At 40.6% G+C, this 72,089-nt stretch overlaps 1 protein-coding gene across 1 annotated transcript; it reads right to left on the bottom strand.

The window, feature by feature from the left end:
- Positions 1-40,698: 40,698 nt before the first annotated feature.
- cxadr (CXADR Ig-like cell adhesion molecule) lies at positions 40,699-71,258 on the bottom strand. The gene is made up of 7 exons (XM_022681062.2): positions 71,067-71,258; positions 64,212-64,375; positions 50,234-50,438; positions 49,627-49,782; positions 46,728-46,850; positions 46,406-46,544; positions 40,699-41,966 (listed from the first exon to the last, which is right to left on the bottom strand). Exons 1-7 carry the CDS (start codon positions 71,119-71,121, stop codon positions 41,684-41,686), a joined length of 1,125 nt encoding a protein of 374 aa, XP_022536783.1. The 5' UTR covers positions 71,122-71,258; the 3' UTR covers positions 40,699-41,683.
- Between the last annotated feature and the right edge of the window lie 831 nt (positions 71,259-72,089).

Raw genomic sequence — 72,089 nt, 5'->3', positions numbered from 1 at the left:
TAGAAATTATGTGCTTAATGTTTTTTTGTGAATTAAATTTTTTTTTAATTACTAGGAGTGGGCGGTTTGTCTCCTTACCCACTAGTTCCCCACAAGGGAGCACCTTTTGTTTTTGACCATGAAACCAAAGAAAAGACAGCCCGAAGGCCCTCCGAGAGGCGGGATGGAAGAAGGGCCTATCCTGACTGATCACATGGTAACGAATGGAATGGATAGTCACAATGAGAAGTTTCTCCGGAAGTGCACTTGCGGGTGGCAGAAGGTAACATCACTCAGAGGGTTGCATATCCATCAGGGGAAGATGAAGTGTGGGAGGATAGCCAATCAGCACGACCGCGCTGCTGCGGCAGGTCAGACGGCAGGGACCGGAAGCCAGGTTTCAAACCACAGTGCAGCAGGACCCAGTAGTGCTGAACAGGCAACCTCAGCAGAAGTATTGGAAAGCAGGGAGGCAACCCCTGAGAGCACATTTCAGGCTGCACCTCCTCCTTTGGGGGTAGCACAACCAGCAAGCCAGCGCAAGCAACTGGGAAGGCGCAATAAGATCAAATGGCCGAAAAGTAAAAGCCAGGAGGAATGGCGTAGCCTCGATGATCATCTGAGCGTAGTGCTGGAGCACTCCTTGCGAGGTACAGTGGAGCACAAACTAGCCTCGCTGAGCAACATCATATACGAAGAATGTCGAGAGAGATTTGGGGAATGTGCAGAAAAAAGAGCCCCTGCCCCAAGACAGAAAGGAAGAAGAGAGAGAGGTATTGAGGAGCTTATAGCCAATAGGCGCGAACTGCGTAAGAGGTGGAGGAAAGCAGCCCCAGAAGAGTGGGAAGGTCTCAAGCTACTGTGGAGCGACCTCAAGCAGAGGCTCGGAAAGCTGCGCCGGGCAGAACGAATTAGGAAGCGGAGGCAACGGAAGGAGAAAGAAAGGAGAGACTTCTATAGGGACCCTTTCAAGTATGCCTGCCAGCTGCTGGAGGAAAAAAGAAGTGGCAAGCTGAGCATCTCCAAAGAGGACTTGGAGCAGTACATCAAGGGCCAATACACAGATGAATCTAGAGACATACCACTTGGCTCACCAGGATATGTCCCACGTCCAGACCCCCCAAAGACTGCGTTCGATATCGCTCCACCCAGGTTGTCAGAGATCAAAGAGGCTCTCCGGAAGGCAAGGTCAGGCTCAGCACCAGGACCGAACGGGATTCCTTACAAGCTGTACAAGCATTGCCCACAAGTGACAAAGATCGTATGGAACCTCATGAGGGTTGTGTGGAAGAACAAGTCCGTCCCAGCCGAGTGGCAAGAAGCTGTAGGAATTTTCATTCCCAAGGAGCAGAATTCCACCACTACCAGCCAGTTCAGGAGCATTGCATTGCTGAACGTGGAGGGGAAAATATTCTTCACAGTCCTGGCGAGACGGATAGCTCAGTTCCTAAAAAGCAACAGTTATATTGACACAAGTTGTCAGAAGGCGGGGCTTCCAGGTTTCCCGGGATGTATAGAACATGCAACCATGATCTGGGAGCAGATACAACGCGCCAAGAGGGAGAAGAGTGACCTTCATGTGGTGTGGCTTGATATGGCAAATGCATATGGCTCTGTTCCACACAAGCTGGTCGAGTTTGCATTGGAATTTTTCTACATTCCAGATTGCATCATCACCATCATAGGCAAGTACTTCAGCAACCTGCGCATGAGTTTTGTAATGGACGGGTTTGCAACAGGGTGGCAGCAGTTGGAAGTTGGCATTGCTATGGGCTGTTCTATATCCCCAATTCTGTTTGTAGCAGCATTTGAAGTCATCCTTATTGGAGCAAGGCAGGTGGCCAGAGGCCTAAAAACACCAGAAGGAGGAAGATTTCCTGCATTGAGAGGGTACATGGATGATGTAACATCTATCCTGCAGACAGCTCCATGTACAGCACGACTCCTTAAACGACTCGAAGAGTTGACAATGTGGGCACGGATGAAGATCAAATCTTCAAAGTCCCGGAGCCTATCAATCAGAAGAGGGGTGAGGGATGACAGGACAGTGTTCTCAGCAGGAGGAGAGAAGATACCACTACTGGCAGAGCAACCCATCCGAAGCCTCGGGAGGGAGTATACAGCTGAGCTCTCGGATAGGCAGATGGGGACAATGATACAGAGACAGCTGAGAGAGGGGCTTATAAAGATCAACAGCAGTCAGCTCCCAGGAAAGCTAAAGGTGTGGTGCTACCAGTTCACACTCTTCCAGAGGGTGATGTGGCCATTGAAGGTGTGTGAAGTTCCCTCCTCTGTGTCCAGCAAGATGGATGGCATTGCCAACTCCTACATGAGGAAGTGGTTGGGACTTCCACGTTGCTTCTCTGATGCTGGACTCTTCGGCAAGAACATGCTGCAGCTCCCTCTGAAGTCGATAAATCTTGGATACAAACAGGAGAAAACCCGTCTTGTACTCGAGGTAAATGAGTCCAGAGACGAAGTAGTAAAAGGTGCCAGGGTGGCCATTCGCACTGGGCGCAAGTGGAGGGCGCAGGAAGAGGTGAATCAAGCCATCAGCAGGCTGCAGCATAAGGAGGTGCTGGGAAGAACCCAAGTCAGCCAAGCGGGACTGGGATGGGGAGAGTCTGTGCCATTCTGGTCCAAAGCCACAAGGGAGCAGAGAAAGATCATGGTGGTGGAAGAGGTCTCACAAGTGGAACAGGACCGCTACCTCATCAAGGCTGTGTCCCAGGGCAAACAAGGAGCATGGACCCGCTGGGAGGATACCATCAACAGGGTAATAACCTGGACAGACATCTGGAGAATGCCACAGTCACGGCTCAGCTTCCTATTGAGAGCAGCATATGACACCCTGCCTTGCCCCCAAAACCTCTCCCAATGGTTTGGAAGTGAGGAGAAGTGCCCTCTGTGTAGCAAACTTAATGTAAGTCTCCAGCACATACTTTCTGGGTGTAGTGTAGCTCTGTCACAGGGTCGACTTAGATGGCGACACAACCAAGTGCTGAGAAAGTTGGCAGAGCAGTTAGAGGAGAGCAGGGTCCGGGCAAACATCTTCCCAGAAGTATCTCGTCCAAAGATCCCATTCGTTAAACCAGGAGAGGGTGTGCAGAAGACAGCAGCAGGAAGACCTACATGCCTGCTTTCTCCTGGGAAGGAATGGGAAATGCGTGTCGATCTGGGTACTAAACTTATTTTCCCATCCGAGATCACCCAAACAACATTGAGACCAGATGTGGTGATGTGGTCAAGGGCTGCGAAAAAGGTTCTCATCATCGAGCTTACAGTGCCATGGGAGGAGGGAATGTTGGCAGCATATGAGTATAAGCGGCTCAAGTACTCTGACCTGGCAGCAGAGTGCAGAGAAGGCGGCTGGACCACGTCCATCCACCCGGTGGAAGTTGGTTGTAGGGGCTTTGTGGGGAAATCAACAATGCAGCTGCTTCGTGACACTGGGATGACCGGGACAAGGCTGAAAAAAGCAGTCAAGGAGTTGGCAGAAGAGGCGGAAAAAGCAAGCTATTGGCTCTGGCTACGGAGAAAGGATTCAAATTGGGGTTCAACACCCCAATGAGGTCAGCTGCAGGGGGTGGCAGGGAGACGTCCCCATAAGAGCCACTGCCCCCCCACCGCGAGGTGTACTGGTCTGGGGGCGAAACATCTATGAACGGTGGCACCAGCTGACGACCCTGCAGCTGACCGCAAGTGCACTGGAGGAAGTGCGGCAGGCAGAGATGCCAGGCAGAATTTACACCTTTCTGTACACTGTAATTAAGTTGTGCCTAGCTCAGCAGCACATATGCATGCACACCACACTAACGGGAGGGTTACTCTCTGGTAAAGCCCTGAAGTGGGCTACAGCGCTCTGGTCTCAAAACCCCATAATGAATGAGAGTTATGAACTGTTTGTCAGTACTTTCCGGACTGTTTTTGGCAACCCAAAGGGGGGTCGGGAAGTTGGGGAACAATTACTGGAGCCCCGACAAGGCCATAACACTGTAGCGAAGTATGCTCTTACCTTCCGCACGTTAACCGCGTAAAGCGGTTGTAATGAAGCTTCTCTCATCAGAGCTTTCAGAACAGATGCCTACATCTCAGACTATTTTCTGGACCCATAGAGGGCGGCTTGTGCCTTTACTGCGGAGATGTGGGTAATATGAAAAGTGGCTGTCCTAACCGACCACTTTCAAGGCCAGGCAACACCACCCAGCGCACGAGTTCCGATTTGTGCGCTGACGCAGTGAGTATGCCTGACCCTTTTATCTCAATTAAGATGCTAACTGTTCCTGTAACTGTGCACTACCTTAATCAGATCTTTTTCTTTGCAGCCCTCGTGGACTCTGGAGCGGCAGGCAACTTCATCTAGCAAGCCGTGGCCAAGAAATTGAAGATTCCCACCCTAAGATTGGACATTCCGTTAAAGATTCAAGCCATCGACCATCAACTCATTGGAGAAGGCACAGTAACGCACATAACTGAATCATTAACTATAACTATTGGATCTGTTCACAGTGAATATATTTCTTTTCATGTCCTCCAAGTGTCCTCTCACCCCATTGTTTTGGGCCTACCCTGGCTCCTTAAACATAACCCTAAAATCTCCTGGGAAGATAGAGACATTGTTTAGTGGTCCAGTAATTGTTTTGAACACTGCATTAGACTAACCTTGGCATCTACCTCCATAGAAAGCCCCTCTGAACCCAGTCTCACTGACATCCCGGATGTCTATTCAGACCTATTAGATGTTTTTAGCAAAAAGAAAGCCTCTGAATTGCCACCTCATCGACCCTGGGGCTGTTCCATTGAAATGGAAGAAGGTAAAATACCTCCCCGAGCTCGCATTTATCCTCTATCAGTCAAAGAAACACAGGCTATGAAGAATTACATCCAGGAAGCCCTGAGCCAGGGTTTCATTAGACCCTTTACCTCTCCTGCCTCCGCAGGTATGTTTTTTGTGGACAAAAAGACAGTGGTTTAAGGCCGTTTGTGGATTATTGTGGTTTGAACGAAATCACCAAAAAGTTTCATTACCCTCTGTCTTTGGTGCCTGCTGCTTTAGAACAGCTCAGGGGAGTGCGTTATTTCACTAAATTGGATCTTCACAGTGCATATAATCTGATCAGAATTAAAGAAGGAGATGAATGGAAGACTGCTTTTTCAACTAACTCTGTACCTTGTGATGAGCTATGGATTGGTGAATGCTCCTTCGGTCTTCCAGTCATTCATCAATGAAGTTCTGAGAGACATGCTGGGTAAATATGTCACTGCATTTTTAGATGATATTCTTATCTATTCTGCCTCTCTTCCTGAACACATTCAACAGGTGAGGCAAGTCCTGTAAAGACTCATACAGAACAGTGTTGAAAATAAACATATAATCATCTTTAAACATATAATCAACAGCTTAAATCCTATAACCAGGACATGGATCCACTGTTTGAAAGTACATAGATATTGAGCTTCAGCATTTAAAAGCATCAATAATATCCATACTTAGATTATTTAAAAGCATCACTTACATCCATACTTATATCCATATATTATCAGCAATTTTATGCATTATATCCATATATGTTAGTGTTTGTCTGAACTGATGAATTTAGGGGTCGATCATAGGCCATCTCATCTGAGGGGAAATTTAGCAGACCCATTAGCAGACTCGAGGCTCACTTCCCCTTTTTATTTTCTGTACTCAAGCTAGTGACACCGCAACCAAGAATCACTCAGGTCAGCATGAGTCATTCGGCCGAGCAGAGCACAACATCTAAAGCATGCATTAATTAGTAAGATCAATATGAAGGCTCAAAGCGCAGAAACAGCCTTGGTAAGACATGAGTGACGAAGTTCCTCTTTTGCAATGACGAAGGCGACAAGACTAAAACCTTAGTCTAACACTTTAGTCTTGGAATGCAACAAAACTAGAAACTCCGAAACTCAAGATGATGAGCAACGGAGATTAAGCTCTCAGATTAGAATTGATTGGTTTCAGAGATAACATGTTCGGAGAAATGTGCGAAGATCAAAATCCTCAAATTAGAATTTATGGGTTTCAGAAACAACAGGTCCGAGAAATGCGGGTTTCAGAAACAACAGGTCCGAGAAATGCTGAATCGTGAATTTACGTTATTTTTTAATATAAAAGTAGAGTCAGATGAGCACGAGGTCAGAAGGATTTGGGTAGTCAATACATTATGTGTTTGCATGCCTATAAAATCTTTCTCCAGACTGGTCTGTAATAAAATTGTAAGTTCACTGTTCATCCTGATTCTCCGTGTCTGCATTTTATTTAAATCAACGAAGAACACGCAGGACAACAGAAGAGATTGTCCACAACAGGTTGTATGTCAAAGCAGAGAAATGCCAGTTCCACCACACCCACATCTTATTCCTGGGTTACCTGATCAATCGTAGGGGGTCCACATGGACGAAAAGAAAGTGGATGCTGTAATTGGTTGAAAGAAACCAGAGAGCAGAAAAGATCTGCAATGTTTCCTTGGCTTTGCCAACTTCTACAGGAGGTTCATCCGAAACTTTTGTTTGGTGGCAGCTCCACTCACTTCTCTGCTTGGAGGGGGACACAAGAAGTTAGTGTGGAGTGCGGCAGCTGAGCAAGCATTCAATAATCTTAAGACACTTTTTACATCAGCCCCTATGCTGAAGCATCCTGAATCTTTTCTGCCTTTTATTGTGGAGGTGGACACATCCGACTCTGGGGTAGGGGCGGTCCCGTCGCAACGTCAAGGTAATCCTGCTAAAATATTCCCTTGTGCATATTTCTCTAAAAACTGTCCCCCACAGAATGCAACAATGATGTAGGCAACCGCGAATTACTGGCTATTAAATTAGCGTTGGAAGAATAGCGACACTGGCTGGAGGGAGTGCATCACCCATTCATCGTCCTCACTGACCACTGTAACTTAGAGTATCTGCGTACAGCCAAACATCTAAATTCCAGACAAGCAAGGTGGGCCCTCTTCTTTTCTCATTTCTGTTTTACTATCACTTATCGACCAGGTTCCAAGAATGGTAAGGCAGCCAAAAGGAGAAGACCCAGTCAGATCCTCAAACCATCCTCAATCCCTCCTGTATCCTTGCACCCATCCAGTGGGATATAGAGGAGGACATAAGACAGGGTTCTCAGACAGAACACATCCCTCATAATTGTCTGGCTAATCGTGTCTTTGTTCCCAAATCATGCAGGGATAGATTGATAAGATGTTCCCACACCTCACTGGCTATGGGACATCCAGGCACAGCCCGCACCTACCATCTGTTGGGAGAACAGTATTGGTGGCCTCGGATGGAGCCGAAAAATTAGAGCCTCTACCCATACCTCTCAGACCGTGGTCCCGTCTGTTAATGGACTTTCTCACAGACTTACCTCAATCGCAGACATTTACCACCATTCTAGTAGTTATAGACAGGTTTTCTTAGGCCTGTAAATTGGTGCCTTTCACCACTATACCCACTGCATTCCAGACTGCGGAGGCTTTGGTCACTGACGTTTTCAAAAATTTTGGGATACCTGAAGACATTGCATCTGATCGGGGACCTCAGTTCACTTCTTCAGTTTGGAAGGCCTTTATGGATAAGTTAGGGATAACTGTCAGTCTCACGTCAGGCCATCACCCCGAAGCTAATGGACAAGTGGAAAGGCTCAATCAGGAAATAGGTGGTCTGCTACGTCATTACTGTCATGACCAACAAGGAGAGTGGTCACACTTTCTGCCAAGGGCCGAATACTTCCAGAACTCTCTACGTAGCTCATCTACTGGTTTAACTCCTTTCCAGTGTGTTCTAGGTTACCAACCACCATTGTTCCGTTGGAATACAGGGAGGACGGATACTCCTGCTGTTGACGAATGGTTCACACACAGTGAAAGGGCGTGGGAACAGACACACGCGCGTCTGGGTTAGGCTCTCAGACGAAAAAAAGCACAGGCGGATCGACATAGAGGTGAAACCCCTTTATTTAACCCGGGTGACAGAGCTGTCCTGTCGTAAACTCAGTCTACGGTTTGTTGGACCCTTCAAAATACTGCAAAGAATTAACAATGTGACTTAAATAAAAAAAAAAAATTAAAAAAATAAATTGCTTTTGCCCCATAACTACAGAGTCTCACCCAGTTTTCGTGTTTCTCCTCAGGCCAGTTATTCCTAGTCCACTGGATGATGCCTCCCCTCTCTCCTCGCCAGCTCCTGCTCTGTACATCGACAGCAGTCCTGCCTATAAAGTCACCACCATCATGGATTCACACCGGAGGCGGGGGCACATCCAATATCTAGTGGACTGGGAGGGGTACGGTCCCGAGGAGAGGAGCTGGGTGTCTGCATCGGACATCGGACTGGATCCCTCTCTCATTACGGATTTCCAGTCCCGCAGGCCGGAAGCGTTTACTTTATGTTTTTTTTAACTTTGCCTGTTTTTTGACTTTGTTTTTGCCTAGTGATTTGGATTAATAAACCTGTCTGCGTTTGCATCCAAACTTCCTGGTTGGTTTCTTACACTGGGCGGGGTCTGCCACAACGTATCTCAAGTGACAGTGGCACTCCATTTATACAGGCTAGGATCATTAAGAATGTCCTGGAAAAAACAACAAACAGGCATAAATTTAATTAAGTGTTTCCCCTGGTCCTCTGGCAAATCAGAACAAGACCACAAAAAAAGAAGAAAAATTAAACAGGTGTCAGTGCCTTTGAGATTTGTTCAGCAGACCTCCACACGTGGGATTAGGACACCTTCCTCTTGATAATCAGTTACTCTATCATTTTCTCACTATATTGTGTCTCATTATATGAGGCACTTCTGTGTGTCAAAACAGGTGAAAGCACTGTTGCCGCTTTTCCACAACCACAAGCCGGGTGACTGGGTGTTGGTAAAGGATGGGACCCCATCAAGTGCTTCTAGCGACCCCTACGGCCATAAAAGTGGAAGGAAGAGGAACATGGTTTCATCATACAGATTGCAAGAAGGTTCCAACTACACCAGAGGGAACATCCACACCAACATGAGGATAACGATCAACCCTAAACGATTAATGATGACAGCAATAGGGCTGGGATGCCTCTTAGTCCTCATAGGGATGCTGTATGGTCTGAGTGGGAGTACTGATTTCGAAGATATCTAAATAGAGTTTATTACAGATTGGCTACATTTGTAAATCAGACTATTAAAGATCTGGATTAACAGCTTTGAGACTCATGACCACACAAAACTGCATGGCTCTGGATCGTCTTTTAGCTCATGAAGGCGGAGTGTGTAGTATGATTGGTGAACATTGTTGTACATACATTCCTCCCAATGATGCACAAGGGAGTAACATCAGTATGGTCTTGCGCCAAATGCATAATGTAACTGCTCAACTTAGAGACGAAGAACGAGGAACTGGTTTATGGTTTCAAGGTTGGGGAGTTATTTTGATGAGTCTACATAGTATGTTTTTTATGATTGTACCTAGTCTTAGTAATAGTATTTTTACTTTGCTGTGGCACGTTGTTGTGTAATTGTGTCACTGAAACTCTGTTCCGATGAGTTCAGGCAAGTTATCAGATTTTACAAATCACAAAGGACCCAAAGACTAAAGAATTAAATGAAGAATTAGGTCTGGAACATTTGTTTAATCAGCATAATGTATAAGGAGGTAATAAAGAATCAAAGGGGGAATGTTGTAATGCAATGCTGTGGTATTAAATGATTCTTAATGATAAAGTGTTTGCAATTGTGTAAATAGTAACATCTGGTTTTGTATAAATACTAAGGGCTGTTAATGGGGGAGTGTTAACACCTTCGAATTTCTGAGAACACTCCCTCTGGACCAGAGTGAAACAGGATCTCATCATAATGTTTAATAAGGAGTGCTGTTAAAGGATGTTTGGGATCTAGAACTATTGGATGGATGATGTCTGATTAAATATTGTCTAGCCTTCTTAATCTAATTCCTACTCGAATCAGTTTTGTTTGGGGATCATACTCAGGTGCTAAAGCTGAGAGTCTGCTGGAGTTTGGAACTGGGTGGTTTGCTTTCAGGGCATTCATCCCTTTAGGGAAACTTTCATTCTGGGCTTGGGACTACAGCATTGCTTCCACCTGTTTCTGGGTAAGGTCTGAAATTGTTGAAGTTAAAGACTGATGTGTTTCATTCACCAAGTCAGTCCAGCTGGAGTACTTTGTGATGTCAGGCAATGGAATGGGAACATCAGCTCCTGCATGACCACAAAATTGTTTTCTCATTTATGCTTTGATTGTATTTTCAGGGCAAGGAGGGATGCATGGCCAAAGGTTTTGTGGTTTTTGGAGGAAAGATGGACCATAGTTCCATTTGGAGGAAGCCACCAAGGATGTTAGATTAAGACCTCTGGTTATATCATCTGCAGGATTATTCTTTGATTGCACATAATGCCAGTCATCTGGGTTGGTGTGCTCTAGGATCTCTGTTAAACGATTAGCTACAAAAGGTTTGTAGCGACAGGATTCTGATTTCACCCATGTTAAAATAACAGTGGAGTTTATATGGTTTTCTTGGGTATTGGGACAAGATCATTGTTCATTCTGAACCATCAAGAAGAGCATATGCATGGCCAGACTGACCTCTGTAACTCAGGATTACCATTTTACCATCTGTAGAAAGCACCTTGGGGGGATAACTTGATGGGTTCAAGTAGAGTACCTTGGAGGACGAATGTTCAGGGAATAAATCATCTGTTTTCCTGTTTGCTTAATGAAGAACACCAAGGTGTGGACCCTGACATTTTGGGCAGGGTTTCTTAAGGTTACATTCCTTAGTGTGATGGTGTTTTGCACATAGCCAACATAATATATTGCTTCTAAACCATTTCTTCAAATTACTTGGGCTTAGTAGCCTAACTTGGGAACAGTAGGTCAAGCTATGCTCCTAACTTTTACAGTATGGGCAGGATTGAGATCTCACATGCGCAGATAATGTGGTTGGATTCTTGGCTTGGGCTTTAGCTTGTTGAAAATATTAGGAAGTAGGGACTGTAGATTGATTCTCACGTTTAAATAACTTGATGGGGGCAGATCTAGCTGGTCTTGTGTATTCACTACTGACCAAAACACCAGATGCTAGAGCTTGGCATTGGGCTTCTCCTTGAAGCCAAGCACTGAAGTGCATTAGGTTATACTGGATATGGGGATGGTGTAACTGGGCGTACCATGCATAGTTTGCAATTTGGTCAGTGGGTAATTTGCTTAATAACTGCTGGACATGGGAAGAATCAGAGACAGCTCTGCTGTCCCAGCTCCTGGACCTAGTGATTGAAGCATTCCCACTAGGGATTGCTGAGGCCTAGGCTGGGGATTATGAGTAGGCACAACACTAGACTGGGATGCAATCAAAGGCTGAGAATGTAAAGAACTAGATTGGGAGGCAGGATGGGGTACAGCTAATCTAGATGGGGCTGAGCATGAACTCCTAGATCTGTTGAAATTCTACACAACTGTGAGGTCTTTGTACAGGTTGGGAGTAATCATCATCAAAGCCATCATAATCAGAGCTAATGGAATCTTGAGAAACATTTACTGATTCAAAGTCTCTGTTGCAAATATTTTAGGCTGCATACCTCGTCCTGTAGTTCCTTGAGGTCAGATTGTTGTTGTGCTGAGGTAGGATTCGTGATCCCTCTACCTTTAGGATGGGTAGCTGAAGGCCTTGGGTTAGCTGTGTAGGGCTCCTGTGGGTTTCCATAGCCCACTGACTCGACATGATTTTGCTGAGGATGGGCTGGAGGCCTTCTCTGCTGTGTGGATCGTCTGTTTTCTTGATCCGTATCCATCATAACTGCCAATCCCGGGTTTCGGCACCATGTAAAATTTAGTTGGGTTGCATTTGGTGGAAGGGTGGCTGTTGTGATGGTGTGTCCATTAAAACACAGGAGGATGAACAGACTTCAACTGATGTAGTTTATTCACAGTGTCACAGTGTCTTTCAAAATGTTGCAGAGCAGATGCATGGATGGACAGTTAATGCATGGCTGAGGAAAAGGATGGATGTAGGAAGGAAGGTGATGGATGAAAGAATGTAGTGGGTTGATGGAGGGAGGTATAGGATGGATGGAGGGATATACAGGATGGATGTATATACAGGATGGATGGTTTATCTACAAATAAACAAAATATATAAGGATCAGTAAAACAATACAAACAATGCAACTAAGGAACAACAAACCAAGTGAGCAAACAATAGAGACAATCAAAATCAGATGGACAAATGATAATAAATGGATAAAGTAATAAATCAGAAAACTTACACAAACACACATCCAATGGAAGCTCAGTCCTCAATCCAAAAGGGTACAAATCCTCAAACCCCAAACAAAGAAAATAAAATATTGCCGACAGTGACATTTTAAACTCTAAGCCCCGTCTTATCCTGCTGCAAAGGATTGCGGTCTTTGTAGTTTACCTGCTCCCAGAAAATTTCCAACACAAATAAATCTGTTTTTCTCTGAACCTGAACTCAAAAGTATTTGTTTTGTTTGATAAAGAACGACAAGAGAAAGCATACTGTTGTGCACACCGGCAAAATAAAACCCAACAGACACATGAAGACAAAAAAAAAAAATAAAAAAATCATGACCATCTGTTTTATACCACACTTGTCTTCACGCGCAATGGGAAATCAAGTCTCACCTCAGTTCGCACGCTCACATGCCACACATGGTATTTCTCACGCTTGCCAATCCATTGGCTGTATATTATAATGTACTCTCGTTGAGCCAATCAGAATATAGCTCGCTCTGTTGTTAGGCAGACCTAGTCAAAGAGGGTGGAGTTTCAGCCAGAGTGTCAGGCGCGAAGAACTGTCCGATTCAAAAGTTCTGAAACACACGTCGGTGAACAACTGAAGAAGAAGAGCGAGCATACAACCACTAAGTTAGGTCGGCGCAGCAGGAGGTACACCCGGAAAGAGGCGCAGAAGGCGGTCAAAGCACCGAGGACACATGGATTCTTCGCAGGATGGCAACGGCGGAGGAAACGACAGTGCATGGGCCGAGTGTGCCGTATGGGACGAACTGGCTGACACCGCGACTTCCCAGTTTAAAGGACACAGACGATGTGGAAAACTTTTTAACTGTCTTTGAGAGGCTGGCTGGCCGGAGCAGCTATGGGCTATGCATTTAGTTCCATTGCTGGAGGGTAAGGCCAAATCTGCCTATGTGGCTATGGACCAAGAGGAAGCATTGGACTATGCATGTGTTAAAAAAGCTATCCTGCAGAAGTTTGAGATCTGCACAGAGCCATACAGGCAGGGATTCTGGAGTTGGATTCGGTGGATGAAGACGAAACCCCGCATGAACTTTACACCAGGATCAAGCTCCTCTATAAAAAAAAATGGATGCAGCCAAAACCAAGTCCAAAGAACAGATCGGGGAGGTGATTATTTTGAAACAGTTCTTAAAATTGATCAATCCTCATTTGAGGAGATATTGGAGCGGAGCCCAGATTCTGCAGCTGAGGCCGTTAAGTTGGCGGAAGCTTATGCCTCGGCGCGCCGCGGTGAAGGGACATTCCACCTGGGACAGGTGAACAGCGAACTCCAGCAGCCCAAAGACCTGGGTGAGTCCATGGGGGTGGTTCGAAGTGGTTTTGTGCCTAAAGTCTTTACGCCCACTAGTAAAGCTCAACCGAGTTTTAGATGTGCTAAAAGCAGTAGTGCAGGGAGTGCAGCTAAGCCAAATACTGTTCGTGTTTTTAAATGTTTTAACTGCAACGAACCTGGTCACAAAGCTAGCGTATGCCCCAAGCTGGGTAAAAGCATTAGCCAGCTATGTTACAGCCCTAATTCTAACACCACAGTTGTGAGTGGAGAACCAAAAGAAATAACTGTTAATGTCAAAATAGGCGGAAAAAAACTGGCAGCGCGGATAGACATGGGGGCCAGTCAAACGCTCGTGTTAGACAAGTGTTTACCCGATAAAGTGCTGAAATCTACCGGCAATTTGAAAGTAAAATGTGTACACGGGGAAGTATTGTATCCTACTACAGAGGTTGCCCTGGAGATAGAGGGACAAACGTACCTGCTAAACAGTAGGGGTCATACAGTCTTCTCCGTCATACTGGGCCGGGATTTACCAGTATTGATAGATTTGCTGACAGACAAGCAAAACAGAGCTGAGGTTTCTGTGACGACTAGACAGAGCACTAAACGAGCTGAGGAGGGTAACAGACGAGCCCTGAATGAATTGCCATTTAGCGAATTTGCTAAAACTAAAAAATCTAAGCGCAAAAGGAGACAGGCCAAGGTACAAGGCACCAAATTAGTTGAGCCAAATACTAATGGGGGTCTTAACATCAGCAACCTTAACCTTTCGGAGCTACAGAAAAATGACGCAACATTACAGCCGCTGTTTCTGAAGGCAGAACCAGACAAGGGCAGTTTGTTTGTCATTAAAGATTAAATGTTGTACAGACAGAAAGGAGAGCAAGACCAGCTGGTAGTTCCCAAAGATCTCAGAGCCGAAGTCTTGAAAATGGGTCATTCTGAACAGTAGGCACGTCACTTGGGAAATGCCAAAACATTAAGTCACATTTCAGCTAGGTTTTATTGGCCTGGGCTACATCTTGACGTATCCAGTTACTGTCTCGATATCTTACAATATCTCGCATAGCAATGGATATTGTAGGACCACTACCACGCAGTTGTTATGGTAACAGGTATATCCTAACTTTGTGTGATTATGCTACCCGCTACCCAGAAGCTTTCCCTCTCCGCAAGATTAAGACCAGACAGGTGGTAAATGCACTAATTGAGCTGATCTCAGGGGTAGGTATACCCAGGGAAATTTTAACTGATCAGGGCACAAATTTTACCTCCAAGCAGCTTAAGGATGTTTTTAGATTGTTGGGCATTAAAGGCTTGAGGACAACTTGCTTCCACCCCCCAAGGTGATGGGCTCGTGGAAAGGTTTTACAACACACTAAAAGCAATGCTGCAACGTTTTGTGAATGAGACTGGTTCTGACTGGGACACCTGGTTGCCATATGTCCTGTTCGTGTACAGGGAGGTGCCACAGGCGTCTGTGGGGTTTTCCTCATTTCAGCTGCTGTAGGGACGTGAGGTGCGGGGCCCATTGGACATCCTAAAGGACACTTGGGAAGGCCAGAGCTCGGGCCTGCAGCTAAATATTCTGTCCCATGTGCTGAAGATGAGGGAAAAACTCCAAAGTCGGACAGAGCTGGTCCATGAAAACTTGGAGCAAGCACAACACCAACAGAGAAGTTATGAGAAGTCGGCCAAAAACAGGACTCTGACCCCTGGTGATATGGCACTGGTGCTCCTGCCAACATCTGACACCAGCATATTGGCAAAGTGGCATGGACCGTATGAGGTTCTCCGAAGGGTGAACGAGACCACTTATGAACATCGAGCAATCTAACAGTCAGTGGTGTAGTCCTGTGGTTTTGGTACCAAAAAAGAATGGAGAACTGCGCTTTTGTTTGGATTTTTAAAAGTTGAACAGCATGTCTGCCTTCGACCCGTACCCCATGCCACGGACTTGATTGAGAGGTTGGGTAAAGCCAAGTATGTGTCCATCCTGCACTTGAGTAAAGGGTACTGGCAGGTTCCACTGAAGCCAGAGGCAAAATAGTTAACTGCTTTCCGGGCACCGAACGGGTTATTCCATTTTACGGTGATGCCGTTTGGTTTACATGGAACTGCAGCAACCTTTCAGCGGCTGATGGATGTAGTGCTGAAAGGGACTGAGCAGTTTGAAGTGTCATACCATGATGATGTGTCTGTGTTCAGGGAGTGTTGGTAGGACCACTTGAAGCACCTGGGAGAAGTGTTAAGGCGGATCCATGAGGCTGGGCTGACAGCTAACCCCTCCAAGTGTCATCTGGCCAAGGAGATGGTTTCCTATCTAGGATATGTCCTAGGAGGACGAGTCATCCGCCCACAGGTAGACAAGGTTGAGGCTATCAGGAACAGCCCAATACCCACCACCAAGAAACGTGTGAGGTCGTTTTTAGGTCTGTTAGGTTGCTACCGTCGTTTTATCCCCAACTTCTCAGACACCCCATTGACTGAGTTGACCTGTAAAGACATGCCACAGAGAGTCAAGTGGACTGAAGAGTGCAATGCAGCCTTTACTGATCTGAAAGATGCCATGTGCTCAGAACCAGTTTTAATGAGTCCGGATATTAGCCAACCTTTCATTGTGCAAATGGATGCATCCGGGAATGGACTGGGAGCTGTTTTGCTTCAGGGCGATGAGGACAATCGTAAGCCCATATTGTATATCAGTAGAAAACTTTTCCCAAGAGAGAGGAACTATTCCACAGTCGAAAAGGAGGCTCTTGCTGTCAAATGGGCTCTGGACTCTCTGAGATATTATCTGACAGATCAAGACTGAGAGAGACTGATCATCGAGCACTTCAATGGATGAGGCGGATGCAGAACTCTAATGCCAGAATAACCGCGCTGGTATTGGTCATTGCAACCTTTCCGTTTTCAGGTTCGCTACCGTAAGGGAAAGGACAATGTGACTGCTGATTACCTCTCACGTCACGAAGGGTGGGCAAGGTAGCCCATCACCATTTATTAAATGTACTTTCCTCTTAGTCCTGCTGTGTAGAGGGTCTGAGGGTCAAAAGGAGGCAAAGGGGACCGGGGCTTCTTCTTCTGGTAGGACGGATCCACCTGCAGGGTGGGAAAGGGTCCGGGGGTTCTTGTTTGCCTGTAAAAAGAAAATAATTAATTAATGTTTGTGTAAAAAAAAAAAAAGATCACTTACCTGTTTTGTAATTATCTGTGAAAATGTTAAAAAGTGCTATTTTTGTAATTGTTTTTGTTTGTTTTATGTTTTATGCTTGATGGGTAGCCTCCCCTTGTTGGTATAATCGGGGTGGGGTTTAATGTGTAAATGCCGGCTGGGGTGCTCAGTTGGCAAAACCTCTCTGGGGGTACGGAAGCTCTGTCTGGTGTAATTATACAGCGTCTGCTAGCCGCTTCTAGCAGCGCATAGTTTAAGCAGAGAGAGTGAAAGTAAGGAGGACTGGCCTCGTGGCTACCCTCGTGTAAATATCTTTATATTTACTTACTTTTTTCTTTCGTTTGTATCAGTTTTTGTTTGTGTTTTTTTGTGTAATTAATCGCTAATAAATCACCGTGCACTTGGAAATCTGACTCTCATCTCCTGTTCCACACCACACTCGGGGTCCTGGTCATTTGGTTACACGTAAATCCTAATGAAACCCTTTTATGTGGGCAAACATCTTTACAGTTGTATAGACAATTGCAGATAAAAACAAACTGTTTCTTTCTATGGCATTATTTAAACTGTCTTAAGTGACTACAAAGGTCAGCTTTTACATAGCATATTAATTTTATATTTTCTATTTTTTAGGGAGTGTTGGTATGAGACTCATCGAGGGAAAGTCTGTCAGATCAGGATCCATATTTGAAAGAAACCTAAGTTTGATGCAATTTATATACAGGTGCATTATTAGTTGTAATTAGTTGTAAGTTGCTTAAACTATTTAAAGTATAGCCCAACAGTGGATGTCTAGGTATGTCCACTAATATAGCTTTCAATAAATTAATCCTTATTTATTAAATGGCTTACTTACTAACCAAATGTTTGTGGACCCTTTTAATAAATTCATTCTGCTACTTTAAATTACACCAATTGCTGACTCCCATGCCCCAAAGCGCACACACACACACACACACACACACATTATTATGTGTTCTCCAGAATAAGGGTACTCCATCCAATACATTTTGCATAAGTTGGGGTAGAAGATAGGTTAGGGTTGAACTGTTTCGCAATTTTACAACATGTCTATTCACTAATACATGCGAAAGATTCTTTTCAGTTGCAAGGATTGCAGTTGGCACTAAAGTGTAAATAAAAGGGGTGGGCAACATGGCCCTAAAATAATATGACAATATGTCAGGGTAATTTTGGGATAACAGTATATTTATATGAAAAAATATGAAGTGAATTTTGTGCCAAAGGTTTTACTTCAAAAAATTAAATTTTAAGAATCAAAAGGAAAAATTGTACATTGCAACTTCAAATCAGAAAAAATATATAGCAAATATATATTTTTAAAAATACTTAAATATACCTTAAAAACCTTTGCAGTTATTTGAAAATAATTTCAGTTTTTCATTTTTTTGTCAGTTATTGCTTTTATTTGTGTTTTTGTGAATTTTCTGTAGATTGTTTTTTATTTTTCTGTCAGACTTTTGCTCCTGGAATCTCTCCTTTGCTTCTGCCTCATTTTTTTTGCTTCTGAGCTTTGGTACATTTTTCACAGGTGGGTGGGGGTAAGAAGAAGGCATTCCTTTTGAATCCCCTTTGGTCAGCTGGTTTTAGACTGACTGCTGGTACCATAGACTGTGTATAGCTGGACAGAGCATTGTCTCTCAAAAGTGAAGCCACCACAGGTCGGGCGCCCCCTGCTGTTCGGTTGCAGAAAGCTGTGTAACCCCACCCATCCCCATAGGTTTCAATGGCAAAACAAAGACAACTTTCAATCACATTTTTCTGATTTACTGTAATTCTACCTCCATTATTTAAATGCAGCAGCTAGTGTAACTTCTGCTTATATTGTCAAATTTTTTAATTGTTTTGTAAAAGGGCTGGTTATGGGCAGGACCAATAACAGACCATCCGCTCCGCTCCGCTCCACTCCGCAGCCAGGCTTACTTACTAATTGCCAAATGTTTGTGGACCCTTTTAATAAATTCATTCTGCTACTTTAAATTACACCAATTGCCGCTCTGCAGCCAGGCTTACTTACTAATTGCCAAATGTTTGTGGACCCTTTTAATAAATTCATTCATTCTAGAATTCATTTTTTAAAAACGTTATTCAGCTCTATTCAAAAAGGTGTGGTTTTGTAAACGGGCTGGTTATGGGCAGGACCAATAACAGACTATCCGCTCTGCAGCCTGTGACCTCGAGGCAGTCCTCGGGGGCGGGGTTATTTAAATGAGTAGGCTGTCTCTCCACAGTCTTTCTCCCTCCTCTGGTCTCTACTGCGCAGACTCAGGTTTCAGGATCGCCAACATGGCGGAAGATTTTGGCTTCATTTTCATTAAATGAATGGGAACAGCGACACGACGTCCATCTTTTTTACAGTCTCTGGCTGGTACCCTGAACCCTCGTCTGAGCCTGACCACGCCCACCTCGCCAGCGTTCTTCCAAACACGGTGGAGTAAACGGGTTCCAGTGCACAACATCAGCAAATACTTTTTCCAGTTAAATTTCATACAAACGTTATGTTTAATGTTATATTTATTCTCTGAGCAAATGTTTCACTCTATTAAAGTGCTTACATCAGCTTGCTAATATTCATGCGCAAAGGAGGTAACTAGCTAACTCACTTCACTGTAACTAACTCACTAGCTAACTAACTAGGTAACTCACTAGTTCACTGACTAGGTAACTCACTAGTTCACTAACTAGGTAACTCACTAGCTCACTAACTAGGTAACACACTAGCTCACTAACTAGGTAACTCACTAGTTCACTAACTAGGTAACTCATTAGTTGACTAACTAGGTAACTCACTAGATCACAAACTAGGTAACCCACCAGTTCACTGACTAGGTAACTCACTAGTTCTCTAACTAGGTAACTCACTAGCTCACTAACTAGGTAGCTCACTAACTAAGTAACTCACTAGTTACCTAGGTAACTAGGTAACTCACTAGCTTACTAACAAGGTAGCTCACTGACTAGGTAACTCAATAGTTCACTAACTAGGTAACTCACTAGTTCACTGACTAGGTAACTCACTAGTTCACTAACTAGGTAACTCACTAGCTCACTAACTAGGTAACTCCCTAGCTCACTAACTAGGTAATTCACTAACTAGGTAACTCACTAGTTCACTAATTAGGTAACTCACTAGATCACTAACTAGGTATCTCACTAGCTCGCTTACTAGGTAACTCACTAGTTCACTAACTAGGTAACTCACTAGTTACCTAGGTAACTAGGTAACATACTAGCTTACTAACTAGGTAACTCACTAGCTTACTGACTAGGTAACTCACTAGTTCACTAACTAGGTAACTCACTAGCTCACTAACTAGGTAACTCCCTAGCTCACTAACTAGGTAACTCACTAATTCACTAACTAGGTAACTCACTAGTTCACTAATTAGGTAACTCACTAGATCACTACTACTACTTTGTGCATGAATATTAAGCACACCTCGCTAATGTGAGCTTTTTAATAGAGTGAAACATTTTCTTAGAGAATAAATATTATATTATATAAATATTATTCAAATATATTAAAATATATATATGTTTGCAGATAAAACTTTTGGCACAAAACTCACTCTACAAAAAAAAAATATATATATAAAATTTATTAAAAATATATAATACTGCATCAAAGAATGATGAACTTTAAGAACACCGATTTTGTGCATGTATTCCAAAAGCCTTTTAAGTTACAAATAAGAGATTTGTATTTGAATTGCTAACATGACAATAAAAAAAAAATCTAAACAACAAAAATATTATAGTTACAATTTCTTCCTATTGCATATCATGCCTAGTGAAAGTTATTTTTATTTACTATTATTTTTTTTTTATTGAAACCTATGCTCTAAAAAATAACTTTTATACAATTATCAAGACAAATTTTTTGTTTCACCTGAATGATATTATTTAATGGTAGAAAGCAATTCTTCTGGAATGGCCGAGGTAGTTTTTATTGTCTGAAATTATTATATTTGGAATATAATACAGAATAGTAAGAGCATGAGCCATGTTAAAAAGGGCATAAAATTGCCTAAAAGGCAATATGTTTAAATCATTATTTATTAATTAATAAAATAATGTACTTTTCTGTAAAACACCCTACATAAAAGTATGTTTAATATGTTACAAATGGATATTAAGCAATAGTACTTAAAAGGTTTTAAAAAAACTTTTCTTTACATTGAAAGCTAATTTTCACAAAAAGTGAAAGCTACTTTACATGTACTGCTCTAAAAAAACATAAGAGACCACTTATTGATGATGATTATATTCCAGAGGTTTTCAGTTATTCAACAGGTAGGTGGATGATCACAAGCCATCAAACCAAACTGAAATGCTTGAATTTTTGCACCAGGAGTGGCATAAACATAAAGTTATCCAAAAGCAGTGTGTAAGACTGGTGGAGGAGAACATGACAAGATGCATGAAAACTGTGATTAAAAACCAGGGTTATTCCACCAAATATTGATTTCTGAACTCTTAAAACCTTATTATTATGATTTTTTTTCTTTACATTATTTTCAGGTCTGACAGCTAATTTTAGCCATTTCACATTTTCTGCAAATAAATGCTCCAAATGACAATATTTTTATTTGGAATTTATATATATATATATATATATATATATATATATACGGGCAGGGCTAGGCCTGATTGGTCTAATTAGCTGAATATAAGCTAAGGGTTTGTCTCTCTTTCTTTGTGTAGGCACGTTTCTTTTTCTTTCTCCCTCAGGCACCATGAGCCTTCCCCTCCTCCTTTCCTTTGCCTCTACATTTATCACTTACTGATGCAACATACATCCACTTACTCACGATTAACATTGCATACATACCCTAGACATTTTGAATTAATTTATTTTTTCAAATTGATTTAATAAAATTATCCTTTGTTTAATACTTAAAACTCTTGTGTGGTATACCTCTTATTTGTTGCGGGGTGTGGACGAGCCCATGCCGTAACAATATCTCATTGATATGTCATATATGTATATATGTCATTGTAAAAAAAAGTTATTTATTAAAGTGTTAAAAATATTTTTCTTATGATATAATGACAAAACAGCAAATGATTATACAGTGCTAATGTTAACCTTTTTATGATTAAGATACATTTTTTATTTATTTATTGTCACGCCTGGCGCTTGTGTTTCTCCCACACTCAGCTCTATCTGCGATTCTGCACCACAAGACTACAATACCCAGAACACACCACAAAGAGACTCTGGCGATCATGTGACTTTACCAGGAAGTGATTCCCCTAATTACTAACACCTGTTTTACATGCTATTTAAGCTCACTCAGAACTCTCACTCCTTGCTCAGTATTGTTCGGTTCGTCCAGCTTTACACCCCGTTTCTCTGATCTGTATTTTGTTACTCCGTGTATTACCTTTTTTCCGTGTACCCCGACTTCGATTTTGCCTGCCCTGTTTTCCGCTCTATTCGTGTTTTTCTGACCATTGGACTGTTTTTTCGACTTAGATTTTTGCCTTCTCTCTGATATTGCCCTGCCCGTGTTAGACCCTGGACCATAGACTGTATATAGCTGGACAGAGCATCATCTCTCAAAAGTGAAGCCACCACAGGTCCCCACAGCCCCCTGCTGTTCGGCTGCAGAAAGCTGTATAACCCCACCCACCCCCATAGGTTTCAATGGCAAAACAGACAACTTTCAATCACGTTTTTTTCTAATATACTGTAATTCTACCTCTTTTATTTAAATGCAACAGCTAGAGTAACCTCTGCTTATATTGTAAAATTTTTATATTCCCACAGAATTCGTTTTATAAAGCGTTATTCAGCTCTATTTAAAAAGGTGTGGTTATTGTAAAAAGGGCTGGGTTACACCTAGCCGGGGTGGGGCCAATGACTGTATGGGCGGGACCAATAACAGACCGTCAGCAGAACCTGCATCATGTTCTTTTTCCCCTTACGTCAAGCAGTAGACTAGTACTAGTAGTTAGTCAAACGTTTAGCTAGCTAACTGTACTACCGTTATTATTTTTTATTAGCTAAACTGAATTTGGATTGTTGTATTAATAATGTCGTGTTCTGCTGTTAATTGCTCTAACAGACATTCTGGACAAAGTTCTTTGCAGTTTTTTCACTAAGTTTGCTGGCTGTTTTTCCTTCCACTCCTGCGTCTGTGTGCATTTTATTTTATTAATTATCAAGATCTTAGGCGAACTATTTAATCTTGGTTGGATTATACAGCTATCTTAATTTGTTAGCTAACATTAGTGTAGTTATCTAACTAACTATATTCGCTAGACTCTGTAGAATTAATATTTTTACTTGGTCAGTGGCTTCGCCCGTCACCGGTGCGTGCTGCAAGCTGACCCAGATAGCATGAAGGCTCTGCCCGAGATCCGCTGATGTACGGCAGCAATGGCTTAGACTCTGCGTAATCCGTGCAGAATTTAGCCAAATGTGCTCAGTTCGTCTCAGCGGCAAAATTAACTGAGCTTCAGTACCGGATTCGTCTCGTTGTTTAAAGCAATAACTAGTCCTGGCATTCACTGCCATTTGGTAATGTTTTTTTTCGCTGTATTTTATTCACTTCCACTTGCTACATACAGAACTATCATGTGGCTGGGTACACGTTTAATATCCATAACGTGCACAAACTGCACTGTTACTATGAAAATATTAGTCTTATCGTGCTGCAGATAAGTTCTCCGCTTGGCTCGGCAGACTGTGTGAGCTCTGTGGAGGGAGCCCTCAGGGGCGGGTTTATTTAAATGAGTAGGCTGTCTCTCCACAGTCTTTCTCCCTCCTCTGGTCTCTACTGCGCAGACTCTGGTTTCTGAATCGCCAAAATGGCGGAAGATTTTGGCTTCATTTTCATTGAATGAATGGGAACAGCGACACAGCGTCTACAGTCTATGCCCTGGACTGTGTACCCCGTTACGGTATGTTTATCTCTGTATGCATCTGTTTTTCGGTATATACCCTGTTTTGCCCGACTACTCCCTGTACTGCTCATTTTTCTATTAAACACTATTGTAGAACGTCTGCATTTGTCTGAGTTCTGGTTAAATATGTCAGAATACTCAGCCAAAACTAATCAGACAGTAGACGTAGAGCTAATTAGATCTGGTTTAGCCAACCAGGGACAACTTTTGGGGCAACACCAGCAAACACTATCTAATATGACCACCGCACTCAACCAGCTAGCTCAGCAGCAAGCTAATCAGCAGCAACAGCTAACTCGAGTGTTAGAGTGTTTGCATAGTTTAGCTCCTAATCCCCCTTCTCCAGAAGCTATATTACCTTTACCCACAGTTACTGCTTCCACGCTAAGCTTGCTAAGCCTGCTAAGCCTGAGCTTTTTGAGGGCGAACCCGATAAATGCGTTTTTTACTCCAGTGCTCTGCGTTTCTCAACAACTCTCCGCAATCTTCCGACAAAGCTAAAATAGCCTTCATTTTCTCCCGTCTCTCAGGCAAGGCTTTGAGTTGGGCTACTGCTATGTGGAATACTATCGAGGGCAAGTCTTTTTCTGAAATTTTGACACTTTTTCGCTAGGTTTTTGATCACTCCCAGTATGGACAATCTAGCGGGGAGATGCTGCTCCACCTTAAGCAGGGTAAAAGTTCTGTAGCTACCTACACGTTGGATTTTCGCACACTCGCCGCCAGTAGTGACTGGAACGAACCTGCCCTGCGTAATGTCTTCCATGAAGGACTTAATACAGACATTGTTAAAGAACTTGCATGTCGCGACGAGGAACTCACCTTGGATAAGCTAATTTTTACCTGCTATCCGCCTGGATCAGCTTCTCTCCCGACGTAAAACAAACTGCCCCCGCTCCTGCTACGTCTCCCAATCCTGCTCCTGGGCCAGGTTTTGCTCCTACCTGAATCCGCCTTCATCTCTGCCTCTATTGTGGTGGTTTGGGTCACGTTAAAGCTGTCTGCTCTCTCCTTCCTCAAAATATCACGGCGTTGACCCTGGGAAAGCGTGTGGAAGCTATTCCACGAGCTAATGTGGTGCATAGTCATTCCTTGGGGTCGGCTACAAAAAATTTCAACATTGAAGTCACTGTTACTTGCCAATCTGCTGTTTTTTCTGTCCCAGCACTGGATCAGTGAGGAGCTGGTTCGCCAGAAAGGGGATACCCACCAGACTCCTGAAATGACGCATTGTTATCCACGCCATTGATGGACAGATTCTCCGCTCCAGACCCATCACTCACCAGATCACACCACTCACACTCCAAACTAGTGCTCTTCACACCGAAACATTATCTTTTTTTGTTATACCACGCACTGAACACCATATCATCCTAGGTCTGCCATGGCTTAAATCACATGACCCCGTTATCTCCTGGAGTCAGGGAGAGATCTTAGCTTGGTCCCCTCATTGTCACAATAACTGCTTAACTCTAGACTCCCTCACTTTACATAGCACTTCTGTTGAAAGCCCGGAACCCACCGTTATCACCCAGATACCCCCTGAGTACTCTGATCTCTCTGAGGTCTTTAGTAAGGTTAATGCCACACGCTTGCCTCCTCATCACCCATATGACTGTGCTATAGACCTTCAAGAAGGTGCCCCCTTACCTAAGTCTTGCGTTTATCCACTCACTAGAGATGAGGATTTGGCCAGGATTTTGGAGGAGTACATTAGCGAGGGTCTAGCTCAAGGGTTTATCCGGCCTTCTCAGTCACCTGTAGGCTCTGAATTTTTTTGGTTAAGAAAAAAGACGGTGGTCTTAGACCTTGCATCGATTATCGTGGTTTGAATGACAATACTCACAAATATGCTTATCCGCTCCCTCTGATTCCAACCTCTCTAGAACAGCTTAGGGGCGCGTCCTATTATACTAAGCTAGATCTTCGTAGTGCTTATAATCTAGTGCGCATCAGGGAGGGGGATGAATGGAAGACCGCATTCACCACTACCAAGGGACACTACGAATATCTCATTATGAGTTTTGGCCTGGCGAACGCTCCCTCTGTATTTCAAGCTTTTATGAACGATGTACAACCCCTGGCAAAAAGTATGGAATCACCAGTCTTGGATGAGCACTCCTTCAGACATTTCATTCTGTAAAACAAACTCTGATCAAAAACATGATACAATAATAAGGTCATTCCAAAGTGCAACTTGTTGGCTTTCAGGAACACTCAAAGAAATGAAGAAAAAACATTGTGGAAGTCAGTGAATGTTACTTTTATTGACCAACCACAGGGAAAAAAATATGGAATCACTCAGTTCTGAGGAAAAAAGTATGGAATCATGAAAAACAGATAAGCAAAAGATGATTCAAAATACATCACTAGTATTTAGTTGCACCACCTTTGGCTTTTATAACGGCTTTCAGTCTCTGAGGCATGGACTTGATGAGTGACAAACAGTATTCTGCATCAATTTGGTGCCAACTCTCTTTGATAGCAGTTGCCAGATCAGCTTTGCAGGTCGGAGCCTTCTTGTGGACCATTTTTTTCAATTTCCACCACAGGTTTTCAATTGGGTTGAGATCTGGACTATTTGCAGGCCATGACATCGACTGAATGTGTCTTTCTCCAAGGAATGCCTTCACTGTTTTTGCCCTATGGCACGATGCATTGTCATCTTGGAAAATTATTTCATTATCTCCAAACATCTGTTCAATTGAAGGGATGAGAAAACTGTCCAAAATGTCTATGTAAACTTATGCATTGATAGAAGAATTAACCACAGTCATCTCCCCAGTGCCTTTGCCTGACATGCAGCCCCATATCATCAAGGACTGTGGAAATTTGGTTGTTTTCTTCAGGCAGGCCTCTTCATAAATCTCACTGGAACGGCACCAAACAAAAGTTCCAGCATGATCACCTTGTCCAATGCAGATTCTTGACTCATCACTGAAGATAACTTTCATCCAGTCATCCACAGTCCATGATTGCCTCTCCTTAGCCCACTGCAGTCTTGTTCTTTTATGTTTAGGTGTCAATGATGGTTTTCTTTTAGCTTTCCTGTATTGAAATCCCATTTCCTTTAGGCGATTTCTTACGGTTCGGTCACATACATTGGCTCCAGCTTCTTCCCATTTATGCTTCATCTGTTTAGTTGTACTTTTTCGGTTTTCAAGACAAATGGCCTTAAGTTGCTTGTCTTGACGCTTTGATGTCTTTCTCGGTCTACCAGTACGCTTGGCTTTAACAACCATTCCATGCTGTTTGTATTTGGTCCATATCTTGGATACAGCTGACTGTGAACAGCCCACATCTTTAGCAACCATGCGTGAAGAGTTACCTTCTTCAAGAAGTTTCACAATCCTCTCTTTTGTTTCAAGAGACATTTCTCTTGTTGGAGCCATGGTTCTTGCCACTCTAATTCGTCCAGCAGCCCTCCAAGGTGTCATGACTGCAGGTGTTTTTAACTGCAGACTAACGAGCAGATCTAATCTGAGGCAGGTGTCCATTTAGGGAAAGGAAATTGACTGGGTGTGTCCTTATTTTCTACCTTCAATTTGAGTGATTCCATACTTTTTTCCTCAGAATTGAGTGATTCCATATTTTTTTCCCTGTGGTTGGTCAATAAAAATAACATTCACTGACTTCCACAATGTTTTTTCTTCATTTCTTTGAGTGTTCCTGAAAGCCAACAAGTTGCACTTTGGAATGACCTTATTATTGTATCATGTTTTTGATCAGAGTTTGTTTTACAGAATGAAATGTCTGAAGGAGTGCTCATCCAAGACTGGTGATTCCATACTTTTTGCCAGGGGTTGTATTTAGAGATATGATAGGGAAGTTTGTAATCGTTTTTATAGACGATATTCTTGTTTACTCCCCGGACCTCGCTACACATATCTCCCATGTCCGTCAGGTACTCCAGCGTTTGCTGGAGAATAACCTCTTTGCTAAAGCCAAGAAATGCGAGTTCCACACCCAGAGAGTCGCATTTCTCGGCTACATCATTAGTGCCAACGGGATCCTCATGAACGACGAAAAGGTAGATGCTGTTACCAATTGGCCTGTCCCTCGCTCTATTAAAGAGTTGCAACGCTTTCTAGGTTTTGCGAACTTTTACAGACGATTCATTCGCAATTTCAGCAGCATAGCTTCCCCACTCACATTGCTTACCAAAGGCGCAGCTAAAAAACTCCATTGGACTGACGAGGCACAGTCCGGTTTTGATAAGCTTAAATCTGCCTTTGTCTCTGCTCCCATCCTAAAACGCCCAGACCCCAAATTACCTTTCACGGTAGAAGTAGATGCCTCTGAATCTGGTGTAGGCACTGTACTGTCCCAACGCAGTGGTTCACCTGCTAAACTTCACCCGGTGGCCTTTTTTTCCCGTAAGCTCTCTCCAGCAGAACGTAACTACGGTATAGGTGATAGAGAGTTACTTGCAGTTAAACTGGCCTTAGAAGAGTGGCGTCACTGGCTGGAGGGCTCCGTACATCCATTTACGGTATCTTAAGTCTGCTAAGCGGACAAGACAACTCCAGACAAGCTCGCTGGTCGCTTTTTTTCTCTCGATTTAACTTCTCTATTTCCTTTCGCCTCGGTGACCGTAACACGAAGGCCGATGCACTCTCGCGGGTTTACAGTACTCACGACAGTGTATCTGACGTTAATGAACGCATTCTACCACCCTCTGTCAGTATCGCTCATATCCGTTGGGAATTGGATGACCAGATTGGGGCAGCCAACTCTGGCCATCCACTTCCAGAGGGTTGTCCTCCCGGAAAGACCTATGTACCCGTTCGGTTTCGTAATGCGCTTATTTCATGGGCACACGCCTCACTAACTTCTGGTCACCCAGGTGAGACATGCACGCTGCAACTTCTGTCGGCCCGTTATTGGTGGGAATCTATTACTGCTGACGTTCATAGTTTCGTTTCCTCGTGCTCAGTTTGCGCTCAGTGTAAAACCCCCAAAGCCCTTTCAGCCGGTAAGCTTATGCCCTTGCCTTTTCCTGTTAGGCCCTGGTCACACATAGCAGTTGACTTTGTCACTGACTTGCCCCTATCTGATGGTTTTACCACCATCCTCACTGTAGTCGATAGGTTCTCTAGAGGAGTTAAATTTGTACTATTTCCCTCATTACCCACCAGTGTTGGGAGTAGGGCTGCCACAAACGATTATTTTTATAGTCGACTAATCACCGATTATTTTTTATGATTAGTCGACTAATCGGATCATACGTTAATTGAATATAAAACACAGTTTATCACAATAGAATGCAGCCGCTATTATACAACCATCATTAGATTTCAGCTATATGCTAACTAAAAAATAAAAACAATTAAAATCATAGTTCATTAAACCTTTAATGAAATATGCAGCTTGTTGTAACAGACAATTATTTTACTGTTTAGCATAAAGTGTAAACAACTGTGTAAAATAAGGATAAGGCACTGGCATTTATGAAACATCTCAACTGTGAGGTTGTTTGAACTATTATGAAAAAAAAGTATATTAATAAAAAATGCCTCTCTGTCCAGATATTGTGTACATTACCGTCTCTCTGTCGCACTCAGTGTGTCTTTAGTTTCTGCCCGATCTTGTTTTTCTGCCAGTTCTTGGGCTCCCTATCTCTTTATAAAGGCGTTTTTCCCCTTCCGCGTCCCAATTCACTAGCCAGGGCAGCGGTCTGCACAGATCTGATTGGCAGAGGAGAGCGTTTGGTGATTTTAGGGCACACATGACTGATCTGTGAGTTTACTGCACCGAAAAGCACTGAAAACAGAAGCCACTGTCAGAATGAAATCCTTCTCTGTAGTTTATCGGTTTGGGACGGCATTTGTGACAACGTCTGGGTCCGGATCCGGATCGCGGTCCGCCTATTAGTGACCTCTGTTTTAAAGCTATCAAGATGAGTAAGTTAAGTACTAAGTTAACGCTCGGTTTACGCTCATTTTAGCAGCTAAATAGCAATTTAGCTTCTTCGTCATTTAATCAGCCACAACATGCCTCCTTTTCAGGTGCTCGTGCATCGCGGTTGTGCTGCCGAGGAAGGCAAGTTCTTCATTGCAGATATTGCATTGCACGCGTTTCACTTTTATTTTCTTGGTGATCCCACACTTTTGAGTTCTGTAGCGGGGTAGCCATGAAACCAGAGCCTGTCTGTATAATGTCCTGAGATGTCGTCCACTACCTACCCCGGTTTCCACTACTGCGCATGTGCGTCCAGGACAGAAAGGCAGTCGCAGCAGTTTGGAGAGAAAAACAAAGAAAAAAAAAAACAACGACTAATCGACTATTAAATTAGTCGTCGACTATTTTAATAGTCGACATAATCGTGACTAGTCGACTAATCGTGGCAGCCCTAGTTGGGAGTAACTAACGCCGTTACTTTTTTTCAGTAACGAGTAATCTAACTAATTACTATGACTGTAACTATAACGGCGTTACCATTTCCGACACCCCGTTACTGCGCGTTACTTTTGCCGCTCTATTAACTTTTTTTTTTTACTTCGCTTTGCCCTGGTTAACCCCTCCTCTTTCCGGTGAACTTGAGCTTCTGGTCGCTGTGCCTGTGGTTTGGCGTGGTGAAGTGAGGCACAATTGTGACGATTTGCGTGCTCTAATCAATTCAGTGATTGCCGTGGACAGCCCAAGTTCCGAATTAAGGATGTTAAGCTCTTTTTAGCTGCTCCGGTTTTTGTGGTGCTGCTGCTTCTCTTTTAGAGCTTAGATTCTCTGCCCAAATCCCACCTGACCCGAGGACCGACCCGAAATCGGGCTCCTATTTTTATTTTATATAAAGCTCTGGTGTGATAATCACAATGTTGCTAAGTAACCAATTATTATTGTTCACTAAAGCGAACGAAATAGCGAAAACTGAAAGTGAAAAAACATTTGTGTTAACTGAATCTAATAAAAACGGTAATTAAAAGGAAAAAACATAACTATCTCAAACTGTATTTTGTGTTTATAAAACTAACTAAAACGAATTTAAATTACTGATAGAATACCCTCATTTTTGTGTTTAATTTATTTATAAGCGCTGTTGTACAGTGCTGTTGTACAGCGGGAGGTGTTGTGCTGAGTAAAGGTGCGCCTCCGCGTTTGACTTGCAGCATTGTGTGTAGCTGTTCTTAAAAATCATTTAAATTAAATAATAGTTCTATGCTTCTATGTTACAGTGTTAATTAACATAATTCTGATTATATTTCGCTCATTCAATCAGCCCGAAAACAGACAGTTTATGGGGCGGATCGGGTCGGGCTCATAATGACAGTTTATGGTTTGGGTTGGGTAGGGCTTGGGCAGAACGTGCACAGGCTCGGGCTGGGTCGGGTCGGATTTTTTGGGCCCGATTTAAGCTCTATTCTCTTTTGTTGAAGCTGTTATATTAATACCATTTTAACGGGCATTAAATTGTTGTTTCTGTCCATTATTTTGTGAGTGTGGCTTGGTTTGTTTAATTTCATCCCCAGGCGCGTTTTTCCGCTTTTTTCAGTATTACAAGTTTTAGTAATTTTCTTTGGTTGTGTGGAGAATTTCGTTTTATTCTTTTGAAATTCTTTAGATTATATTTTTGTCAACATTTTGGGTTTATTTTCGTTTGTTATTTTTCTAATAATAATAGTAAATGCATAATTGATTTCCTTTTTTTTGACGGGCGAATAATAAAAAGTAACGCGATAGTTACTTTTACTGGTAACTAATTACTTTTATAGTGGAGTAACTCCGTTAGTAACTCAGTTACTTTTTTGGAGAAGTAACGAGTAACTATAACTTATTACTTTTTCAAAGTAATGTGCCCAACACTGTTACCCACAGCCTTTCAGAGAGCTCAAGCTATTTTCACCCATGTATTTAGACACCATGGCATTCCTGAGGCCCACAATTCACCTCCCGTGTTTTTAACACTTAGGGGTTCACATTACCGTATTTTTCGGACTATAAGGCGCACTTAAAAACTTTTAATTTTCACAAAAATTGACAGTGCGTCTTATAATACTTTTGTATGGATTTTATAATGCCTTTTGTATGGATTTTACTCGTCAGGTTGTAAGGAGCAGTAAACACACACTCCGTGCAGCGTTATAGAGAGTTTCAGTGCTATACAGAGTCCAGAGCCGTGCAGCTCCGAGGCTGGAGCAGCAATAGCATTAGCTAGATGCTAACCGCTAAGCTAGCTAGCTTATTCACTGTTCAGAGATCAGTATTATCTAAATTTTACTCGTCAGGTTGTAAGGAGCAGTAAACACACACTCCGTGCAGCGTTATACAGAGTTTCAGTGCTATACAGAGTCCAGAGCCGTGCAGCTCCGAGGCTGGAGCAGCAAATAGCATTAGCTAGCTTATTCACTGTTCAGAGATCAGTATTATCTAAATTTTACCCGTCAGGTGTAAGGAGCGGTAAACACACACTCCGTGCAGAGCCGTGCCGCTCCGAGGCTGGAGCAGCAATAGCATTAGCTAGATGCTAACCGCTTAGCTAGCTAGCTTTTTCACTGTTCAGAGATCAGTATTTTCTAAATTTAGTACTTTTAATACTGCTGGAGCAGTATTATTAGAGTTAGATGCTAATCGCTAAGCGTTCACCGTTCAGAGGTGAGTTATCGGCCTGTAAGTCTGTGCTGCTTTGCCTGGCTAGCATTAGCTAGATGCTAAGCGCTAACTCTCTCAGAGGTGAGTTTTATCAGCCTGTAATCTGCTTGTTTACCGTGTTAAAACAAGCTACGGGGGACGAATCGCTAGCTAATATCTCACTGTCTTACCAGAACACGCAGGATTACTCAGTGTAACGCTGTCGTTTAAGTTTGGGTTAACTTTACTAGTTTAGGTGACTAGCTAGCGTGCTAGCGGATAGCTATGCTAACGCTGGTGCAGCAAGCCTTAGTGGACATCTGGAAATCTAAGCTTACTGTAAATAAACTGAAGCACGTTACTCACCCAAATAAACAGTTTTCAGGAGAGGAATCTGTGTAGATTAATATCCAGCACTCGTTTGACTTTGAAAGAGCTAGATTTGTATACTGAGACGCTCCACCGCCAAGAGACCACCCCCGGTGGGGGAAGGGAAACATGGCGCCACCCCTGTTCACTTTGATATAGGCACCCTTTCTAGTGTCACTTAACGCGCCTTATAATGCGATGCGCCCTATGTATGGAAAAATAGCAGAAAATAGGCGTTCTTTGATAGTGCGTCTTATAATACGGTGCGCCTTATAGTCCGAAAAATACGGTAGTTTAACTTCCGGCTTTCACCCAACCAGCAATGGTCAATGCGAGAGGGTCAACCAAGAACTCGGCAAATTTCTCAGAATATACTGCCACAAACACCCATCTGACTGGTCCGAATACCTGGTTTGGGCGGAGATCGCCCAGAACTCTCTGGTTAATTCTTCTTTTCAGTGTGTTCTGGGTTATAAAACCCCCCTTGGCTCCCTGGACGGCGATTTCCACTGAGGTTCCGGCAGTGGACGATTAGATGATGCGCAGCGAGCAGGTGTGGGAGGACACTCACCAACATGTGTCGGCTGTGCTGCAATGATACAAAGAACGGTCGGATCGGCGCCGGGGTGACACACCTCACTACCAACCTGGGGATTCGAGTGTGGCTGTCTACTCGGGATTTCAGGTTTAAGGGGTGCTGCAGGAAGCTCCTGCCCAGGTTCATTGGTCCTTTTCGTGTGTTATCTCAGGTTAATGAGGTATCTTATAAAGTAGAGCTTCCTGCACAGTATAAGGTCAATAACACCTTTCATGTGTCTCTTCTCAAGCCTGTGATTCCGGGCCCACTGGCAGAGAGGGTACCTGATGACGTTCCGCCCGGGGCATTGGAGGGGGAGGATTCCACCTACACGGTCCGTGAGGTGCTGGACTCGGCGGCGACGTGGTGGTGTGTTGCAGTCCCTTCTGGATTGGGAAAGTTATGGCCCTGAGGAACGATGCTGGGTGGCTGCCAAGGATGTCCTGGATCCCGCCTTTGTCAGTCCACGTCTGTCCAGCACCTCCGCCGCTACTGCTGCTGGTGTTCCCTGCCTGTCGGGTGGTTGTCGTCGTGGTTGCCCTCGCTCCAGGCCCACTCCGACTTCTTCAGGGGAGGGTACTGTCATGCCTGGTGCAGTCAGCGCTTGTGTTTCTCTCACACTCAGCTCTATCTGCGATTCTGCACCACAAGACTACAATACCCAGAACACACCACAAAGAGGCTCTGCCGATCATGTGACTTTACCAGGAAGTGATTCCCCTAATTACTAACACCTGTTTTACATGCTATTTAAGCTCACTCAGAACTCTCACTCCTTGCTGAGTATTGTTCGGTTCGTCCAGCTTTACAACGCGTTTCTCTGATCTGTATTTTGTTACTCCGTGTATTACCTTTTTTCCGTGTACCACGACTTCGATTTTTGCCTGCCCTGTTTTCCGCTCTATTCGTGTTTTTCTGACCGTTGGAATGTTTTTTCGACTTTTGCCTTCTCTCTGATATTGCCCTGCCCGTGTTAGACCCTGGACTGTGAACCCTGTTACGGTGTGTTTATCTCTGTATGCATCTGTTTTTCGGTATATACCTTGTATTGCCCGACTACTCCCTGTACTGCTCCTTTTTCTATTAAACACTATTGTTTATGTCTGCATTTATCTGAGTTCTGGTTAAATATGACATTTATGCCTCTTAATAATTCATATTATTGTTGCTAAAAGCCTTTATATTTGGCTGACTGGACCAACCTACCATGATAATCTGGAATACCTGAATCAGCTAGTGCAGACTGAAATTCCAAATAAATCATCAACCAAAAAAAACAAATAATCTTTGATTGAGATTAATTACTATGTAAGTTACAAAGGGTTTTGTAAAAAAAAAAAAAAGCTTTGTATGCTTTTAAATATAATTTTAACAAAAATATTTGAGGCAATATTATGTATTTTGTGAGTAATTGTGATTTAATCAGTTTGATTTTATTTAGTTCGTCTACTCTATCTGTATTAGAGATGAAATCTTTTGGTAAACCGCTGTAAAATTCATGATGGTTAGTACCAGTGATGTCAGTAACGCGTTACTTAGTACTCTAATCTGACCATTTTTTTCAGTAACGAGTAATCTAACGCGTTACTATTTCCAATCCAGTAATCAGATTAAAGTTACTTATCCAAGTCACTGTGCATTACTCTCTCTCTCTCTCTCTCTCTCTCTCTCTCTCTCTCCACCTCACTCTCTCTCACACAGACACACACACCGCTCCCTTTCCCGTCACCTTTACAATCCTCCCGTCTCTCTCTCGCGCTCGGCGTCTTTAATTTCCGCCTGTTCTCATTTTTCCGCCAGTTCTCGGACTCCCCATCTCTTTATAAAGGCGTTTTTTCCCGGCCGCGTCCCAATTCACTAGCCAGGGCAGCGGTCTGCACAGATCTGATTGGCAGAGGAGAGCGTTTGAAGATTGTGTGCCGCAGAGCGCGTTTACCGTAAAGACAAGAAAAGTTCTGAAGCTTTAAATGAACGCTGTCAAAATTAAATACTTTTCAGTAGTTTACTGGTTTGGGTCCGCACTGGACAACGTCTGGGTCCGGACCGCAGTCCGCATATATGTGATCCCTGGCCTAGACCATATACACGGTTTTGTTTTATAAAACCACTCTTTGCTGCCCTGCAGTGAACAACAGGTTCAATGTTAAGATTTACAGTGTTAAATATTTCAGGTCAAGAAAGACTTTCAATATTTTTCTTTTTTATAAAAACAAGTATTTATGTTAAGTGAAATCAAGAAAGACCATATTTTATTTTTTATAAAAAAAATAATTTATGTTAAGTTAATTCAAGAGAAATGGTCTTTTATTTTTATTAAAAAACTTATTTTTTCAGGAAATAGTTCAACTTTAAATGTCTAGAGATACATTGTTGCTGTTAAAACTGCATTTTCCAGTAAAGGGAGTATTGGCAAAACTGGTTATAGTTTTGATGTTAAGGCGGCGCCGCGGCGGGAGGTGGTGTCTGCAGCTGGTGAAAGTAACTAATAAAGTAACTTGTACAGTAACTTAGTTACTTTTAAAATCAAGTAATCCATAAAGTAACTAAGTTACTTTTTAAAGGAGTAATCAGTCATCGGATTACTTTTTCAAAGTAACTATACCATCATTGGTTAGTACTATAATTTAATATTTTAATCATAATTAAAACCGTAATTGGTAACTGAGTGTTTAAGGCCAGACATGGAGACTACGAGAAAACAGAACTGAAAAACTGTTAAAGGAGCACCTGTCAGTTAAGTGGACCTACTGGCAGGGAAAGAATCACCATCTTCTTAAAGACATACAACAGTATTTTCCAGTGGGGACTGAGATGGGACTGAGATGACCATGAGAGGTGCTTGATTCTATGGGTAGTGAACCATTTCTGTGTAGATTTGGCCATATGTTTAAGGTCATTATCTTGCTGAAAGCATTCATGATGCCATGCACCCTAACAAGGTTTGCAGGGCCTTCGAAAGAGAAACAGGCCCACAGCATTACTGACCCTCCCCCATACATAACATGGGATGCATACTCAGCTCTTGTGTTACGGCAAACCCACTTAGAGCATTTATTGCCAAAAAGCTCTATCTTTGTTTCATCTGACCAAAACATATAGTCCCAGTTTAAATCCCAGTACTGCTTAGCAAACTTTAAACGTTTGCGTTTATGATTGTGAGTGAGAAGGTTTTTCCGTGATGCATGCCTCCCAAACAGCTTGTTGGCATGTAGGTAGCGTCTGATTTTTATTTTTCTTATCATCCTCCTCACTGGCTACATTTACATGCAAAGCTTTCCCTTCAATGCGAATGAATTAATTCCGATTCTAGAATCTGATTGAGGTGTTTATATGAACACTTTCCCCAATAGCCTTAGTCAACTTTCTGTTTAAATGCAGGCTACAAGTAATTTGATCAAACATGATGCGCATGTGTAGTATCGCTTAGTGTACAAGTAACCATGACAACAAGCATAAGGTGATGTCTGCCAGCGTGAGAGGACCATCACCAACTGGATAAATAGCTATGTTTCCAGAGTTTACAGTTCGTTTCAGAGATGTTCACAAGTCTTTGGTCACGAATCCAAGTCCGAGTCTCAAGTCGAGTCTGGTTGTAATGAGCTTTCTATCATCGTCTGCTCTCCTGTCTGCTAAAGATACTGCACAGCTTTATCTAAAAAAATCCAAGCAATTACTGATTTATCACTCCTTTATCTAGTCGTAATTAAAATCGTAATATTATGAGAATAAAGTGGTAGTATTTTGAAGGAAATTTAGCTGTAACTGCGTGAGCTGCAGTTTAAGAGCGAGGCACTGACCAGAAGCAGATTTTGCACAGGGTCCTTTTAGTAGCCATGAGAAGCCTCACGGGAGAGCGCGCAATGTTGTGTGGACATTTCGGCTGCATTTTAGATCGGGTTTTGCGACCAAAGAGAAAAAAAACATCCTTAAACATTGTAATATATACAATATATAATTATATAATTATTTTAGGCCAGCTATTATAATTTCATATAGTGTTTTTATATAGTGTTACAGATAAGAAGAGAAGAGAAGAAGCAGTTTTTTGTTTTTATGCAGCAAAGAAATGAAACAGCTTACCAGTTCAGATCAGGCAAGCAGCATCAGTAAACAGTTTCAAAAAGCGTCTGAAGAAATTGATTAAAAAACTTTATTTTAATAATTTGTGCTTGTATTATTATACATCAATATATGTATTGACTTACATTTTTGTTACTTTTTATTTTAAGTCATTTATTTTAATATCATAGTCACATAGTTTACTGTTTTTTCCTTTTCAATTTTTTTCTTATTACCTCTCTGTATGTACAGACCAGTTGAGTTGAATTTTAATGTATGAAAAGTGCTTTTTAAATAAAATGTACCATTATTATTACTATTATTATTTTATTTTATTCATTGATTTATTTGTTTATTATTTTAAAGGAGCGAAAATCTCCGTGCAGGAGAGCTAATATAAGGACTTTAATCTCGAAGCAAACTGTTTTTTTTTTTTTTTTTTTTTTTTCATTTTTAAGGGTGGCCCTAAAACGCTGTGTGCAAACGTATTTAAACATTCCAATTGGGAATGTGTTGGGTACAGGTGTTTACAAGGCTGTTATTCTTCTTTGTATCGGATTATTTAAAGGATTATCCACCTCGTTCGATCGGATAAAAATTGTAATCGGAATGGCCTCAATCGGACTTCTCTATTCCGATTGAGGTGTTTACATGGACATGCTCTTTTCCGATTAAGACAGTAATCCGATTGTTAATGGATTATTAGGATGCATGTAAACGTCCCCACTGTGTGTGGTGGCAAAATAAACTCGTCCTCGTCTAGGCTTGTTTATCACTGTTCCAAGTAGTGAATTACTATTTTAATGTTCCTACATACTCTGATCAACTTCGTAAACTACAGTAGAAGTGACAGAAATACTTTAATTACATTTATTTCCTAAGAATTATTAGCGGTTACAATAATTGCTGGAACAGGTGATTTTGTGAAGAATAATTATTTCTTAGTCAGGGATTTTATTTCCCCCTTAAAATACACTTGAGTTAAAGGTTGGATTTCACTCTTTTGTGGTCCTATATTATTTAGAAAAAACTCAATTTATTAGAACCTTAAGAACACATCTTAACCACGAGGCCTGACCCACAAAACAAATATGTACACTTAGCTAAATTGTGTAGGAGTGATGGTGCAGTCCATTCTACTTTGCTGTAGTCACTAGACTACTAGGAGTAGGAATCAGGTAAGCATGCTCAAGCTACAAACAGGTAGATATCAAAGAGAATATTAATTCAGACAAAAAGTCTAAAGATGTCTCCTGGGCAAAATTTATACACCCCACGACATCCAGCATGGATGAGCTTTTGAGTTTGTGGACACAGCTCTGTTAGCTAAATGCATTGGCTTTGCACCATTTTGCCAAATGATTTGGACTCCAACCAAGCAAAATCTTTTCGAACACAGGGAAAAGCAGCTGAGCTGCAATCACACTCGCAGTGTGCACTTGTTAGTTCTTTATATTATAATTTTATTAATATTCATCTATTTTTTGTTTGATTAACTCAGGATATAATTTTCAGGCAATATCAACTTTTCTTCGATATTATAAATAGTGGGATTGTATACAGCTTTTGAATATGTCCAAAACGATTCATACATAAAGCAAATGAACAAAGCTAAACAATGCACAATATATAAAGACCAAATTAGTGTAAAATCATTGTACAAGTGGACCACATTTAACATAGCTGGTACTTTATCCACTCCCAAAACCTTGGTGATCCCTCTGACCTTTTTGGCTTTCCATAGTCTGCTACACATCCCAAGTTGCAAAATGTTTTTCAGGGGGGTACCCCCAGACCTAGAACTCACACACACACACAGACAGACACACACACACAAAATAAAGGGAACACTTAAACAACACAATATAACTGCAAGTAAATCAAACATCTGTAAAATCAAACTGTCCACTTAGAAATTGACAATCAATTTCACATGCTGTTATGCAAATGGAACAGACAACAGGTGGAAAATATTCGCAAATAGCAAGAAACACTCAATAAAGGAGTGGTTCTGCAGGTGGGGGCCACAAACCACTTCTCAGTACCTATGATTTCTGGCTGATGTTTCGGTCACTTTTGAATGTTGGTGGTGCTTTTACACTCGAGGTGGCATGAGACGGACTCTACAACCCACACAAGTGACTCAGGTAGTGCAGCTCATCTAGGATGGCACATCAATCCGAGCTGTGGCAAGGTTTGCTTTGTCTGTCAGCACAGTGTTCAGAGGCTGGAGGCGCTACCAGGAGACAGGCCAGTACACCAGGTGATGTGAAGGAGGCCATAGAAGGCAACAACCCAGCAGCAGGACCACTACCTCCTCCTTTGTGCAAGGAGGACCAGGAGGACCAGTGTGACCGGTTTGGCAGTGGGTCATTAATGATGTGGGGAGGTATTTCTTTGAGGTGCTGCATAGACCTCCATGGGCTCGCCAGAGGTACCCTGACCCTGCCATTAGGTACCGGGATGATCCTCAGACCCACTGTGAGACCATATGCTGGAGCAGTGGGCCCTGGGTTCCTCCTGATGCAGGACAATGCTAGGCCTCATGTGGCTGAAGTGTGTCAGCAGTTTCTGCATGATAAAGGCACTGATGCTGTGGACTGGCCTGAACATTCTCCAGACCTGAATCCAATCCAGCACATCTGAAACATTATGTCTAGTTTTATCCACCAACACCACACTGCACCACAGACTGTCCAGGAGTTAACTGATGCTTTAATCCAGGTCTGAGAGGAGATTCCTGAGGAGAACATCCGCTGCCTCATCCAGGCATGTGGAGCCACACACACTACTGAACCTCATTTTAACTTGTTTTAATGCATTACATCAAAGTTGAATCAGTCTGTTGTGTTTTTCCACTTATATTTTGTGTGACTCCAAATCCAGGCCTCCATTGGTTAATAAATTTGTTTTCCTTTAATGATTTTTGTGTGATTTTGTTGTCAGCACATTCACCTTTGTACAGAACAAAGTATTCAATGAGAATATTTCATTTAATCAGATCTGAGTGTTCCCTTTATTTTTTGAGCAGTGTATATACCTCAACATGCCTTTTGCAATCATTTAGTCCCCTGTGGGCAATGCTAAAATCACTATTACAAACTGTACAATAGGCAATACTTAATTTTTTTTAATTTTACAAGACCAGGTTATATGTAGGTTGTCAGTGTTTGTGTTTATGTGAACAGAATAAATATCAATAGTCATTCAGGAGGCTCTAGATATGCTGAGTGTGACTAGCAGTGTTAACAAATTTCTAATCTTCTGGATTACATAAGTGTGAGCAGAATATTTTGCTTGACCTTCTCAAATTTAGTAGTGTTTAAATCCGCTGATCTGAACGTTCCTTTTTAATCTAGAACCGCCAAAAAAGTTCAAAGGCATGCCGCAGTATTAAAATACTGCAAAAACCACATACTTTCTGATAGGTGCTGGAGCCGCAGGAGATTTGAATGAATTATTTTAACAAATAACTGTAATGGGGGTTGAGAAGTGATTTTTTGTTTATTTAAAAAGTTCACCACAATGCACATAAAAGGAGCAAAGCTTAAGTTCTTACAGGAACTGCTAAAAAAAAAAAAAAAAAAAAAGCATAGAAAATAGTAATTTGTTAATATTAGTTCAAAATTAGTTAATATCATCATTAGTGAACATTGAAAGTGTCCCGCATTGCTTTATACAGTTATCCAGACGATTTTAGACAATAAAAACTGATCAGAAAACCAGCCATACTGCAGCAGAGTCACTGGTTGAGGATTTATTTGAGATATTTGAGATTTCATTTTAGCCAACAAAATAAAAAAAGGCACCAGCAATTTGTCAGGAAAGTGCCTTCATGTCCACCAACATGGCCGACTGTGGGAATGGTAAGGTTCTCCTGTAGGCATTAAGGTAGAACAGGAACTGTTCCAGACTAAAAAGATTAGACAAATGAACACCTGATAATTTCTAAATAATCTTCATTTAAAGGTCCTTCCTTTTCTAAAGCAGGGAGCAGGGTTTTAAGTGTTTAACTGAACAGTCCAAAATCAGCAAATTTGACTGCTTCACCAACTACACCAATTGGACCAAACAGCTCTAGATTGGAGTGTTTGAACACATAACAGGTAAATCCACAGGTCTATAGAAAACCACGTGTGTGTGGATTTCAACATTCAGGAAGGGTTACACTCAATCAATTGGTTTTAAAAAAAAAATCAGCTGTAGGTTCGAAACTGAAATATCTCACAGATACAGAGAACCTTTAATCTGCAAGAAATCTTAATAAACAGAACCACCAAAATAGAAACAGAAATCAGCTATTTACTATTTACAAGTGAGATCCCAGTTTGTTCTTCTTCATTTTATAACTTTAAGATCATCTTTTTGCTCATCAGTGGCATCATGTGTTTTATGGAGAGGCTTCAGTCAGGGACCCTTTGTCTGGCTGGAACAGTAACCCCTCCTTGTTAACACGCCCCTCCCCCAGCTCTACACAATGGACCCGTCCCGGTTCTGTGCTGGGATCATGACCGGAACAGCTCCCATGCGACTCAGGTTGGAAGCAGCCATTCTACTGGGGGCATGGCTAAGGGGGAGGGGGGCGTGGCTGGGGGGCCTCTCATACTCATCGGCAGGGATTTTGTCATACTGGGGTTTGGAGTACTCGTGAAGATTGGAGGGGGACATGGAGCCCAGAGAAGACCGCTGGCTGCCCACACTGGTGAAGCTCCGAGCTGTTGAGACCCGGCTCTTAGGGGGGGGGACGTCCTCCCTGTAATGAGGAGTTGAGATGTTTATTATCAGCTCTTTGTATAGTTGATATAGTTGCCATCCCAACTGACACACTGTAAACTGTAGCATACCATAAACTACAGCACACAAAATACACAAATATTTTATGTCCACTGTAGTTTAGTGTGTACAATGTTCTACATTCTCTCACCACAGAAGAACAGAATCTAGTTTCACTTTTATTAACCAAACATTAAACATTTTATGTAAAAAAAAGGAGTACAATTATTAACTATAGAAAATATTTATACCCCTTAAACTTTCACATTGTCTCCTTACAACAACAAACTTAATTTTAAGAGATTTTAAGTGATAGACAAATACAAAATAATACATCATTTTCAAGTGAAATGAAAAGTGAGACATGCAAAAGTGTTCAGCCCCCTTTACTCTGAAACCCCTAAATAAAATCCAGTGCAATCAATCTTCAGAAGTCACTTAATTAATTACTTCCAGCTGTGTGTAATTTAGTCTCAGTATAAATACACCTGTTCTGTGAAGGTCTGAACAAACAGCATCATGAAGACCAAGGAACTCACCAGACAGACATTTTACAACTGCAAACCTATCAAGACATGGCCGTCCACCCAATATGACAGATCAAGCATGAAGAGAACTGGTCAGAGAAGCAGCCAAGAGGCCCATGGTCACTCTGCAGGAGCTGCAGACATCCACAGCTTAAATGGGAGAATCTATATACAGGACAACTATAACTTTTGCACAAATCTGGCCTTTATGGAAAAGAAGCAAGAAGAAAGCCACAATTGAAAGAAAGACATAAGAAGTGCTGTTTGTACAGCAAATGTGGAAGAACAAAGAGCTATGTGTGTCAGAAAAGTAACACTGCTCCCTGAACACACCATCCCCAAAGTGAAACATGGTGGTGGCAGAATCATGTTGTGGGCATGCTTTTCTTCAGCAGGGACAGGGAAGCTGGTCAGAGTTGATGAAAAGATGTATGGAGCTAAATATAGGGCAATTTCGGAAGAAAATCTGTTGGAAGCTGCAAAAAACTTAAGACTGCGACAGAGATTCAAGAAAATAACTCTAAACATACAGCCAGAGCTTCAGTGGAATGGTTTAGATCAAACAATACCCATGTGTTTGAATGGCGCAAAGACATGAAGATTGCTGTTCACAGACTCTCCATCCAACCTGGCTGCTCTTGAGCTATTTTGCAAAGAAGAATGGCCAAAAATCTCTAGATGCACAAAGCTGGTAGAGATATACCCAATCTGTTATTGCAGTGAAAGGTGGCTCTGTTAAGTATTGATAAAAAGGGGCTGAATAATTTTGCATCTCACACTTTTCAGATTTTTATTTGATTACATTTTTTAAATCTGTGTATCATTTTCATTCCACTTTACAATTATGTGCTACTTTGTGCTGGTCTATCACTTAAAATCTCAATAAAATAAAGGTTTGTGGTTGTAAGGTGACTAAATGTGAAAAACTTCAAGGGGTATAACTAATTTTACAAGCCACTATATATACAAAACTATAGGCAATAAATAGAAAATATGTACAAAGAAAATGCATTAGATAGTTGAATTATTTGTTCCCTCTGTTAAGTATACCAGGTGGGGGTAAATGCTGAGAAAAAGAAGCTCAATATGGACAGTCCATTTATTACCTGTTGAGACACATTTTCACTTTTCTTCTTCTTTTTTTGAGTTCTTGTTAGCCATCTACTGACAAGAGCACCAACACTTGGCAGACAAAGATAATATATAGACTGACTATCCAAGATGTGGGTCTGTTTAAGCATATTGTTTTTTTTGGGGTCTGACCAGAGACTGTAAAAAGATGGACGCTGTGTCACTGTTCCCATTCATTCAATGAAAATAAAGTCAAAATCTTCATGTTGGCGATCCTGGCGAAACCCGAGTCTGTGCAGTAAAGACCAGAGGAGGGAAAAAGACTGTGGAAAGACAGCCTACTCATTTAAATAAACCTGCCCCTAAGGGCTGCCTCCACAGGGCTCACACAGTCTATGGTCCCACCCATTAAGTCATTGGTCCCACCCCAGCTAGGTGTAACCCAGCCCTTTCACAATAACCACACCATTTTGAATAGAGCTAAATAACGTTTTAAAAACAAATTCTGTGGGGATATAAAACATTAACAATATAAGCAGAGGTTACACCAGCTGTTACATTTAAATAACGGAGGAAGAATGACAGTATATTGGAAAAAAAAAACTTGATTGAAAGTCTGTTTTGCCATTGAAACCTATGGGGACGGGTGGGGTTACACAGCTTTCTGCAACTGAACAGCAGGGGGCGCCCGACCTGTGGTGGCTTCACTTTTGAGAGACGATGGTCTGTCCAGTAATACACAGTCTATGGGTTTGACTGAAATGAATTCTGTGTGACCTAACAGTGTGACCTAACTGCTGTCCTTATACAAGTGGGTGATGGGCATAAGTGGTAATGGTTCTGCCCTTGTATTGTTCCTCACAGGTGAAAGTGCACCTTCAAACAAAGTAGACGCTACAGACTGCATGGTGTTAATCAGTTGGTCTACCTGGTGTCCAGAATTATTTAAAATCAGGTAGAAGCAGGTTTTGATAATGTTCAGGTTGAGTGCGGTTTCCAGTTGATTTCAGAGGCAGATATATGTTTACTCAGAGTTCATATTATATTGGTTCTTTAGGTCTCACGCTGAGTTCAGGTTAAGCAGCCCATATAATGAGGGCCCCCTCCACTCACAGAAATCACAGCTGTAGTGTACATCCAAAATAGTGGATCATGTCCCTGCGACAAAGTCTTCAACAAATTTCATTGTCTAGCTATAGAGGACAGGACTAAAAAAGCTGATCTCTAAATGTGTGGGTATCAAAGTGTTTCCCTAGTGTTGCAGGTTGTCCCATGAATGAATGTTGAACAGTCTGGGACAACATACATCCAATATAAACCTTTTCTGTGCTGAATTTTCTGTGGTCACTCACTGCCACCTGAATCCTTTTCCTAATGTAAATGCCATTTGGGTGGATTTTTCAGGAAAATTTAGAAAAGAAATACAAAATATTCAGTAGCTTTTACTATAGAAAACAGTATGTAGCAGTTTTACTTAAAATAACAGATTCATAATTGCCATCAAATTATTGTGATGCAGCACTGAGAGAACTCCCTACAGTCACTGCTAACTCATGTTTCTTTCCTGTTCAGTAGTTGTTTTATATCTCTCAACTCATCCAGAACAAAACAGCTGGACATGAAATGTCTGAAAAGTTCAAAACTGAAGAACATGCAATGTCATACATGCATATGTCATAGGAGGTCTTGGGTTCATCCTTGGCAGCATGGTAGGAGCCATGAAGGAACTTCCCGTGGCTGAAACCAGAGCTGTATGACTTATAATTAGTTGTCATGTTGCTGTAAAAAAAAGCTTGTTATTCAGCCACTTTGTTTTGTGTCCTTGGTTTCTAGATTCTTGGTTTTTGAGTTTTTTTTTATTTTTCTTTGACAGTGCAGAAGCATTCTCTTTTGGTTTTGTTTGGTGATTTATTTAAAAACACAGTTGAGCTATGTGCCTTTTTATACTGAACACTACAATTGTCTTTTTATCCTGCCTCTGAAAATAGTAGTCATTGCTTTCAATTTACTCTTTACTCTATTTTTCTTTTCTTCTTTTATATTTTTTCTGTTCTGTTCCTTAAAATTCATTCATGTCATTCAATGTGTTTTTGCTGTTTATGCTGCCACAGAACATAGTCTATCCAAGTTCCTCTTCATCTGCAGTGCTTCCAAGTTAATGAGTAATCAGGCAACAATTGTCCATTCTAAAACACAAAAGTGAAAAAGAGAGAGAGGCCATGGGGGGATGGATGTGAGACAGGCTCATTTGGTTAATCCTCTTTGTCCCAGTGACACTGAAGCAGCACAGCACTCACAGTATGTCAGCTTGGTGGGGGCAAGGGGGGTAGTTGAGCAGAGGCCCATAGATGACTATCCACACCCCTGCCTAAACCCCCCATCCCCCAACGAACCACTCACATACTCCAAAACTCAAACGCCCCCTCTTACTTAAAGGAATGCAGTGGGGCAGGGTGGAGGGAAAGAAGAGTGGACCAAACATTCAATTACAGCTAAAGTGATTACAGCAGCCTTCTCTCCAAGCACAGTGGAGGGAGGGTTATGATTGGACGGAAATCCAAAAAGGGGAGCAAACGATTATGGATATAATACAATGCCATGGATCCAAAGCATTTAGGTCAAGGCCTTTCCTCCTCTCTGTATCCAAATCACCCCTCCCTAGTGGGGGCCGCTGGTTGTCTCACAAATAACTACTGTACAAACCAACTATTAATTTTAACCCCTCAGATTCATTTCACAATGAACAGGCATCTATGGACACTAAAGAAATAGTATTAACATGTTGATACAATGCGAGTGAGAGATGGACAAGGGTCAGTACCTGATCTCATACGAAATTTCCTTCTCATACTTTTTCCTGTGTTGAGCACGGCAGCAGCAAAACAGAAGGAGCGCGATGAGGAGTAGAATCAACAACACACAGATCACAGAGCCGGCAATCACACCTGCAGTGTTAGGGGCTACAGCAAGAGAGAGAAAATTGTAATTGCGAATATCATAAAAATTGTGTGTTCACATGAATTGGGGAGGAGCATGTGTGTTGTGTACTATGATAAAAAATATTGGAACAGTGCTGTTATTATAAGTTTATTTCTCAGATTATTCTTGGTTTTGTTCTGATGTGAAATGCATAAGTAACTTACAAGGTGTGATGTTGACCTCTAGAACACATTCGTCAGTTCCAACGCGGTTCTTGGCAGTACAGCGGTACATTCCTGACACAGCTTCAGTTGCATTACGGATGCTGATGGTTCCTCCAACAGGATCTAAAATATAAAATGCATTTAGCAAGCACACCAAACACATGCAGCCCTTCCAGGCAATCACACCATCACTTATTACATACAACAAATATAGGTCATGGATACACACACACACACACACACACACACACACACACACGCAAACACAGAGACACACACACACACACACACAGACAAGCCCACACAGAGACACGCGCACACACAGCCACGCACAGAGAGACACACACACAAATACACACACAAACACAAAGACACGCGCACACACACAGACAAGCCCGCACAGAGACACACGCACACACAGCCACGGACAGATATACACACACACAAACACAAAGACACACACACACACAGACAAGCCCACACAGAGATACACACTCACACACACAAGCCCACACAGAGACACACGCACACACAGCCACGCACAGAGACACGCGCACACACAGCCACGCACAGAGAGACACACACTCAAACACAAAGACACGCACACACACAGACAAGCCCGCACAGAGACACATGCACACACAGCCACGGCCAGAGATACACACACACAAACACAAAGACACACACACACACAGACAAGCCCACACAGAGATACACACTCACACACACAAGCCCACACAGAGACACACGCACACACAGCCACGCACAGAGACACGCGCACACACAGCCACGCACAGAGAGACACACACTCAAACACAAAGACACGCACACACACAGACAAGCCCGCACAGAGACACATGCACACACAGCCACGGCCAGAGATACACACACACAAACACAAAGACACACACACACACAGACAAGCCCACACAGAGATACACACTCACACACACAAGCCCACACAGAGACACACGCACACACAGCCACGCACAGAGACACACACAAATACAGAGACACACACGCAGACACACAGACAAGCCCGCACAGAGACACACACAGCCACGGACAGGGACAGAGACACACACACAGACACTTTCTCTCTGACCTTGTCACTGGTTGCTTTATGCAGCCCATCTTTTGACCCTAGTAATTCCATTTCATGCCCTACCTTGACATTTGAATTCCTCAACTAAGCTCGTCAGCAACAGTTTCAACACACTTCTTACACACCATGTCTCACTACTAAGGCATTGTGGCACCCCCAGACATTTCCTTAAAGCTTTATTCAAAACATTTCTAACCTCTCAACCACAGAAATTGGAATATCATAAACTTTAATTGGCCACCTTAGATGAGCCAATAAATCAAACTGCAGACACCACAATTTTAATTTATCTGGCAAAAGGACTTATCAATGCTATTAATGGCCTCCACCATTTCCTTCTTTAACTCCACAGCCTGCTCTTTATCATTCAATGATGCAGTATACCACCTACCTAAATGTCAGGGTTTGCTAGAATAGACAGTATGGCCTTACATTTCATTGTAAACCTTTCTTGTGTCAACTTACTGTTCACCATCAATTCACTCATAAACCTACTAGTTTTACTTTTATCTGTGCCAGTCTAAGTCTGGTGTTAGATCATGCCATTTTGCTCCATACAGCCATAAAAACCTGAAATCCCTGCCTATTGTACAGACATGTCAATTAACTTATTTCCACTAAAGAACATCTTACCCTTCACATTAAGAAAGATTATGAGAAGAAACTGCTTAATGGCCACAGAATCCTTCTCTTTAAGAATAGCCACATCATCTACCCTTCACAAGTCTTTTGGAATAATGGAAAAAAAATCCTCCAGCAGGCCACTAATATCCATGTTTCTGCTCAAACTCTCAGAAACAGACTCCATGAGGGTGGTGTGAGGGCCTGATGTCCACAAATGGGACTTGTGCTTACAGCCCAACACAGTGCAGGGCGATTGGCATTTGCCAGAGAACACAAAGATTGGCAGATTTGCCACTGGTGCCCTGTGCTCTTCACAAATGAGAGCAGGTTCACACTGAGCACATGTGAAAAACTTGAGTCTGGAGACGCCGTGCAGTAGAGCTGGGCGATTAATCGATTTCATTCAAATTTACAGTTAAGGACGATGTGATTTTATGAAAATCGATTTTCTCTGAGTTTTCATTTTCAGCACCGACGCTCCCCTGAGATTAGCCCCGCCCGTCTCTCCCTCCATCCTGCGTGCCCCCCAACCCCCCAACGTTCCCCAGACATGAATCCAATCCAGCACATCTGGGACATCATGTCTTTTTCCATCCACCAACACCACACTGCACCACAGACTGTCCAGGAGTTAACTGATGCTTTAATCCAGGTCTGGGAGGAGATTCCTCAGACCATCTGCTGCCTCATCAGGAGCAGCTCAGGTGTTGTTGGGAGGTCATACAGGCACGTGGAGCCACACACACTACTGAACCTCATTTTACCCTGTCTTGTGGAATTTCCACGGAAGTTGGATCAGCCTGTCATTTGATTTTCCACTTTGATTTTGAGAATGATTCCAATTCCATATCTCCATGGGATATTAATTTTGATTTACATTGATACTTTTTATGTTAATTTGTTCTCAACACATTCCACTATGTAATACAAAGATTTTCAACTGGAATAATATTGAGATCTAGGATGTGTTATTTTAGTGTTCCCTTTAAATTTTTGAGCACTGTACATACCAAACACACAGTCACAATATTTGTGGACATTTGTGGTTGTGGTAAACACTAAGCTCCAGCAGGGCTGGAACCATTCATACAAAAAGACAACAGACACAGACACACACACAGACACACACACACACACAGACACACTCACTGTCTGTGAGACTGATGTTACCTAGTACAGCACTTGCTGGCAGCAATTTGTTGCCATTGGTTTTCTCCCAGATGTACTGCAAAGGACTCGTCCCATCAGTGGATTTACACTTCAGCATTACCTCACTGCCAACCTGAGCAGACCCTTCTATAGAACACCTGGGCTTAGAGGGGCGTACTAAATAAGGGAAAGAGTGTGAAAAGGGCAGATAGTTTAATACACTGTATTTTACATATTTTATTAGTGTGATACAACACAAGATTTGAGCAAGATATGGTGTGTACTGAAGTGTGGGTGTCTCTGGGTCAGTAGGACAAAAAAAAGTGAATCAGACAGTAAACAGCAAACTCACACACATACACAGTATCTGCATACCACACAGGGAAGCTGAATCTTACCCAGTTTACTGCAGCATAGACTACAGGGATTACATACTGTTTTAAAAAGGGATAAAATATGTCTTTAACAAAGATGCGGTAGGTGGAAAAGGAGTAGAAGGATAGAGATGCAGGCTCTTTAAAAAAAGTATACACATAATAAGATATAATCTTTTATCAGTACTTGTTTTAACCATGAAAAATATCTATCACTTACACACACACACACACACACACACACACACACTCACCCATGACAGTCAGCAGGATCTTGCGACTCCTGATACCTGGTGCCTTCTTCACTTTGCACTGATACGTCCCTGTATCCTTCGCTTCAACCCGCAGTAAATTAATGGAGGCATCGCCTGACTTTGGGTCAGCAGAGTTAAAGTGCACTCGACCATTCAGAGGAGGGTAATAATGCTCGTATGCTCGATCACCTGAGTATAGAATTACCTAGGGAGCGAGGGAAAGGAAAAAAAATGAAGATAAAAAAAAAATGATCTTCAATTCAAAACTCAGGAAAATGAACACTTACAGTAATAAATAATCACAGAATATAATCTACATATGTCTGTCTGTGAAAAATGTTATTTAATACAAACCAGACAGATATTGCATACTGCTGTATTTTGCAAGTGTACAGTGTGTGTCAGTGTATTGTGTGTGTGTCATTTATGGGGCAGGTGTTGCTGTCCATCAGCAATTACAGTGAAGGGGCTCAAGACAGAACTGTCTGAACTAACCCAGACAATGTATTGCACATCATGGGCATCATGCTGAAGAACAAACAAAGATCCGGACCACAGTGAGAAAATCTGAGGAGGGAGAAATCTGCTTCTACATCAACAAGTGCTGTTGCTACACTGGAGTCAGTCTTCTTTAACTGTAGGCTGTTTTACTATCCCAGAGTTTAGCCTGTTTTACAAATCACTGAAAATCTGCTGTGTTCCAGCATGCTTCAAGACCTCCACAATCATCCCAGTTCTAAAGAAACCCACAATCACTGGTCTTAATAAGTACAGTCTTATCGACCTGACCTTTGTAGTCATGAAGATCTTTAAATGCTTGGTATTAGCCCACCTAAAGATTATTACAGACCCCTTGCTGGACCCCTTTCAGAACAAACAGGTCTGCCGATGATGTGGTCAATCTGACAATACGATTTATCCAGCAGCATCTTGACAGTCCTGAAACCAGTGATGGCATAGTAATCTGAATACTGATTACCCCTTTAAAAAGTTACTATCGCCTTAGTTTTGCCAAAACTCACTTCACTCATAGACCAGACATCAATTCCCAAGATGTGTTTACTGACTGTTAAAAATGCACTGTTGTGTTTAGGGTTTCGAACAAGCGTGTGATTGGGGAGAGCATGGGGGGGCAGACAAGAGACTGTGGGGTCTGTAATGATGTGTGTGAGGAAAAGAGAGCGTGCATTCTGTTTGCTCAGTCCAACTGCTAGTTTTAGCCTGTTAGCTCACTAGCCTGTTTTTTTTGGGTTGGAGTCCTTGGGTTTGTGAGACCATCAACGTCCTCCCCACAGAATTCTTCCCTCACAGTTGTATCAAAACAGTCCTTCAGAGCATTATCAGTTTCCATTTCTTCACTGTGCAGGTCACAGCTGGTTGACTATGCACCAAAGGTTTGTACACAGCTAGAAGATGCAGTGGGAGGAAAGGGTTTTAAGCTGTAGGCCTCCTGGATGTTGGCAGCGTTTTATTGTCTTTGGTGTAACAAGAGATATACTTTGGAAAAAGATGGAGAGGCATGACAGAAGTGTATAGAGATGTTAAAAAAGGGGCTGTGGGTGCAGGGTCTGTAGCTCTCTCTGTAACCTCAGGGTTAGCAGAGAGAGAAGAATATATATCTCTCTCAGAAAAGCATGTGTACATGTGATAATATGGGCTCAGGCTAACAGCTAAAAGTTCAATGTCCTTGCTGCAATGTTGTTCTTAACAGTGATTTGTCCAGCGTTACACCATCTATCATTAACAAACATAGCCAGTTTTAAAACAGACAGATGAATGATGAACAATAATTTTAGAAAAACAACATTGTTCATATTATTATAGTTGTAATATTCTTTTGTTTCTTTTTATTTATTTATCATTTCTGTTTTATTGTCATACACATGGCACATGGATATACATGTCATTATGGGGCATTTTAATCTTTGCGTGTATATGTACACAGACACACACATCAAAAACACACAGTGGCCATACATTTCTGTAAGTCCCAATACTTAAAACTTTCAGTTTCCTTTGTAAGTCCTCCATTATCTGGTTCTTTATTTTTTTCTTATAAGTTGTAATTGCTATAATCTTACTCCATTGAACTGCCTTTAGGGTATCCCATAATATGGTTGGGGAAACCTCCCTGTTATCATTAAATTCCAAATAGTTTGTAATTTCGGTCTTAATTTGTTCCTTAATACAAGGGTCATTAAGTAAACTTTAGTTTTTTAGTATTTAGTCTCCAAATAGTATTCTTTGGCCGAGTACCAAGGTCAACGTACAGATATATAGGGGCATGGTCACTAAGTCTATTTTTCCAATTCGACAGGATTGTATATTATTAATTTAAAAAGGATTTAGCAGCCCATTTACATTAAAGGAAATAATCTTTACTTTATCACTAGCCACATGTTTACATCCTGGTGCCCGATTATACTCACAGACGTAGAACGTGGTTGATCTACCCCTGAATAAAAAAATTAAAAAAACAAACGAACAAAAAAAAACAAACAATGAAATTGTAACTCGAACATAAACCAACAAAAGTCTGGTTCCAAGGCTGGGGTCTCAAATAATAGACCCTGTGTATAGGGCTGGAGAAAACATTCAGCCGTGAGGGAAAGCCTCTCCCATCTGTGTGTAGAGGGCCCCCACCGAAGCAGTTCCAAAAAAAAAAAAAAAAAACCTGTCCATTGACTTCTGTGTGTATTCATCCCATGTACTTGTTACGATATTAGTAGGGGAAATTATATTATATTTTTCAGAAAACAATAAAGGCTTACTGTACATAAGAAATGCAGCATCTTATGCATTGCAATGATGGGGCAGTGTCATGTGTACATATTTGTGCGCTATATTTTAGCTTATCTGCATTTTTAAAGTCAACGGACTCGTATTTATTCGCCTAAAGGACGTGAAGTCTGTCTTATAAAGGTTCATAAACTCTCTCGGATGTTGCTCTCTTGCTCCTCTGCCTGCCTCTGCTTTCTCAGTTCTCCCATAGTTGTCCACACGGAGCGGGAAAGCTGCTCGATCAGGCTCTCTCTTGATGTAGTCACGTTGACAGGGAATCTTCTGTCCTTTATATCTTTGGTCGCTTCCTCCACTGTGTGATACAGTTGCGTCTCGTCCTCGTAAAATACTCGCAGTTTTGCAGGAAACGGAGTTTGGTAGCGTATGCTTTTCTGCTTCAGCACTCGCTCTGCCTCAGAGTATTCCCTGCGTTTTTGTAGTACTGCTGGAAAAAGTATATTGGTCTCCCCTTCCAGAGCACTCTTTTCGGTAACATTTTACGATACTGTTCCATAGTTAATAGGTAACTAAGCAGGAACTAAGCAGTAACTAAAGTAATAGTGCTGCATTAACACCTAAACCTTTTCTATTAACTACCAGGGGTACTGAGTAATTACTCAGTAGGTACTGAACTAATGATTATAGTAGTTCACTATTAACTCCGCATTAATTACTGAGACTTACATATCTCCTGGAGAACTACTTTCTAATTATGTCTCCTTTGTTGTAACTATTCATTAGTTACTGCTCAAATCAATATTAACTACTAAAAACAATTACATGCCACCTGGGAACTATGTACTTGAACAATTATTTGTATTATTCGATGGTGATATTAAAAGGTATATTTGAATGAAGTGACACCATTTGTAGTAGTAGTAGTAACCTTAATTGCTTTATTATCCTCATTATCTTCCAAATATAAGCAGCATATAGTTACATACTACAGTGTATATTAGTCTGCTTAACCCCCATTTTCAGAAGAAAAACATTATTATGTAACATTAATACATAGGAGGATCATTAAAGGATGTTCTTTACAATGCATTTAAGACTCTAAGAAAGGCTGTATAACTTTTAAGCATATTAAGCATTAACCTTATAAAAGTTTATCTTCAGCCTTGCAGGCTCACAGAGACATTTTTTGCGCACTACTAGGGTAATTACGGTAATTTCACATCAGAGGCAGTCTCCTGGGGCCTCATGTACTAAGACTTGTGTGTACTTCCTACTAAAATGTTCCGTACGCTCAGACCTGAAAAGTTCTGTACGCACAAAAAAATCCGGATTTATCAAACCATGCGTAGGCAGAATCCCACGTACTTTCTCTTAGTACATCGCAATCCACTTAAACTCAAGCGCAAGTGCACGAAAACATCACACCTGCCATGTCTCCTCCCTCAATTACGCAGAGTATAATGTTATAATAATAATAATAATAATAATAATTATTATTATTATTATTTTTATTATTATTAATATTATATACGCGTAGCATAATAACTAATAATTACCCATGTTTTAAATTGTATTATTCTAAGATGGATAGTAAATTATTTCATTTAAATGCTTTAAATAAGTTGCTTACCAAGAAGCCACCCGTCACACACTCATCTTGTTTTCTTATCCTCTTATGCTCTTGGAAATCTGAAACGGTTTATAAGCCAGTCATCATCATGGGCCAAAAAAACATAATGATCACGGAAAATGCGCTCTCAGTGAATTCAGCCATTAGCAATATTTTCCAATAATGCCAACGCTGCCAACTCCAACAAATCCAGCGCAAACTTTTATGCATGTTTATGTGATGTAGGCTAAGTGGAAACACTTTGAAGGATTATTTCTGTAAGCCAATGAAATTGTCTGATTAATTTATTTTATTTTACCCAAATAATGCTTACTACAATGTGTGCATAAAGGATATCTTAATAGACCGTTTCAATGAGGAAAACAATAACAAAGCTACTGCGCATGTCTGTTCCTTTGACGCTTCCGGTGGCACTATTGTCAAGTATACAGCTGTCAAAATGAGAGCGCATATTTCGCAAGTCTCCCGAAAACAGAGCAAACATATGGTCAGAAATTAGTAAAAAGTGATCAAACCTCTTTTCCTGATCCGTTTCATAAGGATTTAAGAGGGAAATTTTTTCCTCTAATTTTAAACGCTTGCCAGAGGTGACCTACCCAGATGTGATCACTACCTCCTTGAAACAGAGTGTGTTTACACCAGAGAGGCAGTGAAAGCGTACCGCAGTTTGGACGCATATAATTACTTTCTCAGTGGAAAAGTTGGGAATATTTGTTCCTATAGCAGAGAAGGCATCACTATAGTGTATTTTGAGGTTGTAGCCAGTCAAACGCTATCCAACACGTGCATGATTTATAGATAAGAAGGAGGGAGAAGTTGTGAGAAAAACAAAAGCATGCGTGTTTACTACGGAGGACCAAAAATAACATAAGTATAAATAAATAAATGCAATAAATGTATAAATAAATAAATAAATATATAAATAAATGAATAAATATATAAATAAATGAATAAATATATAAATGTATAAATAAATAAATATATTAATAAATACACATATAAATAATTGTATAGGTAAATAAATAAATGAATAAATATGTGGAAATGTGGGAATAAATCAATAAATAAATGTAGAAATGTTAAAATAAATGAATGAATAAATAAAAAAAATGTTGAAAAAAATAAATGAATAAATAAATAAATGTTGAAATAAATAAATGCACGTATAAATGAATAAATAAATAAATAAGAAATGTATTTATTAATGTATTTATTAACCTATTTAATTATTTATGCATGTTTTAATTTATTTATATATTTATTTATTTATTTATTCATTTATATGTGCATTTATTTATATATTTATTTATTTCAACATTTATTGATTTCAACATTTAATTAATTCATTTATTTATGTATTTATTTCTACATTTATATCTACATTTATATGTGCATTTATTTATTTATACTTATGTCATTTTTGGTCCTCCATAGTTTACTTGTTTAAGGAACAATTTGACCTGATTTTCAATGTTTGTGACTCTCAGATTAGGTGAAGTTTGCAGTCATGTTGCAGCAGTTCTTGTGACTGTGGAACAGTTTGTAAGGCAAGGTTTAAATTAAATTACATCCACTGTTTTGAACAATGTTTACCGCAAACCGGAAGTGTCCTAGGAACAGCTACGTCACTTCCTGCGCTCATGAATATTCCTCTGAAACGGTCTATTGTTGTAATTTCAATGCATCGCCTCTAAATGTCACCAAATGAAAAAACACAATACATACGCACAAAAAAACGTGTACGCCCGAAACAAAAATGCCGTGAGGGAACGCACTCTCACACGTTCAAGTCAAATTTAGTACATCTGACAGTGAGCTTGAAATATGGCGTACGCAATGTTTTTGTGCGTACACACCTTTAGTACATGCAGCCCCAGGTTCTCAATGTAAATTCTCTACTGCTGCTGCTGGAGGAGGATTAAGAGAGACTGCTGCTTTCATATTTCTGTATTTGACTGAAAATAAACAAGTAACGTTAATCAAAATATTAAGATATTTCCAGCTTATTTTACCCCCGGATCAGACGAGGACACTTTGTGTGTTGTTAAACTGCTGTAGGATGTGTAGTTAGCGTTAGCTTATTTAGCTAGTTTATATGTGTGTTAGTTAGCTAGCTAAGTAAGCCAAGTTGTTTGTGTAGTTAGCTTTAGCTAGGGAAGATATTTGTGCGTTAGTTAACCGTGTTATATGTTAATTTAGTTAGCTAGGTTAAATGTGTGTTAGTTAGCTAGGTTAAATGTGTGTTAGTTAGCTAGGTTAAATGTGTGTGTGTTAGCTAGGTTAAATGTGTGTGTGTTAGATAGCTATGTTAAATGTATGTTAGTTAACTAGGTTAAATGTGTGTTAGTTAGATAGCTAGGTTACATGTGTGTTAGTTAGATAGCTATGTTAAATGTGTGTTAGTTAGCTTGGTTATATGTGTGTTAGTTAGCTTGGTTATATGTGTGTTAGTTAGCTAGGTTAAATGTGTGTTAGTTAGCTAGGTTAAATGTGTGTTAGTTAGCTAGGTTAAATGTGCGTTAGTTAGCTAGGTTAAATGTGCGTTAGTTAGCTAGGTTAAATGTGCGTTAGTTAGCTAGGTTAAATGTGCGTTAGTTAGCTAGGTTAAATGTGCGTTAGTTAGCTAGGTTAAATGTGCGTTAGTTAGCTAGGTTCATACCTGTCAAGTCTCCCGTTTTGGCCGGGAAACTACCGTATTTTACTCCTCTTTCCCGCCGTCCTCCCGTATTAGTATTTTCCCGTAAATTTCCCGTATTATACTAAATACAAAAATATATAGGCCACAGGCGACAATGCACTGACCGCTGTGTGTCTCTTAACCAATCGTGGTGCCGGTTCAAGTAGAAAGTCCCGCCTTTCAGGAGAAACAGCCAATCAGCTAGCTGGTTTTGCGGAGCGCAGTTTAGTGTGCGGGAAGCCCCGCCCCTCCCCTCGCTGTGAGTTCAGGCAGCTAGTCGGAGCAGCTGTCGTTAAAACTAATCTGGATATACGGAGATTTTTCTAAAAGAAAGGTAATTAACCATGTAAACTGTGATGAGATTGTTTCTGATAGCTGGTTAAAAAGACTCTTCTCTGAATCAAAACATAAATTAAACCCACTGTGTGTTTAATAAAATACAGCTTGTGACTCAGTTAGCTTAACTTTAGAATTAGCTAGATAGATATTCAGGGTTTGAGAAAAATCTACATATATATATATATATATAATGCCCTGCCCTGATGTGCCTGATCAGCCAATAACTATCATTTCCAAACTCTATTAGTTCAGGGCTAGTTTTAGGGTTTGTTAGAATTTGTTTAAATCTCAAGTATTGTGGTAATGTATTATAATGTAATGTAATGTATTATTTAGAAGGGGTAGAAGAGATGGTTGAGCTGGAGAGAGAGAAAATGTGGAGAGGGCTGAAATTAACTGAACTGATCAGGAGTGGACTGAACGATAGAAAGAAGTATTAATGAAAGATTATTAATTGTGTAGGCCCCTTAGGACTATTATTTACTTATGGAATATATCTGATCCATGTCCTTTTTGTAAATTTGTGCACCCTTCAATTTCAATTTTAAATCTATTAAATAAATAATAAAAAAAAAAAAATATATATATATATATATATATATATATATATATATATATATATATATATATATTTATTTTATTATTTTTTTTTTTTTTCCCCCTCGTTTGGGCTGTTGGGGCGGCGGAAAAAATCCCTTATTTTTAAGTCCAAAACTTGACAGGTATGGCTAGGTTACATGTGCGTTAGTTAGCTAGGTTACATGTGCGTTAGTTAGCTAGGTTAAATGTGCGTTAGTTAGCTAGGTTAAATGTGTGTGTGTTAGTTAGCTAGGTTATATGTGCGTTAGTTAGCTAGGTTAAATGTGCGTTAGTTAGCTAGGTTACATGTGCGTTAGTTAGCTAGGTTACATGTGCGTTAGTTAGCTAGGTTAAATGTGCGTTAGTTAGCTAGGTTAAATGTGCGTTAGTTAGCTAGGTTAAATGTGCGTTAGTTAGCTAGGTTAAATATGTGTTAGTTAGCTAGGTTAAATGTGTGTGTGTTAGTTAGCTAGGTTAAATGTGTGTGTGTGTTAGTTAGCTAGGTTAAATGTGTGTGTGTTAGTTAGCTAGGTTAAATGTGTGTTAGTTAGCTAGGTTAAATGTGTGTTAGTTAGCTAGGTTAAATGTGTGTGTTAGTTAGCTAGGTTAAATGTGTGTTAGTTAGCTAGGTTAAATATGTGTGTTAGTTAGCTAGGTTAAATGTGTGTGTGTTAGTTAGCTAGGTTATATGTGTGTTAGTTAGCTAGGTTATATGTGTGTTAGTTAGCTAGGTTAAATGTGTGTTGGTTAGCTAGGTTAAATGTGTGTTAGTTAGCTAGGTTAAATGTGTGTTAGTTAGCTAGGTTAAATATGTGTGTTAGTTAGCTAGGCTAAATATGTGTGTTAGTTAGCTAGGTTAAATGTGTGTGTGTTAGTTAGCTAGATTAAATGTGTGTTAGTAAGCTAGGTTATATGTGTGTTAGTTAGCTAGGTTATATGTGTGTTAGTTAGCTAGGTTATATGGGTGTTAGTTAGCTAGGTTATATGGGTGTTAGTTAGCTAGGTCATATGTGTGTTAGTTAGCTAGGTCATATGGGTGTTAGTTAGCTAGGTCATATGGGTGTTAGTTAGCTAGGTCATATGGGTGTTAGTTAGCTAGGTCATATGGGTGTTAGTTAGCTAGGTCATATGGGTGTTAGTTAGCTAGGTTATATGGGTGTTAGTTAGCTAGGTTATATGGGTGTTAGTTAGCTAGGTTATATGGGTGTTAGTTAGCTAGGTTATATGGGTGTTAGTTAGCTAGGTTATATGGGTGTTAGTTAGCTAGGTTATATGGGTGTTAGTTAGCTAGGTTATATGGGTGTTAGTTAGCTAGGTTATATGGGTGTTAGTTAGCTAGGTTATATGGGTGTTAGTTAGCTAGGTTATATGGGTGTTAGTTAGCTAGGTTATATGGGTGTTAGTTAGCTAGGTTATATGGGTGTTAGTTAGCTAGGTTATATGGGTGTTAGTTAGCTAGGTTAAATGTGTGTGTTAGTTAGCTAGATTAAATGTGTGTTAGTTAGCTAGATTAAATGTGTGTTCGTTATAGTAATTACTTACCATGTTTCTCACTTTATAATACTGTGACATGATCTGTAGTAACTCCTCAGTAATTAGTAATTAGATACCATGTTTCTCATGGTAAAAAAGACAGGAACACCTAATTAATTATCTATGAAGAACACAGTGACACCTAGTCCGTTATCAAACACAAATATTTATTCATTAAAACATGATTTCCCCCAGAATAAGGATGTGTAGGACGCATCCTAGAGTAAAGCTGTATGTGAGTCATCACTTCTACTGAGCACATCTCCAGGAGGACTGCAGTGGAGCACAGTTTTAGAATAAACACCTGTAACACACTGACAGAACATTCCTAAACGGGTGTTAAGCAGACTACTGCACATTTCAGTGTGTCTAACATTTGGAAGATATTAAGCATACTAAGGTAAGTAAGGTTAGTATATGATAAATGGTGTCATTGGCTTTTTTATCCCCACTGATCAAATAACCTGCAGCAGCAGCAGATCATCACACTGATAGAGAGAGGGTAGCGTTCTGGCGCTGTGGAATTACCGTAATTACCCCAATAGCGCGCACAACGAAGTCTCTGTGAGACTGCAAAGCTGAAGATAAACTATTAAAATGTTAGTGCTTAATATTAAGGCAATTATAATGAAAATTTATTAGTCTTTCTTAGAGTCTAAGATGCCTTCTGGAGAACATTAAATAATGTCTCCTACATAATAATATTACGTTATGTTTTTTCTTTCAAAAATGGGATTAAGCAAACTACTACACACTGTAGTATTTCACTATATGTTGCTAATATTAGGAAGAAACTGAGGATAATAAGATAATTAAGGTTACCACTACTACAAATGTTGTCCCTGGCTTCAAATACGCCTTTAATTTCACTAATAATCAAATTATTGTTTGTATACATTGATTTAAATCCATAGTTCTCTAGGTGGCATGTAATGGTTTTCCGTAGTTAATGTTGATTTGAGCAGTAATTAATGGTAAGTTACTATAGAGAAGACATAATTAGTAAGTAGTTCTCCAGGAGATATGTAAGTCTCATTGATTAAGGTGGAGTTATAGGTGGAGAATAGTGAACTGCTATAATCATTAGTTCAGTACTATCTACTGAGTAATTACTCAGTACCCCCTGGTAGTTAATAGAAAAGATTTAGGTGTTAATGCAGAACTATTACTTAGTTACTGCTTAGTTCCTGCTTAGTTACCTATTTACTATGGAACAGTATTATAAAGTGTTACCCTCTTTTCTGGCCCCATGCCTTGCGAAGGATTTCTTCCTTGGTTTTGCAGCGGTGAAATTTGATTATTATTGACTGCGGCTTATCCTCGTTACTCCCAGAGGGTCTCGGAGCGAGGGAGCGGTGTGCTCCCTCAATCTCCAGCTGGGTGCTCGTGGGTAGCTCCAGCGTTTACCAGAGTAAAGTCTTGACAAACTCCACCATAGATGACACCTCCTCTCCTTCTGCGACATTATATATCCTCAGATCTGCTTTCCTGATCGAGCAGTTTGCTCTCTTGCTGGGTCACGACTTTTATCAGTTTGTCCAGAACTTTCAACATTTTGTACACGGCTCTGCCTGAGCTATTTTGTGGTTGATGTTGTTAAGCTTCGACTTGATATCAGATAACTGCTGGTTATCCCGTATTTCCTCCAGAACTCTCACTAAGACAGCTGCTTTGAGTGCTTAAGGATTAGCATTGGCTTTGTTACCTTGTGCGGAGCTGTTTTCTGCGTTTTTCTCGTTTGTCAACTCCTTTGTTGTGTGTTTTTGTTTATATACCTTTTCCCCATTCTTGACCCAATTTGCAATTGTTTTAGATGATTTAAAAGGGGCGAAAAGCTAGTTTTTCGGAGGAGCCGAGATCTTAGGCTGCCATTTAGGTGGATGACATCACCAGAACCTCCCTTTTGTTTCATTTTAAATACAAAAAAATATAACAGACATTAGTGTACCAACTCAAATACAATATACAAAATTATATACACTCCACATAATATAATAATACACATAATACTACATTAAAAGGTCAAGATATGCCCTTATCACTGTTGTAAGTTTCTGAGGTACTGTATCAGTTCACTTACTCGCTCTTTGTGAATTCTGTGATAGTTGTACAGACAAAACAAGCCTGGATAACAAAAGAAATGCACCTAATGTTTTGTTTATCATCCTTACTGTAAATCTTAAAATAAAATGAAATTGAAACCTTGGGAAGTGGCAAATGTGTGTGTGTTGTTCACACTAATCTACCATTTTACAAATGTCCATAAAACAGTTACCAAGTGCTGTTCCTAAGATTTGTGGTATAGCACGTTTGCTAACAGATGACAAGATCCTTCACTGTCTTTCTTTATCCATTCTGTGTTTTTAACTTTAAACTGAGGCTAAACTCTTAGTTTACCATTAGAGTAAAAAAATGCCAGAATAGTGTAGACAGTAGGAGGAAATACTGCAAAATGTAATTTCCTCCTCTCAATTGAGAGGAAATTACTCTGACCCCCTCTGACTGAATGCTTTCACACAGAACACATATTCATTATCAAACTATTTTTCCCATACACTATAGTGCAACCTCAGTAGTTACATTTTCATGTAATATGATAATCCGTAGTAGCTTATTTGAGGCCATTCCGAATGTAATTTATATCAGAATGAACAAGGTGGATAATCATTTAAATAACCAGTTAAATAGAAGAATACTAGCTATGTAAAAACCTGTTTTTGATTACATTTCCAACCAGAGAATGTAAGCTCATTTTTCACACACATAGCAACAGCAATTTGCAAATTTACTGGAAGAGTATAAGGCCACTGCGTGTGCCACGGAATTTTCGCTGAACTAGGAATTCTAGTTTACAGTTCTACCTGATGACTTACGTAAATAGAGGCAGAACTTTGTGTGTGTGTGTGTGTGTGTGTGTGTGTCGGTCTCATTTCAAATGCAAAGCAGCAGTGAGCCACCCTAGGCCAGAAAATAGCATTACTATGGCAACACAATACACAAGCAAGTCCTAAAACCCCACCCCTAATGTTTTAATTGCAAACATTGTGAATCAGGAGAGGTCTAATCAGAGATGAGAAAGAGAGAGGCATCAGCATCAGATTACGTGAGAAGTTTACAGAAAGTTCATTTGCTGCACTCTCTAACCTGTTCTTTTTTTACAATTCTATTAGGGCAAAATCACCCAGTCAGCAGAGCTACTGTCAAACATTATTGGGATGTGGGGGTGAGCAAGATAAATTAAAATAAATAAATAAAATGAATTGCAAAAATAAATAATAAGAAAAATGTCAAACCTTATAGTGATGTTTCTTTAGAGATTGTAGCTCAGCGGTGCAGGTGTTGCTATGTTTTTGCTACAGTGGCTGACATTGGTCTGTTTTATGCTAATACTTCTGTCTAAATTTTGTAAATTCTAATGTTTTGAGTCCAAAAACATTTGGCAAATGCAACTTACAGATGGGATGGTTACTGGTTTTAGGGTAAATCATTGTAAAATTGATGACTATTAGTTGTACCATATCAGAAACCAACTGCCGTTTGAAAATAATTTTAAAATACATATTATTAAGCATAGTGTCTTGTACATTGACCTAATTAAAAAGCAAGATATGTAATTAAAAACAAACTACTTAGAACACTGACAAAAAAGCATTTGTTACCCGTCTCCCCCCAAAAATATAATTTTTAAAATCCTTTAGAGAATTTTTGCATTGTTGTGTGATTTAACTCATAATAAATCCATAATATTTAAGTTAAAATACACATTTAATTGTTTGCATGGGTTTTACTCAGTTCTGTTTTCATAACACATTACCCCATCTGAAAAATCTGGAACATTCTACATTCATTCAAATCACATCTACAACAGGAAGTGATATCAGTTGGTTCTTCTGAATACCACAGACCAATATTTGTTTTTCTGTATATTTTTTATTGTAACTATGACTGAGGAGGTTAATCTCAACACTCATTCCTGTTATCTAAATTAATTCTTATATGTTATTTGTTTATTTTTAAAAAAACATTTATGTAAAATCACTAGAATGTGCTCGGTGTTAAAAAAAAAAAGTTCATTTTGAATAAGCAAATGGCACACATTCAGTAGAATGGACCAGCTAGCTTCCCCGCCACATATGAGCCATCACAGAGACTAGAAAAACTTGGTGTAAACAAAACATGTTAGAATTGAATTGCACTTTTTTTTTTAAAGTTGAATAAAAAGTTTTTTTTTCTCATAGTGCTGTTGCATTTAGTCAGGCTTTTCAACCTCAGGCTCAGAGTATGTAGGCTGAATTGTGAATGCACTGCAAAACTGCATTTCAGAGACACACCCACAACATCCAGTCGAGGAAGTACACTTCATTCCTTCAAAATGTAAATGCAGTATCAGTATAAAAGTCTAGGTATTGTGGAGTATTGTGCAGACTGTTGGTGACCATATGTTAACAATTTTTTAAAATCCCTAAGGTCTATACACTTACCACTATCTCCTCTTTCTGGTTGTCGGAGGGTTGGAGGCTCCATTCGATGTCCAGTGGGCCCGAGTCCTCCGAAGCCAGAGTGAACTGACAGTCCAGCTTCACGCTCTCACCACTCGCCTTCTCTATAGAGGTGGTTCCAGTGGAGGTGATTTCCAGCCCATATGCTAAATTACCACAGTAAGACAGGAACACATACAAACAAAATTGTTAGCATAGAGGTGCATAAAAAACGATTCAAAGCTCAAATCATTTCAATTCTGTTTCCTAAATTCTAGTTTTGCAATATTTCAATGTTGAGTGTGTTTCGGTGTGCTTTTCAGTGTGAGTTTGTGTGTGTGACCACCAACACAGCTGAAACTGCTAAACCTGAATGTCCAGTTTTAAACACATACTGCAGCACTGTGATCAGAAAGATAATAACCACTCCCTATTAGACAGGCAGACAAACAGATGGAAAGATACTGTGCGAGTAAGAGTTATGTGTGTTATGTTATGTTATGTGTGTTATGTGAAGGGCATTGGGTTGGTCTTCCAGACTGCTGTTTTATTTCAAGGAACAAAACAAGAATTATAAATACCTACACACATAGCAATCTGTTATGCATATATGCATATCTGTTTTGGGCAAATTCCTCTTTATTTTATATTATATTATATTATTTTTTTCAGATTTTTTTATTGTTTTATTTCTGATTTTTAGGTTTTTAACAGGCAATAAATAAAAAATAATTAATTTGAATGAACTGTATGCTCTAAATTAAATCACATTTAATTTCATCAAAGTACAATTTAGTTGATTTTTAACTGAGGAGCATATTAATGAATGAATAACTGAAACAGACTCAAAGTTCCCTGTTATGAACATCAGTAAGTAACAGATGTTGTAAATATTGTATATCTCATGTAACTATTTATACAACTGCACCTTTATTCACCTAAACATTACAAAACAATTCATCAGAGTTATCAGAGTTTTTTTTTTTTCAGATTTGAATTAGATAAAAATATTAACAGAATTTAGATACTTACCTAAGTAAATTTGGGATCAAAATATAGTTAAGTTCAAATAAATAAAACTGAGGTTCTTCACTCTTTTAGTCATCACAGTCATTGATTTTAGTGTTTATATTTTTACTTACATGATCTGCCCTGGAGCTAACTAGTAATGCTAACTGTTTTCTGAGCTGAATTAGTGGCTCATGTTTGATAACAGATGGATAGCACTGGGCAGGTTAGATTAGTAGATGCTGTGGTTTGATACATGTGGATTATGGCTATAGTTTACAAGTCTTTTGTTATTTTTAAATATGGAAATTTCTGCTGTATGATGTGTGAACGATGAACATCACGCTGCTCTTCAGTTATAAAGGTCAGAACACCGGCACCAGTTCTATAGTTCAGATCATTGCCATTTTTTTTATTTTAATTTTTTTTTTATTCTGTGTTTTTCCATGTCAATTCCATATTCATCTCTAAATTCCACTTCCTCTTTCACTATAGTTCCAGGCAAGCAGAGTGATTACATTAATGCAATGAGCAGCAACACAAATGGTTCAACATTTATCCCTGAGTTATGCAAATTTAAAGAAAGTTTCACTTAACGGACATACACACACTCAATTCTGCATGAAACATTTGTAGGAAAACATATGAATTCAGTGCAGTGTAGTTCCTACATGTACGCACAGTGTCAGGATTTGTTACAGCATTTGTGTGTGTGTCCAGACTAAAACAGTTCAGACCAGGAATAGTTAGGACCCTGGGTACAGACACACAGCTATTTATCTACATGAAAAGTATGGGTATTTATATACGTATTTAAGGAACACAAAATACCCCAATAACTGCCCATTCATAACTTACTAGCTGTTTTTTTTAAATGCTTTAGATAGATGATTTTTTTTTTGGTATTCCCGTTCAACATTTGTTACTTGGTACACCAGTGATTAATTTCTACTGGCTATGTGCAATATTTGTGCAATGGCTCTGATTGATTTTCCATCTTCTCTCAGCTTTACAGTTGCTTGTTTTTCCACCCACAGACAGCTCTTTGGTTTTCATGTGGGTTACATCTATAAACGCAGTCTGCGTTATTTGTTGTTTAATGATCAATGTGTCAGGACACACAGTGACACACAGTTTGGCACAACTGATTTGACAAGTCTTTAGTTGATTGTTACTTTTTTGAGGGGAATGTTTTGAAAGAATGTACCATTTATTGTCTGAATGTATAACTGGAATATGGTCAACTTCTGTGTGAGGTCATTCTAAAGTAAATATAATTAAGTAGTCCGTGTGCATCACACACAGCGATTCATGTCACAGTTTGCTACTGGAATCCTCTTCCAGTCCTCCATGATGACATCAAGGAGCAGGAGAATGTTAGACACTTCCAAGATGCTCCACAGGTCCACAGGTAAATCTAACTGATAACAAATCAATGAGATTAACATAATGTACCCTAACATAACAGCGCTGTGTAGTGCTGATTATTAGGAATACTGTGGAATGTGTGGTTAGTTTATAAGTTTGCATTATGCAAGCGCAAATTATTAATGACCCTGAATTAATTCCATACTTGTTCTCCTTTATAGCTGGCAAAGATAAATAGAAACTTTACATGAAGCATTGCCGTTTTGTGCATGCACATCAGGTTAGAAGAGAGAACTATTCAGACAAATGTCAGACACATTAAACCTCTACTGAGACAGAGCCCCACAGACACAGCTGTCAGACTGTCACACACTACTGCTCATCTGCATGTTCACAATGGCAAATATAATCTCACGCTTAGGCTAAGCCTCTCTCTCCACCAACCTCTCTCCCTCTCACGCGTGAACACACTCACACACACACACATTGGGGGATTAAAGGAGTTAATGTTTCCTAAAAAACTACTGCTGCAAATTCAGCCTTTTATCATCAGTCCTAAACACACAAAAAATTTACACACACACTCACAGGCTTATGGTGGTCAGCTAATTTCTGTACTGCTACTTTGGGGTTGGGGTAGTTTGTGGATGACTCTTAGGCTTTATTTTAATCACTTTCGCCTAAAAAGTAGTCAAGAAATGCTGCTTTTTAGTTTGAAAACCCTCGGAATTGTAGTTTAATATGGCACTTTTCTAAATTCTCCTACCTTGAGAACAAAGACTTCAGTTTCAACTAGCAGTTGTGAATGGGACATTGATAAGGGAGAGTACTAAATAAAGTACTTATGCAACAAGTCTTACGAACAGTTAGACACACAACCCCTTCTAACTCAGACTACATTCACGTGAAAAGAGAGCATTGGGTGACAAGTTTTATAAACATTGAAGAATGGCAGGTTATTATGAGCGACTGCCATAAACATGAAATACATTCAAAATAGCTATTAACAGACCATCCAAGCAGGAGTTATTTTGCAAAGTAGAATGGGCAAAAGTCTCTAGATTTTCTAAATAGTCTTTAGATGTGCAAATCTGGTAGATATACCCCAAAAAGCAGCTGTATTTGCAGCAAAATGTGGCTCTAACATCTACAGTTAAGGTCAAAATTATTAGCCCCCTAAGAACTTTTGACTATTTCCCTAAAATACTGGCAATTCTTTGCCATATACATAACAATTTCTATAGTAAATTATTAATCCAGGATACTGCCACATTTTGGTCCACTTTGGAATATAAAATAAATATTCAAGATTTCTTAATAAAATAATTGGTGAAAACTGAGATGGTCAAAATTATTAGCCCTCATGTGATTTTGTGTTTTCAAAGCAAATTAACTGGGTTTCAAACCACACCTACCAATCAATTAGATTTGAAAACACACCTGAGCAATCAAATACACTGAACCTTATTTAAATGACCCCAAGAAGCAGAGTTAGTATCAGTTGACTACTTGAATGACAGGGATACTCTTGGGTTGCTCTGTAATCTTTGTATGAAGCAATATCACCATGCCAAAAAGAAAAGAAATCAGTCTGGACCTCAGACAGAAGATAGTAGACCTTAATTTTCAGGGGGAAGGATATACTGCCATTTCCAAGCGTTTCATGGTTTCTAGAACAGCTGTGCGTTGCATCATCGCAAAGTACAAAGAAACAAAGTCTGTTCAAAATAAACACGGAGGTGGTCGAAAACGCAAGATTTCAAAAACTTTGCAGCGAAAAATAATCAGAGATGTCAACAAGAATCCCTGGACCTCTGCTAAGATGATTGTTTCTGAACTTGCTACTTCTGGACTTGATGTTTCACGCAAGACTGTTGTGAGGGCTCTACATCGTGGTGGACTTCGTGGTCATCGTCCAAAAAAAACCCCTTTGCTCTTACAACGGCACATCAAAGCCCGACTGAACTTTGCCAGAGACAATCTGAAACATAAGAGTGAGTTTTGGAAGTCTGTCCTTTGGTCTGATGAAACCAAACTTGAGCAGTTTGGGCATATGGATGCTGCTTTTGTTTGGCGTAGGAAGGGCGAGGCCTTCAACCCTAAAAATACTGTCCCCACAGTGAAGCATGCTGGTGGAAGCATAATGCTGTGGGGCTGTTTTGCTGCTTCAGGGACAGGAAACCTTGTTCGGGTGCATGGGACCATGAAAAAGGAGGATTATGTGGATATTTTGAAGAACAACATTAGGACATCTGCTTCCAGTCTGGGCTTAGGTCGTCGCTGGGTCTTCCAAGACAATGACCCGAAGCAAACATCAAAGTTGGTCAAAACCTTTTTGAAAGACACCAAAATCAACGTTCTGGAGTGGCCCTCTCAGAGCCCTGATCTCAATCCTATTGAAAATTTTTGGAGGGAGCTCAAGGTTCGGGTCCATGCTCGGAGACCAAGCAATTTGCATGATCTTGAACAATTTGCCAAGGAAGAGTGGGCTAAAATCCCTCAGGAGACATGTGCCAACTTAGTAAGAAACTACCAGAACAGACTGTTGTCAGTTTTGAAGCAGAAAGGCTACGCAATTGACTATTAGTTGTCAGAGGGCTAATAATTTTGACCATTGCATTTTTTGCTTTTTTCTTGTTTCTGTGAAGCAAACAAATAAGAATGTTCATTTGACCTTGCACAGATGTTGTCTTAGTTCTTGTGGACACACACAAACTATAAAGACTTAAGGTTATGGCCCATATGATTGGAAGGATTATGGTTTTATTTGATTTCATAAGGGGGGCTAATAATTTTGACCTTAACTGTATATAAGTATTGATATATGGGCAGCTGAATACTTTTGCACATCATACTTCAAACTTTTTATTTAAATTTTGATAACCATCTATCATTTTCATTGCACTTCACAAGTGTGATACTTTGTGTTGGCCCATCACTTAAAATATTAATAAAATAAATGTTGTATAGTTGTATGGTGACAAATTGTGAAATATTTAAGGACTATGAATGCTATTGCAAGCCACTGTACATACATACACACATTCTCTCTCAAACACACACAAAGCAAATTCCCCACACAGCAAATTCCCCACCAGTAGCTCTCTCTCTCTCTCTCTCTCTCTCTCTCTCTCTCTCTCTCTCTCTCTCTCTCTCTCTCTCTCACTCACACACACAGCCTAACCTATTGTGGTTCAAAGACCTGTGTGTCTAGGTTCCTTGTGTCTCCTAGCAACAGTCTGCACACAAGACAACTGAATTAATTCCATAATTCCATAATTCCCCCCCCCCCCCCCCCCCATACAACCAGTTAATCAGTTACTGTTTATTCGTTCATGGATCCTTTCAGCTTTGAGCCAAAGCAGATACCTCCGCCTGGAAACGAGGGGGAGGAGCGTGAATCAGCTCTAAACAATTCACACACACTCCCTTCTTCATTCCAATCGAATTCCAATCTCCACCAGTTAACGACCGCTCTTCTGTAATTACTGACACTGCAGAGAGACTGATCCGTCAACAGGTCAAATAATCAATACTAACACACGCCGTCCCTAGCATGATCAAACCACCTGATTTGCCAAATGTCCTCCTTTGGAACGTAAAATATCGAAATTGTATGTCCGAGCATTCGGGTTGGTCCCGCCTTCTCCATGCCATGATATGTACCTGCATGTTCATTAACCATTCGCAAGTCTGCTTCTCATCACAGCTTAAAATGCCTACATGCAAAAACATGTTCTAGAAAAAAGATTGTGGTAATACATATTCACAATTCACACAACAAAAAAATATAAGCGTTTATACTACTCCTATTACTACTACTACTACTACTACTACTACTACTACTACTAATAATAAAAATAATAATAGTAAATGTTAATATAATTTGTGGGGAACACATTTCCCCACATTTTAATGGACTGTTTATTATCTATGTATTTAAAAATAATTTAACTTTGTACAACGATGTATAACTAAACACCGTAAAAATGTAAACGTGTACGCTGAAATAAAAGAAGCCAAATATTCTAACCACGATCAATTCTTTTGTTCCAAATACCCTCTTTAAAAAACCAAGACCTGATAACTATACCCGTCCCTTATCACACACACACACACACACACACGCACACAGAAACACACACACACACACACACTTTCTCTCTTTTCCCAGAATTCACAACGACGAAACTTCACTGAAACTGGAACTCTGGGCAGGGAGCAGGCCTGCAACTGGCGACAACTGGCGACAACCGGAAATACTGCTATTATTTCAATACTATAAACAATGACGTACAATTACTAATACATTTGTTATTTTTGTGTCAGCTTGCATGTGTAGGTCAGCCGCTTTATACACTATACACCGGCCGTTAAGCTAAAATAAAATCCTGATCGACATTAAACGAATAATTAGTGGTGATACAGATCTTTACCGACACCGAAACCAGAAACCGCGACATTTGTAGAGCTCTAACTCACCTGCGGAGAAAAACGTGCACAGGTAAAATACATGATCCAGTTTGATATGAACCATTTCGATATGTTTTTCCCGAAAAGCGGCAAAAAAAATCAACTTTTCCAGTTTAGACGGTCGGGTTATCCTCACGCTTCCAGGAGCATCGAACACAGAGCTGGGCAGGTGGATTCTGGCAGGAATCCGATCACGTGCTCTCACAGAACTGACCAATCAGAGGCGCGTCTTTTCCTTCAGTTGCATTGACCAGCTCCACCCTTTCTGCACTGGGATTGGCTAAGAAACGCGGGGGGCAGGCTTGCCGTACAACGGGTGGGGGGAGTAAACTGAGAAAACAAAACCTTTGCCTCCTCTTGTTGGGCAAACAGCGCATCACATTACTGTATAATCCACCTTTTAAGCTTTAGTTTGCCCTCAAATAATGCGTCACATAATTTATTTTAACATTAAAATCCATTAGAAACACTGTTAAATAGATACATGGTTATTTTTTTGGAGGTTTTGTTGTGATAGAATGCTGAAGCAATAATGGTGCAAGTAGTGGTATTACGGACATGCTTAGCAGACTCATTTGTCAGGAGTGATCTTGTGTGTTTGTGGGGGGTAGATTATGTGTTTGTGCGTTTGTTTAATTTAGTTGTAAAAGTTCCACGGTTGAAGCATTATTCACCCTCACCTGAGCTTAGGGATGAGGGTTAAGAGAGCAGCACAGCTAACATGTCTAGACGTTTCTCTAGTACATATTAAAGTTATAGTGTGTACTGGGAATACCGATTCACGCTGTTTAATACTTTATTCTCGTGAGTGATCTTGCACACCTCCTGTAGCACTGCAGTTTACTGCTGCACAAAGCTGTGTGTAATCCTTCCACAGCTGCATTCAGAAGGCAGATGAGTTTTTACAAAGCAAAGCATTTCTTTAGGATCTTCAATCTGGTGGAGAAAAAAGGTCACCCATTTAGTCACATATTGTGCTATTTATACATGAAACTACTCACCAACACATAGTGTAACAATATAATGGTTCAT

Source organism: Astyanax mexicanus, chromosome 20 (genome assembly GCF_023375975.1).
Source record: "Astyanax mexicanus isolate ESR-SI-001 chromosome 20, AstMex3_surface, whole genome shotgun sequence".
NCBI classification, from domain to species: domain Eukaryota; kingdom Metazoa; phylum Chordata; class Actinopteri; order Characiformes; family Acestrorhamphidae; genus Astyanax; species Astyanax mexicanus.
This window is presented reverse-complemented; position numbering and strand designations above follow the sequence as displayed.

Coding starts and splice junctions, on each gene's coding strand:
- cxadr (XM_022681062.2), bottom strand. CDS start 71,121: ATGGTTCATATCAAACTGGATCATGTATTTTACCTGTGCACGTTTTTC. Junction 49,783..50,233: donor GATCCTGCTGACTGTCATGG/GTGAGTGTGTGT, acceptor TCCCTTATTTAG/TACGCCCCTCTAAGCCCAGG. Junction 41,967..46,405: donor GAAATTTCGTATGAGATCAG/GTACTGACCCTT, acceptor TCCTCATTACAG/GGAGGACGTCCCCCCCCCTA.